This window comes from Rhopalosiphum maidis, chromosome 3, assembly GCF_003676215.2.
Source record: "Rhopalosiphum maidis isolate BTI-1 chromosome 3, ASM367621v3, whole genome shotgun sequence".
In the NCBI taxonomy this organism is placed as follows: Eukaryota; Metazoa; Arthropoda; class Insecta; order Hemiptera; family Aphididae; genus Rhopalosiphum; species Rhopalosiphum maidis.
The window spans coordinates 56,629,335-56,701,423 of NC_040879.1; the positions used below are offsets into that span (position 1 = coordinate 56,629,335).

The 72,089-nt window shown below is 26.0% G+C and overlaps 1 protein-coding gene and 2 long non-coding RNA genes across 3 annotated transcripts; 2 read left to right on the plus strand and 1 right to left on the minus strand.

The window, feature by feature from the left end:
• Nucleotides 1-16,695: 16,695 nt before the first annotated feature.
• LOC113559004 lies at nucleotides 16,696-19,727 on the minus strand. The gene is made up of 3 exons (XR_003405798.1): nucleotides 19,590-19,727; nucleotides 18,871-18,961; nucleotides 16,696-16,991 (listed from the first exon to the last, which is right to left on the minus strand). It is a non-coding gene; the product is annotated as an uncharacterized LOC113559004 (long non-coding RNA).
• A 443-nt stretch (nucleotides 19,728-20,170) lies between these two features.
• On the plus strand, nucleotides 20,171-28,426 carry LOC113558473. The gene is made up of 3 exons (XM_026963932.1): nucleotides 20,171-20,307; nucleotides 26,543-28,094; nucleotides 28,155-28,426. Exons 2-3 carry the CDS (start codon nucleotides 26,585-26,587, stop codon nucleotides 28,328-28,330), a joined length of 1,686 nt encoding a protein of 561 aa, XP_026819733.1. The 5' UTR covers nucleotides 20,171-20,307; nucleotides 26,543-26,584; the 3' UTR covers nucleotides 28,331-28,426.
• Nucleotides 28,427-41,096: 12,670 nt separating this feature from the next.
• Nucleotides 41,097-42,147, plus strand: LOC113558667. Its single transcript, XR_003405679.1, has 3 exons — nucleotides 41,097-41,274; nucleotides 41,547-41,911; nucleotides 41,985-42,147. It is a non-coding gene; the product is annotated as an uncharacterized LOC113558667 (long non-coding RNA).
• Nucleotides 42,148-72,089: the final 29,942 nt, after the last annotated feature.

Sequence of the window (72,089 nt, forward strand, 5' to 3'; positions counted from 1 at the left end):
ATTATTGGAAACTATTAAAAAAAAATAATACAAATTAATTTATGAGAAGTACCCAAATTTTTCATTACAAAATAAAAATTAATTTCATATAATATTTATATTCAAATTATCACATATTCATTCAAATGTTTAGTTTTATTATTGTAAAGCTGTAATAATAAAAAAAAAATGATAGTAACTTTTGAAATTTCAATTGTTTTTATATTGATGAATTTAATGAAATATTTATCTTATAAGATTTAATGTGAGAAATAATTTTTTCTATTATAAAACTTAAATGTAAGATGATTTGTTTTCATAAGTATGTTGGTTTTTATAATCTTTTAATTTTTAAGTAAGTTAAGACTATGTAAAATAATACAATTTAAAAATATTTATAAATCATTTAAATACATTTATAATATAAGAAATCAATATACTAACACAAATAATTTAACTTAAAGTTTGTTAATAAATCAATTCATTATGGATATTAGTATTAAAAGCAACAATACAAAATTGGTTCTGATGAACACATATTTGCTAAATTAAATCTTTTAATCGACACAATTAATCAAAACATTTATTTTACGTTCGTTTTTGGAAGTTTATTTTTAAAACATCAAATAGGATTTGTTTTATAAGATGCATAATATTAAATCTTTATATTTTATTTATTGTATTATTTCTAAATGTAAAAAAAAAAAATATTAATAATATTTTAAATAATATATTTTTATATTTACAACCTATATTTATTATATTGTTTTATTCTAGAATTTAATGATAAAACACATGACGAACTCAATTTATTATTAATCTACTGTATTAGGTATGTAGCTAATATAATTTAAACAGCAGATATTCTTACATACAACAAACAATGTTAATTTATAATATACTAATTATTACTATAATATTAATATTTTAATAATGTTTCACTTTATAATTTTACAGTAATTAATACATTTTTTTACTACCTATATAATATATAATAATAAAAATATTAAATGATAATTGTCATCAATTAATAAAAATAATATAATATAATGCAATAAATGATAATATTATAATATAGTATATACAAAAATAGTAACAATAGAAATCTAGTTTATAACTAACATTTATTAAAAATTACTGATACTTATTATTATATTTTAATTATAAACTGTACCATGACTAAATAAATAATTTAGTCATGAACAGTACAGAGAAACTTTTATACCAGTTATGTCACCAAAAACTTTAGTAAAAATTTACTGTAAGTATATAAAAATAATCATTTGAGAATTGTAAATGGAATTATTTTTGGAAAACAATGAGACCAACAAAATTACTATGATATAGATAATACTGTTAACAGGTGTTTCAATGTATCTATACTTTGACTTGTGAACTAAGCATAAAATTAAGATCAATAGATTCACATTAAATAAAATAAAACTATACTTTTAAACCTTAAAATAATTTTCTAATTTAATCTTTTAAATTAATGATTATGTAAAGATTTTTTTTAAAATTTTTATTAGTGATATTTATAATATTTACTAAATAATTAGATATAATAAATACATTTATTGAAAACTTAAGTATAAGATATATTATGGTATTGAATGTTTTGAGTAGACAAATGCCAAACCAGAAATTTGACGATAAGACCATTTACTAAAGCTACCTCTTTGCAAATATGTTTTAACCAGCTATATATTCAAGCAAAATTCATATGAGCATTAACAATTTTTAATATGTACTCGTATCTGTAACAAAAAATGCAGATAAATTTCAATGATTTTTTCTTGCAATAATGATACAAAAACTAATATTAAACAATTTTACCTTAATTTCAATTATGTCCATTGGATTTGAAAGAGATTTGAACATTTCAATTTATCTTTTCCATTTGAAACTGTAACAAAGTTTTCATTTTATTTTAACAATAATAAAAACATTATACTGTTACCTATAGGTAACATAGAATTTAAAATAATAATTATCAAAATAAAGACATATGTAGGTATATAATGTGAATCACGGACGAAAAGCTCGGGGACAAAAAGTCCGCTTTAAAAAAAGTTGGACAAAAGTCCGAGCACATTTTTAGTTTAGACAAAAAGTCCGAAAATACAAAATATTTTATATACCTATAATTAATATTTATTTTAAAAATTAAAAAATGTACACATATTATTATATTTTTGTATAACTAACAAAAATATAACGGAAATCCACTAAATTATGATATACTATTTTTTTTAAATTTTAGTTTAGATTGACGTGTTTATAAATAAAAATATTCATTGTTTGTTAAAATGTATTTCGTAGCAAATAAATGTTGATATTGTTGTTCTAATATGTAAATATATTGTAATAAATTATATAATTATAAATGAAAAAAGAAAATAAGAAAATAGAAAAAATATGATGATATGTGTATAATATAATATAATGTCTACTAACATTTTTACATTTTTAAATGTTTAAAATAAATATGAATTAAAAATATTTTGTATTTTCGGACTTTACGTCCGACATTAAAAATGTGCTTTTTATCCAACTTTTTTTAAAACTGACTTTTTGACCGATTACCATGTAATGTATACATTAATACATTACCAATAAACTATTATAATTTTGAATGAAAAAATTTATAAGCGGAGCCAAAAAGTGCTGCGATTTTTATTCGTCTAAATAATATTTTCTATACAGTTAACAATTTAAAAAAAAAGACGCCAACTATAATAACGACTACAGCACTGTAAGATCAAAGCGATGTACCTCGGTGCTGCTCCTAAACAATGGAAAATTAATATGTTTACAATTTGCAACTGACAGATCTATTTTAGTATTTTCATCGGTTCTTAATTCATTGAAATTAACTACCATTTTCTTTCTAATCAGGCAATATTTACTCATAGATAATCATAATCTATATTATATATTCTTGGTATACTCTTGTAATCTTGTAATGGACTTTTAGTCGACTGTAGTTGTAAGCACAAATTAAGATATACTTAAGTAAATATCTTAATTCGTGTTTATAAGCTTCAACGGTCTGTGACCGTAGAGCAGTGGGTCAAGCTACTGAGGCTTATTGTAAAAAAAAAGCTACAGACTTCATATGGTCTATAATGAGCTGTAGAGAATAGCAAACAATAACGTTCATACAAAATTATAAGCAAGTGCTAGGTTTTTATTTGATTTAATAAGAACATTTGGGGCTGTTTTAATACGGCTCGTTGTGTAACCATAGCATCTATATTCTATAGCCATTAGCCGTGGTCAAAAAGCTGAACAGCGCATTCTCTCGGTTATTGAATAAGTTTTATTTAGCTTTACATTGTTTTAATTTCGGTGTAACGTCCTGCTGTATTATCACTGACGCTGTTTCTTTGATTGGATTACTAATTTATTACCGTTCTTAACTTCTTACAAGTTGGTATATATTTTTATCAAAGAAAAATTATTATTAGTTGTTTTTAAATTTTAAACATACACTCTGTTACTGAATTTCTTATTTTTTTATCAGTATATCTATTCGATGCTTATTGTTCATTGTTTGTGAAATGAACTTTTTGTTATTTTACTAATTCGTGAATAACAGAAAACCGTTAGTAAGTAAAATGTCTTTTCTGAACGATGATGCCCTGCGTCAATTAGACTCACAAATGAATATCTGCCGAATTTGTTTGAAATATAATACTAATGATAATCCATTTTTTGATATTTTTACTGATAAATTGCAATGTCTCAATATATACGATGTGTTGAAAAATTTGTTTGATATCAACGTAAGTCGAACACAACATGAAAATATGCAAATAACTTATGTTTCTGTATCTGAGTTTATATATTATTTTTAGGTCGAACCAGGCGACTTACGGCCGAAATACATCTGCCAACATTGTTATAACAAAGTGTCAGAATGGCTTGATTTCGTATTAAAAGCACACTATAGCCAGTTTTGTATCAACGAAATGATTTACGATGCTGTAAGAATTTCATGTTATTTATTCTACCTGTACATGTTGATTTTAAAACCCTATAAGACTTACATAATATATATTTATTAGGTTAAAACTACTAACATTATTAACACTAGGTATTAGATGATTATAAATTGTAAAATATTTATTATTTATATTTAATCCAGAGATCGATTAAGTATCAGAGTTGCCCTGGAGCAATATATACTTATTGGTACCACAAATCAATAAACCATAAAAATATTTTATATAAATATTTTTCAAATCTATCATAATAAGCTATTCTATAAATATACTAATATATAAATGTAAATATTATAATGGCACTTTTTCAAAACTAAAACACTAAATGATTTACCATTATGGCTAAACATTGTTTTAAGTTCTATATTAAATTAAATATTAAACGACACAGCACTTCTTAAACTATTTCTTCTAGTAACATCTAACAATCTAACACTAGTAAATACATACTAAGTAGTATTATCACTTATGATAATCCTTTACATTTAAAGGAACCGATCTTTAGTATATTGCGTTTCACTTAAAAATAAATTTGGATAATTACCAATTTGTAACCAACATAACATAAATAACTAAACATTATATGTACATAATAATATACAGATTATAAGTATATATATGAATATAATAATATAATGTATATATATGCCTATACCTAATATGTGTTATTGTATCGGTATGCACACATAGCACCTAAATATATTATTTATATAAAATAAATTACCGCAGTTTGTATATCTTATCGGTTTTGTCGCAGATAGTATAATAGTTTGGAAAAGGTGTAATTTTGCTTTCTCGAGGTTTTTAGGTACTTTGTTTACTTTTAATTAACATTTTTTTAAATGCTTATAGTTCATTTAAAATTTGAATATCAGTATAGTCCATGAGATACCATGGATAATATTATGAACTTAGATAATATCTAGTATTAAAATAAACAATTTTTTCTATGCTAAACATTTTATGAATAAGTAAGACAGAAAAAGCACTTGTGGGTTGGTGTAGCATTGTCTTAATTAATAGGAACATTAGAATTAAAACAATATAAAGTTTCAACCAAATTTTAAAATAATTTTATAATTTAAAATGTTGTAAATGTTAATCTAATCTTTGCAAACAAAATGTTGATTATTTTATACTATGTACATTATTTAACTATTATTAAAAAAAAAAAAATGGTTTTAGTTACTTTTAAATTTTTTATTAGCATGAAATAAATATACAAGTGCAATTTATTACTATAATGAATTATGAATAACTTTTTAGAATATTCTTGTGTAAATGAGAATTTATTATTATGTTGTGCTCAAGTGAGAAAAGTGGTCTAAACCTTTTTAATTTATTTTGAAAAAAAATAAGCATAGATAAGAAGATATTATTCAAAATGCTACGATTCAATTTAAAACAAAATATGTATTTCATACTGAGTTTGTATAAATATTTAATAACCATTATATAAAATAAAAATATTTACATATTTATTATATTCATTGATTTTTGATATCCGTGCAAAACCATATCACATAAGTCTCATATTATACAATCTAATAAAGTATTGATAATGACCTATTGAATTTCTGAAATATAATTGATATCAATATTATTTTTTGTATTGATAATACAACACTATGTATATACCTATTAAAATTAATATTAATTATTATCTACATTCCAATCAAATCTTTACTAGTATATTAATACAAAATACTCAATACTTTCTCAGTAGGTACTTACCCTTACCTAATTTTAGATATAAGTCAATTATTTTACAATAACCCTGTGGCCAACTTTGTATCAACAAAGTTGGCACCATAGAATGATATACATAGTACCTATACATTTTTTAATGGTAAAATCTAAAAAATCTACTTACTAAATGTCTAAGTTACTTATTATTATATTTCTTATTTAGATTAATAATAAAGATTATTACTTACAGCAGCCAATCACTTCTCCTTCGTCATCTGTCATTAATATACCTAATGATGATAACCAAGATAACTCAAATAATAATCCATCGACTTCTTCAAATTCTCCTTCACCATCTGTTATTAGTATACCTGATGATGATAACCAAGACAACTCAGATAATTATTCATCGACTTTTCCAGCACCTATAAATAATTCATCTAATAATGAAAATAATCAAGAAAATTCATATTGTATGCCATCCACTTCTACAGCTGATGTATATATAATAAAGAAGAAAATAAATCTTATACCATATGGGTTCTATTCGTGTATAATTCGATCGTGTAAAAGATCCTTTAAAACTTTCCAAGGATTCAAAACACATTATCGTCGTCATCGTAATGTTGCAGATGCTGTGATGTGTTGGAAATGTAACAATACATTTCCTAACAAGAGCACTATGCACTCACATCAAATGAAACGTGAATGTGTAGTGTTTCCTGGTATGTTTGGCTGTCTTTCGTGCCCTGAATCATTTGATGACCTTCAAAGTTTAAGCATTCATAAATATAACATGCACATTGTTCAAAATTAAATAAATTATAGATAATGATTTTATAATTTTTTAATTAATAAGTACTTTAAAATATTTTCTTTATTTTTTATGTATTTCTTTCTTTGTAATTATTATTATTAAGTTTATCAATTTATCAATATTTTATAATTTGTAAAATTGTAAGTTTAATAAATAATACATAGATCTAATACTACATAAATTTTAGTATTTTGTCAAACCATTTTTAATGAGCATTATTCTTAATGCATTATACTAACTCAATAATGACTTGTTAGAATTTTGATTTAAATCAGTTTTTACCAACTTAAGATTTATTTAGACTTTAAGTAACTGACTTAATTATAATCTATTATTAAATTAAGTTAAATAGGTACTTAATGTCTATGATGGATGAATAAACAGTTTTTGATCTGAAATTAAACTAAGAGTTTAATTTATATTTTATACTTAGGTATCTTTACTAATTATTTAATATGATAAACTATATGTTATACTTCTAATAACATAATCAAAAAAGTTTACAATTTTTTTTATTTATAAATTCATGGTGGGTTTGAAATTTTTGAAAACCTACAAAATGAAAGGGGATAGAAACAATTTTTAAATACTAAATTTTAGGTACATTAACATTTTCAAAAAATATTTTGCTTAAAAATGGCTGCTTCTTGTTAGTTAAAGTTGTTTCAATTGCAATATTGCCACAAGAAACTCTGTATAAAAAATATGAGAAATTTAAAATATAGTATTTAATTATAGTTAATAATTTTAGAAGTCAGAAATTGAATAAATTCATTATTAAAGAACTGGAGCTTACCATCATACACAGGCACATATTTTACTGGAAATATAAAATGATAATGTAATTCTAAAAAAAAAGGTAATATTTTAAATTACACTTTGACAAAATAAGAAATAAATAGTAGGTATATGTATAAAATGCTAAAATACATTTTTTACTTTTATATATTCTTACCTAAGTTAAGATCTAAAATGATAAGGTATTTGATGATATAAAATCATTTTTATAAAGTAGTAAATATAATAATATAATACAGGATAACTATAAGTAGACTAAATATACCAATTATAAATGTAGATATAATATATACCTACATTATATCATAAGGGTTAATAAGATATAATTTCCTACCTCCTCGGATAAGTTAATCTTGTAGAGCAACTAAATTTTGTAAACAAAAATTAGATACAAATATATGCAAGAAAACACTGTATTGACATTTTGAAATAAAAAATAAAGATGTTGAGTGCAATAAAACTTAATTTCTTATTGAAGCGCTGAGTGTAACAACTAAAATATGTTATTAAATTATTAAGTTAACCTAAGTCAATTTTATCAGTTTACAACTATTGTGTAGCTTAAAAAATATTGCTAACCTATGTATAATATTTGACTTAATAATTTGAAAATAAGTTATAATAATAATTATATGTTTTGAATATTTTTAATTATTAAAAATTAAAATAATACTTTTATTTAACTATTTAAGTATCACATTATTTCTTTAAATAATACTGGTTAACAATTGTGTTTTTAAATGAGCAACATTAAAAAAAAAAGTATATTCCTGTAACATTAATCCATTTAATTCTGTGCAGTGTTGTTAAGGAATGCGTTCCGAAAGGTACGATTCCTGGAATTGATTCTTTTTTAGAGGAAAGGATGACTGAATTCCATTATTTTTTTAAGTAATAGAAACATGAATTAATTCTTTATTTTTAGGAATAGGAACGTAAATATTATAATTCTTTTGTTCTTCTCATTCTCAACAATATTTTAAAAAACATTTGGAGAGAAAAATTTAATTTACTTATCATGTTTTTAATCTATATAATAGATGAGACTACAAATAAACATTCACATATGATTTGGTGTTTTGATTAATAGGTATCTAGTGATTAATGATTATAATAATAATTGATAATTCATGAATTATTTAATGACAGTATAGATTTATTTAAAAACAAATTAAAGTATATACCTGATATTGAAATTGAACTGTGTTATTACTTATTTATTATACATTTTTATTATAATAAACTATAAATTTTATTGAAATTTGCATTAATTTTTATATATTTTGTAATACCTACCTAACAAAAATGAATGCTGAAGTGTTTTGAGTAAATGTTTAGTATAAATTATAAAGTATAATATATATTTATTATTTAATATTTGAGAAATATTTGAAATAATCTTTTGTAACCATTAATTATAGGTGCTTACTTAAAATTAAAATATTTAGGATGTGTAATAAAATAATTTTATAAAGTATTAATGTAAATTAAAGCGAGGAGCCGAGGAACCAGATACTTTTTTAGAGGAACGAGGTAAAGAACGAGTTATTTTTAATATTAAATGAACGAGGAACTGAACGAATTCGTATTATTTATACATTGTATTAGAGGAACAAGGAATTGAACGGATTCCTATGTAAAAGGAACTGAAAAAACACTGATTCTATTTACTTCTTATATATATAGTGCTAACTGCTAGCTGATTTAGCGTATTGTTTTGTCCAAACAACTTTTTTTCAGTTTCTCTCAAATTTTTTATTCCGTAAAAACCTTATTAAAACTATTACGAACATTTAAAAAACGAAAATGAGCTCAATCGGTCTGTTCGTTTACAAGTTATGCGTTTATCAACGACCAGCATTTCATTCTTTAATTTATTTTTATTCTAAACTTAGGTTAAGGTAGATACAGGTTAGTAACTAGTATTCATAGTATTGTAAAAAATCTGTATAAAAAACCATAAGGTAATACAACTACTAATATATGTAGACAGTACTAGGTACCGACATGGTAATATATGGCCTGCACTGCCCTAAAAACCTTAGTTGCGGCACTGAATACCTATATCATCATTAACAAGAAGTCGCCAACAACGCATTAAATCTTATCAGTTATCACATTTTTTTTAAATGTTACGTATTTTAATTTCTCAGAAACTTCTGTACGAGTGAGATGGGAAATTCATTGTTTCTCTCTGTTATGTTTGTCTTTAAAATACGTATGTTGAGGTAGGTATACCATATCCCAGATCCCTATTATTATATATTTTAATATTAGAAACAATTAGGAAAACTGGTTAATAGCTTCGGGAACAACAATTTGTTGACATATTGAAATCATCCATTATTAATTATTAAAAGTAGTAAGTATCTCAGTTTTTAAAAATTTAAGTTTAATGCATAATTTATGCTTGAAGATAAAATACAACACCCCTATAACATTTTTGAAATGAAAGAGTGTCGCGATTAAAAAAAAATATATTTTTTTATTATTATTACAGCATTATTAGTCGCATTTAAAACAATTAGGACATTTGTGAATTGTACTTTTAATTGCAACTTTAATATTTTCAACGACACAGTGCCAGATAACTGCTTGCAATTATCTAATCGTTAATCCAATAACTTTGAAAATTATATTGAAAATACTTCTTTATTTCCACATTTAATTTGGATAGAAAAAAAGCAGTAGTGTCTGTCGTACTAGTTGGTACTACTAATTCATGTGAATCTTTTCACTCAAAATTGAATTCCTAATTGTATACGCACCTAAATATTTATAATTACATGAATGTATTGTATGGCATTCGAGCGGATACTACAATTATTATGATGAAGCTCCGATGTAGACAGACCACACAAAAAAAAATATTCAAGAAAAATACAATTTAATTTATAGACAGTCAAATTCAGGTTATGTATATTTGAATTTATTTTCAAACAATTTTGATTGACTATAAAATGTAATATTTGTATTTTAAATATTTTTATGTTTTATTGAGTTTATTTTCAAACAATTTTGATAACCAATGTACCTATAAAATAAATGTTAAGGGGTCCAACTTAATGCATATATTTTAGGAGCCACTTCAATACGTAAAAATATCAATTAACTGTGTTTGGGAGCCAAATCAATAGCTCCGGCCTGTTTCCGTCCGCAACCAGTATCTAATGTAGCCGGCCGAATGGATCCCATACTCCCATACTCCCATTTTGACTTTTTATACATTTCCAGTAACTATTTCGTAGATAATCGTAGATAAATTAAAAATAATATGTAATTAGTATGTCCATATTCCTTACAAATTAATTTAAACACATCAATGCAGAATTTAATATATTTAAGCAAATTGTTTTAAAAGACATTAATTTATTGATACAAAAATAAGATGATACTCCTCGTACAATATCTTGAAATTATTTCACTTAAAATCTATTTATTTTAATATTATTATTATTTTTTTTAATAACACTAACAAAGTAATATTATTGTTATTGTTTAATTAAAAGTAGTATAAGTATTTCACTGATTCATGTTGATGCATACCAATACATCAATCGTCAAATATTTGACTAGAATACAATTATATAAATATTAGTTATACAATTTTGTTTTTGTATCATGCATCTATATTACCACGTAGCATTTAAAAGTGGGGCGAAACGAGAAACTACACTTTATACTTTTATAATTTATATTACGAATAAAACCTGCCATCCTATTTTTCAACCATTTCCACTCAATATGCTTGAAAAAATGTCTATGAACTTGTTTAAAATTCTAAATGCATTTATGTATAATAATATTGAACGGCTTACCGGGATGACAACTCGTTATTTACATTGTTTTGCGTCCATATACGTATATATGCATGTGATAGTATTTGAAATGAATTTTTCTCTTCTGTAATTTGTACACACATATATAAGGTGCACGTCAAAAGTAAAATTATAAATTTAAGGTTAAATTATTTTAAGTATCGACGTAGATCAAATGACCAAATAATTAATATTGTTGAACAATGAACAGAACAAATAACCAAGCATGACGAAGGCTGAATAAAGTGAGGGACTGTGGTACTATGCATAGAAATAGAAAATGTTTGCCACAAATTAGCAGAGTGGGAGGTCAGTTAATTACTCCCAACTCCTAATGATCATATTGATATAAAGATAAACAAATGAAAACTGAAACGTTCGTAGGCATTAGTCATAAAAATAATTAAAAATATTTTCAACCTTGAACCTAAGTCATACGAAATTAATTATTTTATAAGTTTATAATAAGCAGGTAAGTATATAATTACAATGCTAACTGCTAAGTACCTATGTTAAGACTGAAGTTCAATTTTAGATTGATCCTTTATTTTAAATTTTAATTATTTTAATGCATTTACGATAACAATATTGCATTTTCAACTGATAATATTATTATCTATTCTATGAATAGATGTTGGGTGTTATGTTAAAACAAATTATCTGAAATTAAAACAAAAATAAATAAATTATACTATAATATAGGTAGGTTTTTAATATTTTTTTATTTATTTACGTAAATTAGCCCAACAAATTTCAAGAATTCCAACTAAGAAACTATTAGAGAGCAAACATTTTTTTTCTGTTTATGTAGGTACACAAAAAAAAATATTGACTTTATTATATTATTAATTGTATTAAATTATTATAATAAAATGTATTTATGGAAGTAAGTCTGGAGTTGTACCATACAAATTTTTCACAATGTTTAGTCTCAACAGGCGCCACTAACTTTCAATTCTTTGGGTATGTGCCTTAGAGAGGGTAGAGCGCATACGACAAGATAGCCTTGGAAACAGTAAATCAAAATCTTGATTTATCTAAAATAATATTACAAAATTATTTGAATGGTAGCCTTAAATAATACCTTAAATAGTTATAACTTTATAAGTACTACAATGGTACATATTATATGATATAGGTTTAAGACATATAATATATTGAAAATCAGAATTTAATTTAGTTTCTTATTTAGTTGTTATATCGGTGAGTCAAAAGTAAAAAATGCACAGTATTTTTCTTAATGATCGTGGAAAACAAGACTTTTTACACAAAATTAATTTTTCATAAAACATTTTTCTATTATATTTATAAATTTTCTTCTTTTATATAATTTAAGAACCATTAACTTTAGATAATTACTAAAAATGTTCAACAAAAGTTTATATTTTAGAATTTTTTATAATATACAATATAAATGCTATACTTTTCAAAATATTTTAAGTAACTTTTTTTCTGGTTTTTTTTTAGTTATTTTCTATAAATATTGAGAATACACATTTTTTGTTATCGAAAAGATTAAAAAATTAATATGAGTTTCGCTATCTTATACTTGTTGGTTGTTATTACAATAGAATAAAAAAATTAGTATAATTCAATCAAAATAAATAACGATTCATCAACAAATAATGTTCTCCGTGGCGCAACTAGATAAACTAGGGCCCCAGTGTCATTTTAGTGAATGGGGCCTAATTTAAGTTTCTTATGCTTATTGTTGTGAACAAATTTGGGGTAGTCGATAAATTGTTGATTAGAAAAAATGAGGTAATATGAACAAATACCTAGGTTTTTGTAAATAATTAAGAAAACACAATAATAATGGACATGACACAAATTTTCACTTCTATACATATTTTTCAACAAAATTTCCGGAAAAATAGCGGAAAAAACAATTTTTTCCTAGAGTCTAGGAAAATGAAGAAAAATTGGAGTTTAATAAAATAAAATATTTCCAAAAAACTGAAGTTTTTGAAATTGCATTTACGTTAAAAAAAAATAGCTAGAGAAACCTGTCATTGTCGTTTCATATTTTACCAATTCGGCCTATGTACATCATTGTAGGTATTAAACATCTAACTATTAATACTAGCGACTAGTAAGTAAAATAGATAGTTTTAATATTTTAGATTCTGAGCGGGGCGATAACATTTTCTGATTTTCAAAATATTTTTACTCGTTTTGAGCTGTTAACGGACATTTTCAATTTTTTTAGTTTTTTTTTATTTTATAAATGTCAATACAAATTCTTTTGTTGGATTAAAAAGCTTGGACATTTAATACAAAGCTCCTGATATATAAATATAACCTACTATAGTAAGCTAATTCTTTAGAAAAAAATGTTTTTTCATGAAAAGTCTCAGAATATTGGAAGTACAGAAAGCGTGTTTAAGACAGATACAATTGATCTGCATATTGTACCCTCTTTAAGAAATGTATTATAAGTTATTTATAAATTATTAATAAACAAGAAATTACATTTTTTTCAAAAATTATAATAGAAATATAATCTAACCTAATCTTATAATGGTACCCAATGACATTGAGGAAAAAACTAAATTTGTACTATTCAAGAAAATGGTCATGGTTTAGGTGCCTACATAAAGCTTTGACAGACTTAATCAATGACCTAAGACAATGCGATTTAATAAAATATTTATGAAAAATTATTATTAGTTATTACATTTTTTACTGTATATAGGTATTAAGTATACTATTAGTGAAATTATCAACATATTTTTATAAAATCATTTTCTATACATGGTATAATATTCAAAATCTTTTAACTTTTTTAGAATTACTTATAGACTTTTGAAATTTTCTATTTTTTTCCCAATAAATTAAAAACAAAGATTTTTTATTAGTTTTTATAGGTCATCAAGTTTAAATTTAGTACCTTTGCAGTGTCTTACTCAATTTTATTGACACCTATACTGAATAGCAGATCAATTACTTGGACAATTTTTACCATCAACATCATTATGGACGTCATTTACAATTAATCGACCGAATCAATTATCTATTAAAATGATTTAACAATGTTTTTAATAATTGAAAAAAGGTAAATAGGTTAGTATGCTGCAAAATCTTTAGGATACAAGTATTTATAATTTGTATTATTACTAATAGAATGTTTTACATCTTCAGACTTTATAATTTAATTATATCAGTTATAACTACATATTTATATAAATAATAATAAAATTTATTTAATACCTAATGATCATATATACCTACACCTTCAAACTTCAATATTTTATTTTTGAGTTTCTGAAGAAAAATGTAAATAAAATAACGGAAAATTCAACTTAAAAAATCCAAAAAGTTTCGTAACATTTTTATTTATACACGGATTTAATGGGTTTGAGCGAAAATGCTTCTAATATTTTTCTAATTATTTTTTAAATAAACATTGTCTAAATTAATGAATGTCTATACTCATTTTTTAAATAAATACACGACATATATGTATAACAATAACACTATAGTACCCAGTATATTCACGTATAAGCTTATCAATTAACTTAAGCTATTGTTATCTATTTTGCAAAGTTAATTATTTTTTATCATTTTAAAATACTAAATTTACCAACACGAATATTATAAAAATACATTATGTTATTAAATTGTTAGTTATCAATATTAAGTTCTTAAACTGACTGAATATAATTTGTACCGTGTACGTGATTTCTATGCACCTATATAGAAAGTGCTGCAACTATGGGTATTGGATATTTACGATTTTAAGAAGGGTTTTAACATATTTTATGCGGCTTGATTAAAGAGTAGATTAAACCACGATAGTACAATTTTATTTAAAATCAAACTTATTGACCAGGAGCCCCGATGCTTGGTACGATTTAAAAGACCTAACTATAGCACCTTCAGAATTTTCGGTTGTTGTAAATTGAAGACTTGCAGCACTGAAAATTGTATAGTATGTTTTGTACCATTTATTTTATAGTATTATAAAATCAATACTGTATAATACTTTGTGAACTTCTATATATTTATGGACACTACAGTATTATCAAGTTTACCGCGTGTTTAATCGTGAATAATGATTACATTATACAGGAGTGGTCAAACAAGGGGGGCTACGAGGGGGATAAATCCCCCCGTGACTTTTTTCTTTAATATTTATTTAATTTTGTTTTATTTTTTACGCCACATAGGGGGGATTGGAATATCATTTGACCGTCACTGACAATATTATATACATTTCGAAGAAATAAGGATGTAGCCCATTAGACTCCTATTTTTCCTAAACGGCTGCCTTTTTACAAAAAGGTCAATTTCCAAACGACTCCGGTTTTTTATAACACAAATTTCTTCCCACTTCATACAGATTTAGAATTGTCTCAAAAAAAGTTTGGTTAAAAATGTGTTGGTTTACACTAAGTAAATTATAAAAAATATATATTATTGTGAACTAAATTTTATACAATTTTAGCGTTAAAAAATAGAAAAAAATGTAAAAAAATTCATACATAGGGTACCTAAATGTTATTTGCACAATTTTTATATAATCCATACCTGTAATTTTATTTAATGAAAATCGTTAATGATGATTCTAATGAGCTCATGTTTATTTTTAATACGTATAATATATTAATACTTAATTAATTTCGGTATAGAAATTATATTCTATGTTTCAGTATTTTAAATATTCCGTTTTATAAATTTTAAATTTAAAAATACGGTATATCGACCTCAAGGCGGTATACCGGTATTACCGTTAGCAATTTGAGAGTTAACCCGTTTGTACAACCTTTTTTGGCAGAATCCGTTTAGGAATAAGCAAACAATGGATGGGACTACGGGAGCCGTTTGGGATGCGCAGATAAATAAGATGGTAGAGCAAGCGGTACAACAGGTAGATACGTGATGCGGACGGTGCGAAGCAATCGGGTAGCGAGAGCGATATATTGTTCGGGTCGTGATGTAGACAAAATCCGAAGGGAGATGGCCACTGACGACCAATCGCTTTACGCTATTAACAACAAAGGAAAAAAAGGCAAAGCCTTAGGTTAGTTGTTTATATGTCAAGTATCCAGTCCCGGTACAAGTAAACTGCTCCCTGGAATTAATACATTTTCATCACCAATTTTTGACGTGTTTGATTTTCGCATTTTATTTATTTACAACATATACTACAATAAATGCAAACTGGTAGAATAGTTTCCTTCTAAACAAGTTTTTTATGCTACGATGCTATATAGTATCAAAATATGTGCTTCAAACAAACAGCCATTTCCATCCGAATGTCCGAACGCGGTATGCGACTATCAATATTAAAGGATGTAATAGTAAACGTTATACAATTTTAATCTAGTATCACAGCTATGTCGGAGAGAGGTATAGGTATTTAATAAACATCGTTTTATATATTTTTTTTTTTATATTTTACAGAATATAGATAAATTTATATCGTCAGAGCATTTTAATAAATTTAATAAATTATTACAGATAAACTAATTTTACATGTATTGTTTGTTAAGAATAAAATTAAAAAATTAAATAAAATATTTTTTTTAATCAAATTTTATGTGCGATTGGTATAGTAAACTATTCAATATATCTAGTTGATATTTTGAGTTTAACATATATACTGTATTATACAGATAAACATGTTTGAACTAGTGTTTGCTTTAGTTCGTAATATTATCATGAAAAATAATTTTTTAGAAATGAAATTACTTTGATTCCAAAGGGTTTAGTGTTCTATTCCTATTATACCTTTTGCAGAAAGTGTTTAAGGGGACACTTTTTATGCGAGGTCGGTTAACTGCGTTCCTTTGCAATTCCTCCATTAATGGCGTCGACATCTACATGTTTGTGTATGTGAGTTCTGCATAACGGGTGGATTTGGGTTGTTCGGTGTTTTACCTAGAAACAAAGAATTGGTAATAATTTATTGACATTAACTGCTTACAAATTCGAAATATTATGTTAATAATGTTATTATTAAATTTCTCAAAACAAAAATCAAATTTCGTGTATAGGTATTTTAAATTTGAAAATTGAAAAATAAAATTATTTAATTTCTTTTCAGGTTAAATATTCATTGTAATTGTAAGAAGGGACGGTATCATTTTTAAGTGATTATAATTAGATACTAAATAGCAGTTAATTTTAAATAAACACTTATTTCTTCTCAATTTCAGCTTATATAATGTTATGCTATTAAAAATTATGAATAGTAATTAAAGCTATACCTTTTTAATGAAAAATTAAACATAAAGTAAACCAATAAATTTTGTTTTATATTTCTATTTAATTGTGTCAAAAGCCTTATATTTAATAGTTTCTTTAATTAACTACTAATTACTATCAGTGGTAGATTTAGTACCAGGCAAAGTAGGCAGTTGCCTAGGACAGCAATTTTAGGCCAATATTTTATTGATAATTATTGTTTAGCATCAGTCTATATAATTTATTTATTTTCAGTAGTAATGTTAAATAAGTATTTAAAAATATGTTTTCTTATTGATAAGTTTAATTGGCTGACAAAATAAAATTTTCCTTACGACAGCAATTGTGTAAATTTAGCTCTGACTACTATAATTAATTTACAGACAATACATTGCCTATTATTAAAATTAAATTGTTTTATTGTTTCGAAAATTACTTATATCAAATATTGCCTTATTGGCTCATTGCCTTCAAATAATATTTATTAAATTGAATAAGATTTATTGCCTTACTCTAAATATTAACAAGTCTAAAAGTAGAGGAAGTAATTTACAAAAAATAAAATAATTGTAGTTTTCAAAAAAATGTATAATAATTGACAGTCAATTTACCTTAAAATTACCTAAATAAGTCAAACTTAAGTTATAATTTAGTTTAATATGAATATGAATATATAATAACTAATAAAAACAATTAAAAAAATATATTCATCATTATATAAATCTTACTTCTTACTAAAATATGAAAGAGAAATCTTTTATTAAAAAAGATAACATCAGTATTGGGGAAAATTATTTCATTGATTTCATATAAACTTTTGAGTTTATTAAAATATAAAAGCAATAATAGTAATCAAATAGTTTTTTATTTTATTTATAATAATTTTAATATCCATGATAATTTAGATTATAGTTGCACAATTATGTTTTTATAAAAATAATTAATATAAATTATTCATATTAAGTAATCCAATTGTACATTCATAAATGCATTTGTTTATTATAAAGAATAACTCTAATTTATAAATTTCAAATTATTCAATTTGAAATAATTATTAAATAAATATTGTAACGCTCTGATTAAAATAACATATGAAATTGTTCTATTGTAAATTTAATAAATATTAAGGAATAATTATATTAATAATAACTACATTAATCAAATGTAATTTTCAGCTAAATTAACAAAAATATAAAAATTTGAAATGTATTTTTTATTTGTTTACATATGTGTTACAATATAAGTATACAATCAATTAAAATATATTATTCTAATCTTTTTTCTTACAAAGAAACTGGTTCTCTGTAAAATATAATAAAGGTCATGAAAATATATTTATTTTATCATTATTATGATGATATTTAATCAATTATGTGTTTATAAACAATAACATATTATGAATTATGAATTTAACATAGAAGTAGCTCCTAATTAAAATTAAATTTTTCCCAAGGTTATACTGTTAATTTTAATAATTCTACATAACCATAGTTTTATCGATATAAAATAGATTTAAATTCACTAAAAATACAAGACCCAATTTAATTATACTATGCTTTAAAATATACTTTACCTAAGTACCTACTCAAACATCTTAAACATTAATAAAACAACTGATTTTTGCTGCTTGACTTTCAATCAGTGACCGGTTGAATTTAGCTTTCCTAGCAGACAACAAAATAATAAGATTAAAAAAAATTACAACTTTATTTGAATAATAACACAGTTGATGAATAACTTGTTGATAGTTATGACTAAGTCACTGACAATAAAGTGGCAAATGACATTTTTGTTTAAGATGCGCATAAATAATGAAAAGATAATATTATAAAAATGTTTTTAAGAGGACGCTATACACGCATGTGTTGTCTTTGTTTTACAAATGCAAAAACTATTTTTGGTAGAAAAAAACTAAGAAGGTTAGTCATAACTAAGAACCACAATTTTCACTACATCAAATGGAAAACTTAAGATGTGAAATATAGATTTTATTTTTTTGATTTTGGAACCACAAAAAAATTATTCAAGTTTAAAAATGGATTTTGAAACAATGAGAACTTTTTTGAATAAGTGATATCAATAAATAAAAACAATATTTGATGTAAGAGCAATAATGTTCTCTATTTCTTTATTTGTACTATATTTTATATAAATTTGGAGTCTTAACTATAACTACAGCTTGAGTGGTTCTATCCCACACAAAACAGTTTTTGATATGTCTTAAATTTGTAAGACGGAGACAACACATATAGGTGTAGTGTCTTCTTAAGTTTAATGGTTAAATAAATATACTTAGTTTGTAAATCTATTTAAAACAAAGCAATGACTGGTGAGCTTGGACATTTACATCTGCAATTATTAAGACACCTGGCGGAGCCACACATTAAAGCTAAAGGTAAAAATTACTAACACTGCATCACCAGAATCGAAAAACTATGAAAAAAAAAACGAAATAGATATTATACTGTATAAATTAAGTAATAGTACACTTGTTTTTCATAAACATTCATAATAATATTGTATGCACTACGCGTAAGAAAAAATAAAAATTAACAAAACATTACGTTTACATGTTATCGCAAAGAATATTATGATAAGACGCGAGACAACAAATAACAACAAAAGCTCAACGCTGATAGTTATTGAGTTAGGTTAGGTTTGGTCAACGATGATGTAGTTCTTGATAACCGAGCGCGGTACCATCAGCTGTATCGTATCCGTATGTGAATAGTGCATTAGTGCGGTTCGTCTGCACTAGCGCGGCGCGTCACTCCTCGGTCGTCAGAGTCATCAGTTGCATCACCGGAGGTCTACGGCGGTGACGTCTGTCCGTGTTGTACCTGGACGCGACATAAAAACCGATCAACTGCGTATACTTTACATATTTGGTTGAACTGCACATGAGTGTATGACCTGTTTCTAGTGTCCCGCTCGAAAAAATCCATTTTGCCGCGGCATCACGATAAACAACCAACAGAACAACAGACGAGGGTCCAGATTCAATTTCGTGGTAAGCATTGCACTTACTGCAATTTCACAACAAAAAACTAATGCAGCCTCTCCGTTTACGATCATTGTTAACCACCGCTTTGTAGTTCAACATTTTTGTGGGCAATGTAATAGATTCAGTTGTCACAAGTCCCATATAATATGTTATAGTATCTTTTGGTGAAGAGAACAGAAACCGTTTAGACCAATCCCCTTTCAGCTAACCATATAATAGCTCGACAGTTGACCCCCCCCCCCGCTCTATTTCGTCTAGTACCTGTATGTTGTCTCACCCCTTCCCATAACAACCCGATCGTTACTCGCACAAGTTAATGGTTATCCCCCTCCTTCCTCTATTGCCGCTGCGCATAAAACGCAGTTCTTCCATGCATGTGTATAACATTCTTTGTCTACAAAATCTGTGGTGTGCTGAACAATTATTAAACATGTCAGAAAATGATAGAGGACCCACCTACCCAAAATATGGACTTTTATGTCAAATATTAATTTTTACAGCTAAAAAACAATACCATTATGTTTTGTTATATATTTCGTCATATTAATAACATCTAATTGATTTCATTGATTGATCCGTTAATCACTTAAAAGTTTACTCATCAATATATTGCCATCTTTATTGGTCGATATTCGATGGGCCTAATCATAGACATATTATAATATAATTTTATCATATCTATAGCCTACGGGTCTAAAATAGGATTTGGAACCCGATTATTATCGATTAGATTATGTTAGTCACTTATTTCCATTGACTGTACTGTTAAATGTTGACGCCAGTCGTAAATTATGTTCACCACCGTCGTGTTTAACGCGTGATTATACAATACCACATCGTTAAAACGTGCACATTTTGCCAAAAACACCACCCACCTGTAAGATTTTCGATCGCCGTTTTTACAACGGTCGCCTTGGTAGTTACATTTTCTTTTACGAATTTACGATAGCAATATGCACATACACATAACTATGCGCTATTGATCATGGTCAGTATTTGTCAGTGAAGTAATTAAGAATTTGTTTCTTTTTTATTAGTGGGGGGCGATTATACATTTTTAATAAAACATGTAAACCTCATACACTCATATTTATAATTTTTTTTTAAATTATCTAACTTGTTAAGGAACAAGATTTTTAGGTGAATGTTAAAACAATATATTTTTTTCCCAAAACCAAAGATAGAAAACATATGTACGTAAAATCGTTTTTTTTACTATTGTTGAATAGTCTTAGAGTAAGACAACCTAATAATGTAATAACTATAGGAAATAATATTTTTTTATTAAAGATTTCACATATCAGTTTTATGCTTGACTTTTTAAACAATTTTGAAAATGAAAAATAAAAATTTAATTATAAGTGAATATTACATTATTTCGAGACAATAAAAATAGATAGGTATATCAAACCTTCAAAAATATTATTCTTAATAATTTTTCTAATGAGTAATTTTATTCTAAGATTTCTAAAATACATTAAAAAAATAATTTTGTGTGAATACGTCTTGTTTTAATTGAATATGGGCTAGCAAGAACTAACAGTACACGTTGTCACGTTGACATCCATTTAAAAGTATAGTTAATTACGAACAGTGTTGTGTACACAGCCATTTTTGTTGGTGGTGCTTTGGAGGATGGTACATTAAAAAATTATATACACATGTTTACATCAATACTTCAAAATATAATGTTGCATTGTTGCTTAACAAAAATTTATTTTTATCATAGAATAATATCTAATTTAAAAATATAATAACTATAATATTATAATTTTTTTAATTTTATACATTTTTAATAATTTTATATGAACCCCCCTCCCTTGCTAACATCGTGTGACATCACTGATTACAAAATATAAGTTAATATACAATTATACAGTTATTATAAAGTATAAATTAATATTATATAATATGAAATTGAAGTCTAGGTAGATTATTATCAAACAGTTCTATAATACTATATCTAATTTCCTAGATTTTTTAAATTTGTAAATATCAACTACCTATTTCATTCTTAGGAACTGTATGTTCCTATAAACAGCCAATTTAGTTTTTTATAGGTGTGCTAACAATGACAACCAGCATGCTAATTTTTAAAGTGGAATACTTGATCCGAGTTTTTGCTGATTGCGTAGGCGCATAATATTAATGCAATATAATTTGCTTTAGAATATTACTACTTATATTTTATTTGTCTGGCAATAAAAATATTTGTTTTATTTTTAATTTGGCTTTTGGGAATATTTTAAACTTGAATTATCATATTTTTTTTTTGTACTAATAATGTATTACGCATCTACTTTATTACGCCCTTGGTTTTTGGGCTGTAGACGAGTTATATCTCAAATACTGAATTGTGTTACTCAGTTTTTTTTTGAGTTACACACAAGTTTGGTCTAAATAATTTAAATTTAAATTAAAAATAACTACACAAATAATTTTAATAATATTACATATCACGCAAAAATGTAAATAAAACAATTTTTATAAATTCACATTGAGAAATTTGTCTATTACAATATTAAAGGTATGTTTCATATTATTATAGTAAAAATATTAACTTAACCTAATCAACATGGGTTTCGTCTAATTAATATAAATAAAAAGTAAAAATAACTACACAAATTTAATAATTTTAATAATATTACATATTAAAGGTAAGGTTGAAAAATTTAAAAAAAAAATTATTTGTATTTTTATTCTAAAATACTAAATATTATTTTCACTCTAGTGTTTTACTATACATTCCAATTACCAATATTTAAAAATATTTTACCACGAAATATTTTTCTTGTGACCTTGTGACAAATACTATATTTAAGTAATTATCTAATGTCTTGTACCTATATAAATGGACGCATGTAAATTTCACCGATTGCGACCTTTTTAGATCTTTTTTCACGTTATTTCCAATGGTAACTTTTTGCTACCTGAAAAAAAATATAAGTGCTACGGGCACGTCATTTTTATTTTTATTTAGATATTTGGGATTGTTGACTCCAAAAACCGCACACTTTTGATAAAATACAGGACAAAACCGCACACATTTAATAGGTTAAAACCGTACAATTTTAAAAATTGTCGTATCCAAAAACCACACAGTTATAATTTTGATCCCAAAGTCAATAAACAAATACGCATATGCATATGTAATTATTTATTCTCATATTTCATCAAAAAAAAATTATATATTCAAAAATTTAAAAAAAAAATTAAAACTCAAAATTTGATTGACTGAAACCGACTGCCGACGTTATTAAAAACTTTATACGATTTCCGTCACGTATAAATTCTTTCTAAAATTGAAACAAATGTTCCTTAAAATAAATAGGCAATTTTAGTGGCAACTGAAAACTTGTTTATTGTATAGTACTTATCTTATAATCTTATCTTTTCATTACTTTCACTAAAAATAGAGTGCGGTAACTTGTTATAAAATGACCGATAAGCTGTGCGGTTTTTGTCTATTGACCTTTTTAGGGTCAACATCAAAATTGAGTGGTTTTTGATGAAACCTTCGGGATTTACCTTTTTACATTTGAGATAAATTTATTTGAAATACAGTATATAGGTATGATATACAATTAAACACACACAATATCAATATAAAATTAGTAATCAATAATAATAATAAGTAACAATAGGTAATAGGTACATAATTTATGTTCAGATTTCTAATGTATACACATTATAATCAGATACTTTTTTACATAAATTTAAAAAAAATATATAATAACTAATGATCAATAGTTGGTAGTTGAAAAAAAAATTAAAATAAAACACACATAGTTGACAGTTAATGTGTAGCTATAATTCAAATAGTTTTAATCGGTGGAGTTAACACGTTTACAGGTCAAAAATACGTACCGATGGAATTTGCATTTTTTTACAGGTAAAAAATCGTATTGGTAGATTTTACATGTTTTAAATTCAACCTTAAAATTGACTACTTATATAAATCGGTGGAATTATTTTATTTTATTATTATTATTATTAGAATTATTTTATATACAAATGACACCAAGTATTGAAAAACGTGTTCTGAAAACATCTGAAAACTTCTTAACAAGACTGAGAAGAAGACAAATCATTCAATACTTAATATTCAATTTATATGAAAATATTAAAAACATAATAAAGTTCATTGTATTTTTAAAAAATATTACAATAACAAATAATGATTGACAATTTTATAATCATGCAAAAATAAACAACAGAAATGTACCTATTAAACGTTACCCATTTACTCATTATGCTTGAATTGAAAGATTGAAATCAATATACTGGTTTTACGTAAATTTTCCCACTGTCGAAAAATTGACATTTTTTACTTTTATTCCCGTAAAATCCTAATTATTTTCACTTTTATATCAGAAAATAAATTGAAGTTGAAAATTCAACTGTTTATACTGCTTCGAAAGATGGTGGCACACAAATAAGAAATATTTATCGTTTTAAAATTAATACATTCATTACATTGATTGCTCTGTTCATAATGAAATGTTTTTACTATTTTATATTCTATTCCTAACTTTATATTGATATTATATTGTTTATTATAATGATCACATAGTTTATCATAATTTCCTTAAGTTGTGATATTTTTTTTAACTATTTGTAATATTTTCCAACTTTTGCCCTTGACTTTTTAGAGTTATAAATAACATTTATACAATTTATACTATTATAAGTTTTAAGAGGGCGTTATACTCGCATGTATTGTCTCCGTCTTACAAGTACGTAACATAACAAATTTATCAGCAGATCACGTTTAACTAACGGAGTTAAAAAATTTGAGTGAATAGTCCTATTCTGAAATTTAATGGTAAAAACATTATCTGTATTTGTATGTTGATTTTTACGATAATTTAATTTTTCAACAAGTTATGCGTATATAAATAGCGTAAATTAAAAATACTCATAACTTTCTTAAAAACTGAAAAAACCGTAAAAAACCAACATAAACATAGATAATGTTCTTACCATCATGTTTTATAATAGGTAGATTTACTCTATTTTTTAAACTAACAGAGCTAAATGTAATCTGCTGATCGTAAATTTGCTATGTTGTGCACTTGTAAGACGGAGAAAACACATGCGGGTGTTGCGTCCTCTTAACATTAAATATTAGTTAAGATTTATATGATTTTTATACATTTATTTTAAATGGATAATTTCTTCTTTTTTTTTTTTGAATGCTGCATTAGCTAATTAATTTAATTGTACTTTTTTAACGATACATATGTTATAATAATATTATAAAATATATAACCTACATAACAAATCCATTATAAATAATATTAAGGGTATTGTTTAATTTAATTTAATCAGTCTAATAAGTTTTTACAATTGGCTTGCTAAATTACATTTAAAAATACATTTAAATACATTTTGTCTGCAAGTTATATAACTTTCCATTAAAATATAATAGTAAAATAATATAATTCTCAAAAAATATAGGTACCTGCCGATGCAATTTAACAACAATTAATTAAATAAGAATTAATATAAAAAATATATTTCCTTATAAATGTAATATATTGGTCTGCTGTTTGTCACTTCGTTTTTAAAAGCTGAAGCTTGTATTTCTAATAAATATTCATAAAAAATATCCTTAAGCTAAATTTAACATTGTTTATAATATTAAAATATGTATTATATCAATGTACCTATTTTATATTCCTTTTACTCATTCTGCGACAATAATTTAGCATTCCTCTAAAATTGGTAACGATACACATAAATCAACAAATGACATGATCAATATCTAGTTTTACAGAATGAATAGCAACTGGGGAGGAAATTCTAAAAACTATAAATGAATATAGCGTTATTATATAGGCCAGAAAAGGTAAAAAGTACATACCTACTTACCAAATTTAGAGTAGTTGTTAACTTGAACGACTTGTATGACCATAAAGAGTAAACAATTTTTATTATAATGGAACTTAAAATTTTATAAAAATCATTGTATGATAAATATTATTATTTCATTGGTCAATTATAAAAAGAATTTTAATAATAAAAATATATTTTTTTTTGTATTTTCAGAATGTCTAGTTGGTATAAGCATTTTAATTTTTATAATTTATCGTACCTTTTTGGAAAATATTCAAAAAATTCTCTTTAGTACCTTTGAATATTTTACAATTTATTTCTAAGAATTAAAAAAGAATAAGTGGTAAAAAAATTAAAAATTAAATATATGTATTTAAGCTTATAATCTATAATTTGTTATTAGGTGCACATTTAGCTACAGCATTGAAGAAATTCATTTTCCAATATGTCTCATACTGAAAATTCCAACAGTCGACATCATGTAAACAATAATATTGAATCAAATCCATCTAGACCAATTCAATCCACACAAGATAGACAAAATAAACTTTCAGCAACCAATGCTCTCGGTATTACTGACGAAACTGCCTATCCAACTCCTTCCTGTACACAAAGCAACGATACCATATCTAGTGCACAAACAAATTCAACTATACCTAATATACATGGATTTGACTTTGGTGGATCTAGTTCACAGAGCAATGTAACTATACCTGGTATGCAGAACATTAACTTTAGACCTAGTTCACAGAGCAATGACATTGGTTCTAGAGCTTATATGTCACACTATGTACGTAGAACATTAACTGGATTAACGGCTGAATCGTGGGCCCAATATAGGGCTAGATATCCCACACCTAATCATCTACAAAAAGTACACCCTAACGTAATAGAATACACTCAAGTACGTCCTCACTGGTATCGTGTAGTATCAATTGATGTAAATTCAGCCGATTCAAATGAATCATACTCCTCACAACCTCAAAAAGTTCAACGTACAGCAAACGGTCGACGTAGTACTGCGGGTGTAACTAATACTCAATCGGATGTGGAATGGTATCGTAGAGTGAATCGTGATGTTATTGAGTCACAGAAAAAAGTACCATCATCACGATCCGAAAGGTTGGAACGTAGGAGCGAAAGTCAACATCTTACACTGCCTCTGTCGTCTATTCAAGCTCATTCAAACCATAATCATCCAACAAGTTCAGTGAATAATATTCTTCAAGTTGATTCACAAAATGAACCGATTCCCTTGAATAAAAGATCTAATGAAAGTGTAGGATACCAATCTGACAATGGTATTCATATAATGAATCCTCCAGCCTTACATTGTCCAATTCAAAACTTAAACAGTGACCAGTTATCAGCTGTATCAATTTCAACAAATTCTGAACCTAGTATTATTCAAGATACAACTCCTTCTTCAACTGTGACTAATAATTCAAACCATGCACAAGTATTAATTGACCTCGATGATTTTGATACTAATACTGAAGATCAACCCCTTCCTGTTCCACCAAATTCCTCTAATGCAGTCAACCCTAATCCAGGAAACAATGTAATTGGATTTATTCCAACTCTAAGTGATTCACCAGTAATCAATGAACCCGAAACACTTGAAGTTGTTATTCGTTCGAGAGACTATGCTGATTATAACATTGTTATCTCAAATCCTACTATTATCCGAATGCATAAAATTTTACAAAGATCTATTTTGAGTTCAAACAATACAAATTCTCCTGCAAACAATACAATTTTGTATCAACAAGTCAATAACTATATGCGAGTCTTAAGAAACACTATATTATCGACAGATACCAATTCTTCAAGTGTTTCATCATTAATGAGTGCATCAGTTCCTCGGTCGCTCACTATTGATCAATCTTCTTATCCTCTACTTGATAATACATCTGAAATGCCACCAATAACTATAATTGACCGTATACAAAATGGTATTTATAATTTATTATTTAAAAATATTATACATATCAAAAATATTTTACAATTTTTAGGTTGTGTCATTAAAGAATTAACAAACTGTGCAATATGCTTGGAAGAAAACAATGGTAATGTCTTGCTAGAGCCATGTAAACATTACAATATGTGTGGAGCTTGTATGGAAAGACTGACATCATGGATTTGCCCAATATGTAGAAGTCATATAACAAATATAATAGTTTATGTTTAAGTATGATATATACAATAGAGCGTCGATTATCCACACTAATTAGGACCGAAGGGGGTGCGGATAATCAAACAATTATTTGAAATTTTAAAATAAATTTAAAAACTTTAAAACAGATATAATACTAAGTTTAATATTCATACATAACATAAAAATATAATACAAATATACGTAATGTATTTATTTGAAATAATAATAAAAATTGTTTGCACTTCATTACATGAGCTATGTAGCCATAGTAGATAGTATAATAATCTCGCATTTCATAATATTTACACGATAAAAGGAACATAACGAATGATAAAATTAAATTAAATTAAACTAAAAATAAATTTGTACACAAAAATTTTTAATGCAGATAATTGACGTGCGGATAATCGATGTTTCACTGTAAATATATTATAAGCCGCTTATTATTGGTAACTGAAAATAATATTTAATAACGTAAGGTTCTCCTAATATTTGCTCTTTGTAAACTCTCTTATTCTTTTCTCAACTCATTTTCAAACTGCCAAACATTATATATATGCATTATTAAAATACATTCTATATACTCTATCCAGAATGAGATCGTATCTCGGCTGCCGACTTATATTCTGAGTTCTGCAGGCTTCACTACACAGCAAGTATTTGAATGGTATAGTCAGTGGGGACAGCGGTCGGGAAATGCTCACCAAAACTAGTTTCTGCGCAAGTAGGTACGTTTTTATTTTGAATAGAGTAGGTCACCGCTTATTGTAATCACGGTTAATGTTATCAATCTTTTATTATTATCTAAAACTATAAGTACGGGTCGGATATATACTTATATGTGTAAATCATGTCGGTTATTATAATCAATACGCCGCATAATATTATCAGTTTGACTAGTTTGAGGTCATAAAATCAACATTATGTACGAGAAATTGTTTTAAATATGGAGGTTTTGTATAAAGTATCGAGTAGGAGGAAGAAGAAGAATGTGAAGAAATAGATTTAGATTTTAAAAATTGATTGAAAATGGTGAAAATATATCTATCACATCAAATTTTTACCGAAGCAGATATCTTACATGCTTTATTACTAACCTATAAACTTGAAGAAATTGAGCTTTAGCCACAAACGTACACTCACTGAAAAACCTCCAAGTTCTTTTGAAATGAGAGAGGCCCTATGAGTATTACGAAGAGGAATGCAATATCACTCGTCAAATTTTTAATTAAATTATAAATATGAACATTTTATTAATGATCTTTGAATGATACGAAAAAAATAGACGTCAATACATTTTTTTCAAAAAAAATTTTTCAACAATTTTAAATTTTGTATATCTACCCACAAACTTTAAAATTTAAATAATAATAAATTATAATTATTTATAAATAATAATTTTTATTAATAACTATGTGTGCATCAAATTTGATACAACATTACATATTTTTTTTTTTTTTTTAAAGTATGTTATTTTTTTCAACTTTTGTTTAGTATTATCAATTGTATTATATTATCAATTATGTCCCTTACCAAAGTGATTACATTAAACGGCGACCACTGTATTGAGTATAGTACTTCTAGATTATGTATAAAGGTACTGCTATGTACATTTTCATTGAAATTACAATTTTTACCAAAATATAAATAGGGAACGGATTTTATTGAAAATACATATTTTTATTGGAATGAGATATTTTAAATCTGATAAAAAAATGTGTACGATTTAGATCATTCTAATTGAAATAAACCCAAATTTATTTTACATATTTTTACATATTTAGGTATAAATACATAATTTTACATATTTATTTAATAAGTATATATTTTGTACATATTTTAGTAATTTTTGATTTTTTTCATTGATTTTCGTCGACGTTTAACATCATCTGTTTCGTCTAAAACAACAAGATATGTAATTTTTGACAGAGATATTTTAATAGGAAAATTCAACGAGGATCTCTAGAAATTGAGTACACTCCTTCTGATATAGTGAATAAGAATTATGCCCCATCACATCTGTTGATGTAAAACGGTCTTTTAGCCAATACAAAAGTATTCTCTGACCTAACTATCGTAATATTTTATTTGCAAACCTACAACAATATGTTGTTTCTCATTGCTTTGTTCTGGAATAATATTCATAATTTTATATACCTATATCATTTGTATTACTTTTATTTAATATTTATAATTATAAAATATTTATTTTTTGTTATTTTCAATGCTAATACATTTTTTTTCAATATTTACATATTTTAGATTTTCTATTTCATATTTTAAGAAAAATTGATACATATATATTTACATATAATATTGATTTTTTTTTATTACAATAAAATCCGTTCCCTAATTATAAATATTTAATTCTTAAAAATAAAATGTATGATTAATTTTTAACAAGTTCCGCTACTTTTTTCAATTTAACTTATAACTTTTATAAGCAAATAATTAGTTAACTTGCCCAGCCGTTAATTTGTAATATAAAAATTTAGTTGTGTAACCATAGCATTTACCTCAAGTATTTGAGAAAAAAAAATTACCAAGTTAATATTATTATCTAAAACTTAAATATTTTAACTTTAAATTATACATAAACCATTTTAAAATTAATTTTTATAATATAATATGTTGTATAATAAACATGTTATGCTGTTACTATTATACTTTAGATATTTTTCTATGTAGGTTATTATTGTAATATTATTTTTTTGGATATTCTTACCTATTTTAAATTTAAATATAAAACATATAATTATGAGGATACTTTTTATAAATTAAGAATAAATAATTTGACTCATACCATTAAATGTCCTACAAGTAATTAATGTTTTCATCGATTTTAAATAAATTGTAATGTTACTAACGGTAGTTTGTTATAATTTACAACTGTGACATTATAACTTCCAGAAGTTTATCAAAACATATGTTAAAAATATTTTAAAGCAATCAATATAGTTAATTTGATTACTACATAACTATTAAAATTATTATAATACCTAATTTAAAAATACGGGCATTTTTAGATTTAGTAAAGACACTGTTATCTGTTACTATGTAGTATGTAGGCTCGTATTAACATTTAATTCGTTGTTAAAAATACTAATTTTTATTTATCCTATTAATTTGAAGACATTCAAATGTTTAAAATATTTCATTTTGATCTTATCTCTGAATATTTTTGGATTAAATAATTTGATTTATTACAAATTGAAAAATAAATGTTTTGAATTTCTAATAAAAGCAATGGGCATAAAAATAAATAACATGAAAAATCCACTTTGGAGAAGATTTAAAAATAATAAAACTTAAAATTTATAAATGTCTATACATAAAAAAACATGAAGATACTAGAATACTATGGTAGGAAGATAGTATTCATGTAGATATTTATGGGGTAAATATTGACAACACTTTATAAAAATGTAATGATAAATATGTGTTTCAATTTTCAATATATTGTTAAAATATTTTAGAGTTACCCATCGGCTAAATACTAAATTGGTTGTTGTGCTATGGTGAAATATGTTTAGACAAAAACATGGTTTTTTTTTATATAGATATTTATATAAATGTTATCCTAAGTGTTTGAGTATTTTTTTCTTTTAAATGGCTTTAAGTATACTATCAGATAAGTTAAGATTTAAACATTGCTGTTGGTATTATTTTATGTTATATAAAAGTTAATTTTGAGAAGGGCTTGAACTCGAATGCATAAAAAAGCAAAATTTTAATATCATTGATTAAAACCGTTTAAACAATAAATATAATCTGCTCTAGTAGGAACTCAGTACATCACTCATATAATTTTTTTTTTTTAGTCTTGTTAATTTTAGTTTTTACTGAAATTTAATTTCAAAATATAAAGTAAACAATTAATTGTTAATATTTATAAAGTTATTTTGATTACCTATTTTAGAATGGGAAGAAAGTGTTGAAAGCCTATGCACTTGTATTATAATAACTTGCTCACAGGATAAGTTCTCATGCTAGCACGTGATGAATTAATCATCAATAAATTGTTTTTAATTAAAACTATTAAAACTGTGCAGGTCACTCTAGGCTCCAATTTTAAAAACAATATTTCCAGAAACTGTAACATTTACAATATATATATACAATTTTTTAGTATTTTGTAATATATTTTTTTGCGTTATTTAAGGTTAATTATAAATTCAAATATCAAAGTCTAATAATATGATGAAATTAAGTTTTCCTCTTTCAAATATAAAAAAGACTACAAATCGGCTATTCAACAAAGGATGATAGTTTTTCCTATAATGTCGAATTTTATTTTTCTCTACAACCTATATTTTATAGTCACTGCACCAGTGGTGTAGCCAGGATTTTTTTCGGGGAAGGCTGATCAATTTTTGTAAAATACAATTTAAGATTTTTGTAGCGATTTTCATAGACCATTAAAAATTAAAATAATTTTTAATTTTTCTTGATATTTCAGGGGAGCTGCAGCCTTCCCCTGGCTATACCACTGCACTGCACAACATAGATACCTAGCTAGAAATTGCCAAATATTTTGCCCCTTGATAAATAGTGCATACAAACTGGCTTGGCACATTTAACCAATAAACAGTTTCTTCATAGGGGCAATTCAATTTTTCATTAGGGTGGAAGGGGTGTTGGACAAATATAGATCAAACAGAATCGTTGTGAATTTCCCTTCCACACCCCTTTCGGTTTACCTTTTAATTTTATAGTGAAATCTTACTAGATTTTTGTCTCAAATTTTATTAATAAATTATAATTATTAAATGCTCAAGCTGTCTAGATGGAAGGTATAGGGGTCATTATGCAGCACATCCGCCAGCAATAAATTACGTTAGAAAACTTTTTAAACAAATAAGATGATAAAATTAATAAATTTAAATGTACATCTATTTTTATTTTAAAAAATGTATAAAAACCTCTTTTTAAAATTCATTGAAAATAAATTTTGTAAAAATATTATTTAAGGAAACAAGAATATAGTAAAAAAAATTGATTATAGGTTTTAGTCACGCTTAACAAAAAAATAATATTATCAATAAATAATATTGCTCAATATTATTTATTATACGATTAAAAATGATTTTCTCAAAAAATAATTTGATATAAGGCTAAAAATGGATTCCGCCAAATCTTTTATACTAGGTGAAAGGTAATCGATTCCACCACCTAACCAAACCGGGGAAAAATGTGTCTTAAAAAATTATACTTTGATTTTACTTACAAGTTTACAACTGTACGTAACTAACGACCCATAACTCATAAGACGACTAATATTTGTCCTGTACTAATCATATTAGTTATATTTTTAATGTATGTAATCTATTTTTATAGGTATGTACATTTTGTTTATAATATATATTTTTATGTAGGTACTTACCAATACTTAAGGCTTGAGTTTTTATTTTCCACATTTAAATATATTTTTAATAAAGATAAGATCCACCGTTACCGTCTCAGGCTTAAGTTTTTAACGTAATTACTTCGTAGTTCATTATTCGTATTTCGTAAGACATCATAGATATTATGTTTGCCCTTTAAAAATTGTCCCCCCCTGTTATCGTGGCCTACTGCCTAAATCCGCCCCTGATTATAGATTAAAATTGGTAGGCAGTGGAATCGATAGGTTTTTTAAACTACCTGTACTAGTAAAGTCGATACTTGGCGGAATTGGTGCTGCTTAGCGGGCGATTGTAAATTCCGCCCGAAAAAATATACAGGTACAAAAATTGATTTGTGAATTCCGCCCGGAAAAAATAAATATATATGTGGTAATTATTGAATTAATATGTGAAATATATTATATTTATTTAAATACTTATAATTACTATGTTATAATTCATATTATTATTAATATAAATAGTATGACCAGACACATCACACATTCATAAATTTGTATATTAATAGTAAGAAATAATAATTGTATTCTATTTAAACCTATTTTGTTTTATTTGTTAGATTATGTAAGTATGTAACATATTATGACTGCCCCTCATGCCAACCACATCTATGCCTATAGGTACGCTTCTTTATATATATAAATAAATAAATAATTATTAAAAAATACACCGTTTTGATTGAAAAAAACCTTTAAACTTTTCAACTTTATTAAGTAACAAAAACTATTTATTTATAGGTAGGACATGTTTATTATTTATAATTTTTTTCGGGCAGAATTTACATGTACCTTATTTTACTTGTACTCGGTAGGCTGTAGTTAATTTCGGGTGGAATTTACATACGCCCATCTTAGTAGAATATTGATAGGTCCACGTGTGATTTAGTATGAGTAAGTTTCAAATTTTGTTGATGTCCGTCGTCTAAAAATTTTTTATTATAATTTTTATTTTTAGTAACGTATTTAATCGAATTTAGTTTGAAGCTAATGAATATATAATAAATGATAATAAGTTTATTTTTATTTTTATTTTTATTTCAAAAAATGTTAGAGGGTGAGTAATTAAATAAAAAAATCATGTAAAGACTACACACCTCTTAGCTGATATTTTAATTATATATTTTTTCTTTTAGATGTAGGTAATAGAATAATAAAGGAATCAGAGGACTCACTTAGCTATAATATAGAATAGGTGTCGAATAAACCTTGTCATTAAGTAGGTCGCGGTGTTAGGTTTGAATTCAATATAATGTTCCAAAAAATAAAAAATAAAAATGTTCCACACAAAAAACCATATTGAATAGTAACGGGACAGCCTATATTACTATAAGTTTATTTTATTATATATTTATATTGCTATAATATAAGCATTTTATTTTTCTATTTGTAACTGAACAAGATTAAACTAAATTTTGCCTTAATTAATTCGCATAATATATATTGTATACTTTGTAGTAATCATTATTATTATTGTATTGATTATATTATAATTTATAACAATTATTACTAGCTGTTATTTGTTATTTAGTTATTAACCTAGAACTGACGTATTATAAGCCGTGTCAATAAGTTTATGTTCATATTTGTAGCTTAAAATTAATTTAAATATTTTTAAATTCTCAATTTGAATAGAAAAGATCAAATTATGTAATATTGTTTCAAGTTCTTAAGTTTAAAATTGTTTAATATTAACAGAAATTATATGTAATATCTTGAAAACATACTAATAATAAGTCAGAATACATTTTAAATTTGGAATTTGTGAATCCGTTTATTTTATTTTATTAATTTGTCATGTTTTATTTAAAACAATTTTTTCAATATTTTTATAATATGTTATATATTATTATTTTCTCAATTCCTATTAATACTTTCTACATAAAATTGTTGATTTACATTTATCATCTTAGCTGTTTGTCTTTCAGGTTTTTCATAAAATAATGTTAGTTTATTCTACATCTACATAATATATGTTCCAATATGAATGTAAATGAATAATCTAATAAAATAAACATATTCTTGTGAAGAATTCTGCAATTTGTTTTAAAATACAACTTTGGTTCTATACACTGACTTCCAGTCGCTATGAATTGCCACTTTTGTCGACAAAATAACCTGAAAGATCGTCGAACGTGTGGAATAAAGTGTATTGTAAAATCGGATGATAAAGTTGCAAACTTACCAATAATGAATGTCATACTACTTAGTGCAGTGGTATTATAGTTAACGTTAATGCGATATGAATATTTATGATTGTATTCAGTTTTAGGTATACCCCATAACTCATAAGCATAACTACCATTATTTACCATTACTTAAATTAAAAAATTATTCAATTTTGAATCTGTATATCGATTAATAAATAATATTTACTTACCTTCAAAACAACATACCTAGAATGTATTATCTATATACTTTTCAAGTAGATATAGGTAATAATACCAGTATCATAAATCATAATCCAAGAAGTAATACATTTAAATAAGATATTGGCTTAGCACAAATAAGTCTGTAGTTTATTAAGTAATTAATCCTTATTCACATTTGAAAAAAAATGGGATTTCCAGTAACGTATATCTTTTTTTTTAAAGTAGTGCCATTCCTAATATAAAAAGAAATACAGTTACTTTAAATTAACATTATAATTTGTCAATTTAATAAATTCGTTAATTTGGTTTAACAAAACTGAATATTGAATATAACATTTAATTGTTAAAATAATAAATTGTATTTTATTATCTATTCAGGATAATATCTAACAAAATATTTTTTATTAATTTAACAAGTTATTGTCAATTTGATGAAATCTTCGTTGTTAATCTAATAAAAATAGGATTAATCCAATATTAATTTTTTTTTAACAACAAATATATGATTAACTTAAAAAATTAATTTTTGTTAAAATTTAACAATAGTATTCTATTAATTTCACCTTGGTTTTTTCTTTCTGTGTATAAAATTATAGGCAATAATTATATTATTGGGTGCCTACCCAAGAATATTATAGTACTTTTTGACCATATTTTTATAATACACACTTTGGGAATCACTATATTATTTATTTAATGTAAAGTAGTTTTATAAAGCCATTTAGTATTTCCTAGAGAGTACTACGAGGATTTGGTTGTTATTACTCTACAAAAATATATTGTGTATTTGTACATTTGTGAGTATTTTTCATTTATTACAATAATGTGTTAAGAATAAAAAATAAAATAGATATGTTAAAAATATTATAAATTTAAAAAATTTATAAATTTATAAATCATCAAAATACCTATATAGTTATTAAATTAATAATTTAAAATAATTAAATGCCATTGTTAATTTAATACAATCACAACGACTAATCATTACCGTTTTATATTGTTGTATTTTTTGCTCATTTTTTCGTTGTCGGTCTATAATTTTTTTATTTTGGCGTCAAGTTTGTAAATGAACACTATTTAATTTAATATAGACCTTAGTTTGAATTTTATTTGTAACACTCAACCAAGCTGGTGGAGAAACGTTTGTTTAAAAATGAATGAAAAGATTCACACGTATTGGTTCATTGGTTGTTCTTTTTAAGTCTAACATATTAGCTGCCCAAATACTTGATGGAAATAAACAATCTTCGGAGAATACGTATCAGTCACAGTAATTTGTTAATTTATTATTTACTAGACAGTCAGATAGTTTAGTTATATAATGAGTATAAATAATTTAATGTTAGTGATTTGCAAAGTGTATATTATAAAAATGTGGTAAAAAAATGCTATAATATTCTTAGGCGAAAAGGGAAAATAGTTGGTCGAAAGAAGACGTGAGCGAAAAACGAAACTGCGAAAGTTCATTTTTGAGCGAAAAGAGTCACGTCATGCCCAAAATTCTTCATTAATGATATTTTATATATAGCAATGGCATACCTAGGATTTTTCAACGAGGAGGTCTAAACATAGTGCTATTAGTGCCCAAAATTAAGTAGGTGAAAAACAATTTTTTCATTGTAAATTATTATTTATTACAGTCATAGGTGTATTGTATTTGTATGATTGTATACTTAATAGTTAATATAACATATAAGTAATATTTGTATTATTATAAATAGTACCTATAGTTACCAATACAATTTTATTATTCATCCTAAGTCTCATTTATATTCTTTTATATTTTGAAAATAATATATTAATACAATTTTTTTTTAAAAAATTATAATTTTTGCTCTTTTCATCGTTATTAATTTATTACATGTAATTATTAAATCAATATAGTGTACGTATTATACATTTTAAATTCATATTCTAATGTTTAATATTTTCTACAAATTTAAATTTTTACTGATGTTATAATTTGTATAGCGAGGACAAGTACTCTACAATATTGAAAAAAAACTAATAATTATTGACGTACAAATTAAAGTTATGTAAAAAAAAATATATATGTGTAAAATTGCACACTTTGTATTTAAATAAGAAAAAAAGAATATGAAAACTAAATTTAATTTTTAATACAATTAAAGAAAGTATTTAAAATAGATACGTATTTTATGAAACAAAATTAATACAAAATAGTTTAACAAACCCCTACAATTGAATTTAATGATAATTCGCAATCATTTTATAGATACGAAATTTTTTATCCTTTAAGAAACCTACGGTTATTATTTAAGGAGCAACATTTAGGCATTTTATAATTTTGTTTTAGCAACCCGAGATCTATGTGTTAGTTGTAAATTATTATTAGTGCGAGTGAAATGCAATGCGAGTACCGTGGCTTGAGCTACCGGCGTAGGTACGAGGCATGCACATCTCAATAACTCGATAACAATAAAATTCACTACACGAATTTTACGACAACTTATTTATTAATTTGACAAAATTAAATTTAATTAACGTTGTTTGATCTTGATTCTGAATAAATATTTAAATTCAGCAGAAAAATGTCTGTAGATCGTAAGAAACTTTCTGTTTTTAATTTTAATTTTAATATTATGATTTAAAAAAATACATATATTTTCAAGTTTTTATTAACACTTCATTCATTATAATATAAGATTTAATTTTTACAAAGTATTCCGTACTTATTATAGACAATTTTTTGTCGAATTCAATTTTTTCCAGAATCAAAATCGGATATCTAAACAAACTTTAATTTTTGTTAAGACTTAAGTTCTTTTAAACTAAATTTTGTTAAAACTTAAGTTCTTTTAAACTAAAATTGACGGCAGTGACGAAATAGCGAGGCCCTGTAAGCAAACATATGTATTGGATCATGCATTCATGCACATGGTTTACTACGCCTCACTATTAAACGAGCATGCATTGATGAAAGCAGACCTAAGCATGATCAAATGTTTCCGCTAGAAGAGTAGAAGAGCAGAAAATGAACTATATTGATAGAATATTAGTTGAAGAAAAAGAATTCGGGAATGCTTTGAAAAATAATAAGGATGCTTATTGACGAAAAATTATACCTTTAGTGCCCTGTACCTGTATGTAAATACTATAGGTACATCGCGATATTATATTATTATGTCCACGTACTATATTACTATGTTGTACAAAAGTAAATAATTGCTTACTGAATAATAATAATAATAAGAAGAAGAAGAATATAAATTATAAATAATTAACAAAAATAATTTGAGAAATAAACACCAGGCCGCAAAATAGTAATAAATTGGCGGCAAAATGGTTCGACGACGAAACGGGATGAATACGACCGATGCGCGATGTAACAGGTGCAATGCACGTATTGAAACATTTCTATCTGCACCCTGCAGCTGTCACACTAATGCAGTGCGACGTAAAATCCCGGCCGCCGTAGTTATGGTAACATAATCGATAAAATCGCAACAGAGTGCATGTTGACTTGTCATAAATAAACAATGGTTATGCTCTAGAAATGATATTTGAGAGTTTATCGACGTTTCTACAATATGCTTATGAACATTTTTTCAACACTTAAAATATAAATTAAATAAATAAAAAGTTAGAAAGTAGCTACGGTTTGAATAGGTTGGTGTCTCAATGTCCCATTAAGAGGTATGAACTATTGAATTTTAAATATCTTAAAATTAGTCCAAATATTTTGAAAACTGCTTTAATACTTTTATAAAAATAATGAATAACATAACAAAAATCGTTTTATTTAAAGAATAATATAATATTCACGTTTTGCCTTAATTTATTCTCAATTCTTGAAAAAAAACATGGAAAAATGTTTACTTTAACTCTCCAAAAACTCAATTAGATCCAATTTGGAACCATAAACTACTAGCGAAAGTTTAAATTTATGATAAAACTATTTTCTCTAATTCAGCGGTTCCCAAACTGTGCTCTGCAATGGCTTATAAAGGGCTCCGTTCGTAATACCACAATAAATTTACACAAAACACAGACAGATAAAAATTAACGTTAAATATTTCTTGAGAGCTCCACGACAAACTTCTATTTAAAACAAGGCTACGAGGCTAAAAACGTTTGATAACCGCTGCTTTAATTTATCTATATTTAGATATACTTACATACATAAAAATTAAAAATTATTGTAAAATGAATATCGCTTATTTCAATCTAAAATCTAAAATTGATTTATTTAATTTATATAAAAAAAATGACAGAGCCCAATAAAAAAGTTGATGATACTAAACTTTAAATAGTAATTTAGTATGAACTCATACTAAAACAACAATCCTAAAAAATATAATAGAAATATAATTATTTTGTATAAATCATATTTAAATGATGATCATTGAATAACATGTTTATTGTTTGGATTATTATTTAAAAACATTATTCATGGAGGCTTTAAACGTTTACATTAATATGAATTTCACTTCACACAGTAACATTTTCAAAATTAAATAAAGCAATAATCTGTTAAAACTTCCTATTATAAAATATTTTCAAAATTATTATTTAAATTTAAAATAATTGATAAATAAATTATTTAACTTATAAATTGTAGTTAATGCTAGGCAAAAATTAAAGTCAAATTAAAATTAAATGATTTTAAAATAATATTACAATAAACAAATAGAAAAATAGTTAACAAGGCTGTTATTATAAAAACAACAGTCATAACGAGAAAAATATTTTCTATAAATTAAAATGTTCTGTATTAAAATATATATTTAACAAATAATAAACTATATTAATAACGTTTATCTTTTTAAATTAATAATTTATTTAGTTACTATCTATAGCAGTTATAAAAAAAAACTCCATTTACATCTTACCTTATTCATAATATGATTTAACCAATATATCAATATTATTATGTAATGAACAATCTTTACAAAATTGCCCCGTATAAACGAAGAATATGCAACTTAATATACCTGTTATTAACTAATTTCTTATCAGCGGTAACACTTATTACGCTTATCTTCTCAGTTCTCGGATATTCTTTCAATTTCTATCCACGGGATTAGTTTAATTAATGTAATATTAAATCACAACAAAAGGTGCATCAACAAAAATAATAAGTTGGTTGTTTAGCTACGTATTAATTAATTTAATCATGAATTGTTGAATGGATAGAATCACACTTATCTACTGACCAAACATACAAGAAAGTTTATCGAAAAAAAGTAAATATTATCTGAATTTTTAAATATTACAAAATAGTAAACATGTATAACAGTTTTAAATTTTTATTTTATGTATTAATGAATGAGTTATGTTTTTTGTTAAATATTATTAATAATATGGTGATTGAAGATCTATATAATACTATTAATATATTCATTTTAAATATTAAGTATATTAGATTTTCACTTGATGAATAAATATGAATTTAACTAATTATGTTTATTTTCTCTGCTTTATAAAAAAACATTGAAACACAAGTATGTTTTTGCAGGCTTAGTTTAATTCAAATAATTCAATACTCCTCGGCCAGCATTCCAAACACTCAACATCTTTTCAAACACTTCTATTTGTATAATATTGTCATCAAGGCTATATCACATAAAGCTTGAATAAAATTGTCTGATGTGGTTTTACTATTGATAATTTAGTCAAATTTTGAATTATTTTGGCTACTGTAGCGCAGAAAAAATGTTTTTAGGTGATTTTAGATGATAGCATTGTTACTCAACATCCAGTCAAGAAAAATTAATGTATACCTGTTGAAAAAACATATTCATGTTTAAATGAATGTTTAAAATTAATTATATTTATATCACAGAAGACAGCTGAATTCCAATTCAATAATTATAATATTAGGTATCATTGATGGTATTTTAATTAATTAAAATGAATTATTATTATTTTAATTTTGCTTTTATTTTATTATTAGACTATTTTTTGTCAAACAATATAAATTCTGACCTACAAGATGGAACAATTTAAGTGCAAATTAGTAATAATAATACTATGTATTCAATGTGCAAAATATAATTCAAAAGATTAGTGGATAATTTATACAGAATAGGTTTGATTGATAGATATTTGGAAAAGCATTTACGTAGTATTATTTTGAAGTTATTATATTAATTTAATAAATGTTTTATATATATTATATTATAATTACAACTAATATACATTTTATGTATTTTTATATTAGATATTGTATATAATATATGTTTATGTACCTACAATTCATTATAATGAAAACTGTAAGAGTTACGCAAGCCAAAGTTGGGTATTTTTTAGAAATATAATAGAATTATCCAAAAAAAAATTATTTTAAATATCTTAACTTTGGATAAGAGTTACATTAATTTATACTAATTTATATATAATTTCCTGTATTTCTATTTTAATTTTTTGGATTTGTTTATTTTATGTTGTATTGTTGCTGTTTATAGATGGATGATTACAATTTGACTATGGAATATTTTTGCAATTAGTTCAACTTCAAATGAAGACCATTGGAAAAAAAAACAATTTTATATTTAACATATCATTTTTATACTCAGTTAGATCATTTGTTTCAAAGGCTATATTAAATATTTGTTAATTTTAAAAGTTTATAGAAATCAATACCAAGTTTGATTGTCAATTATTTTGAACTGATTAAATGGGTCTGCAGTAACCATTCTACACACTTGAAATATAAATACAAGTTAAAACGATTGCTGATGTAGTTTTTTTTCTATGATAAATTAACATAGATCATTAATTATATGTATTCATTTTTGTAATATTCACACTTTTACAAAAAAATTATAACCACTGTAATATGATATACTATTATTGTTGTAATGTTAGTCATTAGATTTGATCCAAATACCTAATAAATTTAATAATATAATGTATAGTGTTATATTAAATGATACCAAAAATTATTAGATCATCAAATATTAAAATTTAAATAATTATTATTTTGAAATCTGAATCAATTGACATTGTACACAGTAGTGGAATTACAATTATTGTAATCATTGTATTCAAAATAGTTGTGAATATTTTTAATTATTAGTTTGTAATTATTTACATTTTTATTTACATTTTTAGATTATTTTTTCTATATCATGCTATTCATATAGTTTATAAAGACGCTAGTTGTTAACAGTGTAATTTTTAATTCAATGAAGCAATCAATAATATCCTAAATCATAATGCATTATTATTTTGTAGTTTTAAATATTAATGTTTTTTTTAATAATGTATACTACTCACTAGTATGATTATATTCATGGTAAATACTAAATAGCTAAAAATGTATCTAAATATATTTTGAATGTTTCAGCATTCATAGAAAATTATATTATATATAGGTAGTGGCGTTAGTGACAAAAAGTTTCAACTTCCTACAAACACTATTTTTTTTTTAATTACAATAAAATAACTAATATTGTTGAAGAATAAATCAATATTGTACGTTTGAATACATTTCCAATATAGTCAAAATTTCCCAAGTTATCTAACAATCATAGTTATATTAATATAACTAAAATAATTTGCTCTTAATTACTCTTACTGTTCCATTGACATTAATGTCACCAAATAATATCAATATTTTTTTACTAAAAATTGCTCCTTGTTATTTAAATTATATTTATTTATTAATTTTTTCCAGAAGTTTATACTTTATATTATTATACATAGAGTAATATTTGAAAGTTAACTTGAATCAGTATATTTAAAGTATAAAGTATAAATCTAAAATAATTGGCAAGTAAATAGATAAATAAAAAATGTTATGTTTTACTGAGGCTAAGAACTACTTATGAGGAAACATGGATTAGATTTTAAAACTTAAGCTTTATAAACTAAATTTATTTTTATAAGTTTTTAACTACAAAATAATTTGAAAATGTTTGTGTTTTTGAAAAATGTTAACATTTTAACTTCATATGCTTATAAAATTGAAGTTGTACCTATTTATTTTTAATTTTTTTATTTAGCTATTAGAATAAATTATGCCAAACTTTTCTTTTCAAGTTTTAACCCAGAAATAAAAAAATTATTATAATAACTACATAAATAGAAAAAAAGAAGTTAAAAATTATAATATCTTTAAATAATACAATAAAAGCCAACATATTTTTTAAATTATTTCATGTTTAGTAAATACTTATAAAGTTATGAATATTCGATGAAAATTTCATCTCGTGGTTATTTGTCTTAAAGTTATTACCTACAAATTAATTTTGCCAATAATAATTTTTCTACTAATCAACTTTAATTTGCAAAAATATAGATATGACGTATGTATTAGGTAGGTATTCTACTGTATTTTGAGTTAAAATTTTAAATTTGACCTATGCATAACGGACACAGATAGTAGTATTTCTCCCCGATACTTTATTGTCTGTTATTGATAGCGGACAACAGTCTTAATTTAGACTCAAATAAGTCCATTAAAATATTATAAAAGCATATGTAATATTTATGTATGTATATACTATATACAATATACTACACCGCAGCAAAACATCGTCGGCAGTCTCGAAACAAGGCGTACGATTACATCATAGCACGAATTATGATCGAGTGTATAGTTAAGTACTCGAGCGTAGATACTCCTATTTACAGAGTGCATCTACTATCTTACGTACCTAGTTATGTCGTACGTAGAAGGCATAACACGTGAATTTTTGATGATTATGGATCGATACCTATTCGACAATATTGAATGGAAAAAAGGTAGACAAGTGGGCATAACTTTACTGTATATAGTACGTACAGTGGTACCGAACTCATATGTCATGTGAGGCGATCGCTTCACTTCTGCCTTCTTAAATGGATTTATTTACAAATTGATTGGGTGAGTGGGACAAAAATTTTAGATTTCGCTTCACAAAAAAAGTCTGAGATCGGCGCCACTGAGTAGGTGTGAAGTAGGTCACTGTAATGGATGTGTTAAAATGAATTCAATGAGTTGTTCAACAACTGTTGTTGAATGATCTATCATCGTATACAAAAAATAATTTATAGACAGTCCGTCAACCTATATCACTAAGTATATTTGATACAGTGGCGTAACTATAAATAAGATTTTATAAATTTTTGTAACAAAATAATTGTAATTTGTAATTTTGAAAAAATTAAGTTTCAAATGCATACAAAAAAATAGTGCCAATGTATTTTTAATAATTGTGTACAGATAAAAAAAATTATGTACCTATGCTTTTGTATTAAATTTTCAAGAATTTTGACACAGCAAATAATTATTTATCAACATTTATAAAAAAAAAATCGAAAATTTTTCATGCCTATAAATAGTTTAAAAATTGTACTTTTTATGATTTATAAAATTATATAATATTATCAAAATGGTAGTTAAAAATTAAACCATGTATAAAAAATGATAATATTGATATTACTTGGTGGAAATTTCAAGTCGTTTCTGTTATTAATAATAGAATTTAACAAAATTAATAAAATAATTTTATCAAAACTAGTTAAGCGTAAAAATGTCCGTTTTTTTCTTTATGTCTTTAGATAGTACTATAGTAGTGGGAAGTTTTTACCTTTAACCACTCAAAAACCATCTAAATAAATTAGATGTTTGCTACCAGAAATCACCCCTAAAGTTTAAAATCAAAAATTTATTCTTGCCCCAAATGGTGGGATTTTGAAGCACTTTGAATTATTTTTCAACATTTCCTATGTGATGATCATAAAGGTTTATTTCGTTGTTAGAGGCATTTTTGCAGTTTTTGGATCCAAAATATTCAAATTTTAAATTGTATTTTAATAGACTTTACACGCAAACGTGATTTTTATTTTGTATAACAAACTATAAAGTAGATATTTGTATATTGTATTATCGGACAATAAAATTGTAATATAAATTTAGCTAAGATAACGAATGGCATCACGGCGTTTACAGCAAAATTAACGAGGTATATTTTAAATCACTATATTATATTAATTTGTTTAATAATCTGTTAGAACAATAAAATCAATACTGACGTCTGACAACAGGCAATATTGTTTAGTACAAGTATCAATACAAGTATTTTGTCATAAGTTTTAACACGTGTGCATTTATTTTCGAATAATTTCATTAAAAATTCCGTAAATTAACCAAACATATTACATTAGTAAATAGTATAGTAAATCATAATATTTATGTATACAACAAAAATGTTGCCAGTGTCATTATAAGTATTATAGAAAGAGGAATTGTAGGTAAAATATTTTGATTAAGCTCAGAAATATTAGAAAGAGCAAATCACAATACAATTTTGGCCATGCAAGTTTTCGAAAAGTCTTTATCAATTTTATGCAGTGCCGCAACTACCTCCGGTGCAGGAGGTGCAATGCACCGCCTGAGCGGCCTTCAAAATGTATCGGGGCCCTCAGATTTGTATGGACTTTTTTTCTGTGTATAATAAATATAAGCAAAATTCTAAAATAAAATATAAAAAAAATTAATCCTTATCAGCGTGAAATGTAAATAATAATTATGCGATGTTATATTGTAGTCAATTTCGTCCGAAAGGCTATTTTTATACATACTGGAAACACCGTATGGGCTAACTCTCACCAATCTCAACAAATTATATGATTATAGGTATAATGTAGTAATATTAATAAGTAAACACTCATCAGTATCATAGGATTATGACAACCATCAACCATTTATATTTAATTGTTAACGTTTGTTTTCGTATTTTGTGTCTTTGTGTATGTGTATGTGTTTGGTAGTATAGATTTAGTTTGTATTTTATAGATAGGAGGCTTGATATAAATGAAGAAAATCTTCGTTACAGTATCTGTACCATTACATACAGCAATCGTCCAACTTAAAGAAAGGTTTATACGAAGTAACTAACAAATTTTCCTCAAAATATTTTAATGTGTAGTGAACATGGTGTTGTAAAGGCAACTTATGACTCCACTATTTTATAAAAATGATTCATTCAAAAATTTCATTCACTATAATTATTATTTTTATTATTTTTATTATTAAATATACGTTTTATGTTTAAAATTCAAAATTGTCGAATGTTTAAAGATAATAATAGATGTTAGTTATCTATATTCTACAGGTTATATTTATGTATATATAGTTTATATATTGGTGAAAGCCGAAAGGTAAAAAAAAATTTTAGAAGGAAATAGCTGCGTAATCCCACTTGTGTGTATCCCGGAAAAATAGAGACGTTGGCAATATTATTATTTTGGTTGTAATTCTAGAACATTTATGAATGAATATAATATGAATGAATGTATGAATGAATGAACGCAGGCGGGGGGATGAATGGGCGAGCGGGGTAATCGTTCGTTCGGCCTCCGGGACTGCCACGGCATTGTAAGAAACTCGCACTCTAAACTAAAGACGCAAACGGTGCAACGTGCAGGTGGCATTGTTGTGTAACAATTAAATATTAAACACACACTTTTTTATACGATTTTCACTGTTATGTGTTTCAGGTCAATGACCATACGAATATATGATATATAATACAACGATTTACGTAGATAATATATAGGTATTTAGTTTGACACGATATAGTTAAAGTTTTGATTTTCAAGCGGGCAATATACCCTTATATATCACTGCTACCGTCTGCCACCATTACAAAATCATAAATATGTATCATATATATAATATATTGCAATATAACAACTATTATTTGAATAATAACAGTTTAATAGAGCTTACAACTATACTCAATATTTTATACCTATAACTACATGTCAAATCTTCAGGTTTCTTCGTCATAAAATGATCATCTAATTGAGAAAATATAAAAAACAAAAGCATTTTTATTTTTTATGACTAAATTTCTAGAAACTGTATCACAAAATGTTATTATCTTGAATTATTGACAATAATTTCAAAATATTCTATTATGCTATTATTATATATGATCTTACAAAATTATCAGATTGTATCAACCTAAGTCCAAAACTAAAAAAAATATGCTTTATACATATACAATAATAAACCACAAACCACAACAACAGCAGCTATATTATAAAGATAATAAAATTAAAATAATTCATTTATTTATTTAATTTACAAAAAAAAGTAGACAAGTATAGGTAAACGCTTTAATATGTAGTATACCTCAACATCGAATAGAGTCACTATGATGGATATGTAGTTTTAATTCAATGTTCTATAATAAACTATAGTATATAACTATATAAGATTGAAAACGACTATACATAGTACACTATACATCAAGCTATATTAAGTCTAAAAATAATTGACAATGCTGAAAAATGGCTTCGACAGTTTAAATCACTGCACCCTTAAAAATAAATATTGCTTTACACTAAGTTTTTAAATTATTGTAATGAAAAATGATGCTTATATAGCTATTACAATTGAAAAATGAATACATTTTTAACAACAAAAAAATTATTTTGAAAAATTCTTAAGATAATATGCAAACATTGATTTTAGGTAATTACTTGCGAATGTAATCTTATATTAAAAATTAATATTATAACTAAAGAGTTTGTACATTTTTTTTACCTATAAACAAACATTTTATAACGTCTAAATATATAATAGAAAAAAACATTTAATTTAAAATGTCTTAAAATGTAGTTGAAAAACAGAAAAAATATTTTGAAAGTCTCATTATCTATAGATAAAATTATAAATGTATATTAATTATATATCATTGTCTTGAAAATTCATGCATAAAAGTTAATTGAACATTCAGTTTTTACGGTTTTGAGCATACCTCTCCGACTACTCTCGCCGACCGCGAACGGTTACCTCGATGTTCATAACGCGAAATTGCCAATAGTTTTTATTTCTCATTTGAAAATTATAAAAAAACAAAAAAAAAAAAAATTGTTTTACGTGAACATTATTTTAAAAAGTACCAAAATATTTTTACTTTTAACAACAATTAACTACTAAAGATCTCTTTTAAAGTTGATAATTAGTGCATTTTTTTCTATTAAAAAAAAAACAATAAGTACAAAAAAAATAATTAATAAATAAAAGCTCAATTTTGTTATTATAAATTATAAAACACATTTAATATATTTATCACTCCGTCTAGTATCTAAAAATGATTGAAATGTAAAATAACTTGATAGTAATAACTATAATTGGTCATAAATTAGATTCATACAATTTAAAATGTTAATAGATAATTTTAATACAATTTTTTGCTAATAGCTTGAATCATATACATTAATAATATGATTTAAAAAGCAGCAAATGATAAAAAAAATACTTCACTGGATTTACAACATAAATAAATAGTATAGGTAACTATTAAATGTATACTCATATGTACATTTAATAGTTATATTTACTGATAGCCTTGAGCAGTATTTTGAATAAAACTAGATAAGTAAATTTGAAATTATTTTAATTTTTGAAATTTAGCGCCAATCCATTAACATTTTGATGAAATTTGATATATTTACGTGTAAATTAACGAGGTTTGTAATCTAAGTAACTAAGTAATTTATAGGCATTTCAAATTGTTGAATACTTTTAGTTGTTTTTTTAGGGTTTATATAAAATTGTATAAACCTTTTTAAACTTATTTTAAAAATGTATGATAAAACTATATAGTTCTGGAAGTAACGTTTTATATGTTTCTTGTTGAAACCTAAATATTATCAATCGTAGAAACTTGAAGTATTCTACTGTTACTTAAATTACTATTTTCTATAATTAATGAAATTGAAAATAATTTAAATAAAAAATAATTTGAATAATTTTAAACTATTTACATGCATTTGAAATTTTCAATTATTTTTCAATAAATATCAATAAAAAAATGAATATTTAATCAAAAAGCTTGAAAATTTATTACAATGTTCCTCGTAATACATATGCATTTTTTACTGAAACCTAACCAAAACATCTATACAAATATATATATTTGAAATTAGATATTTAAACGAAAAACAACGATTTACGCTATTTTGTTATAATTTTAAAATATTATTTGCGAAGCTTGAAACAAGGTATATTATATGTATGTTATATTTTATTGTGATGTATACCTATAGCGAATAATATTTTAAAAATATCTAGTTTATTTTTTAAGCTATCGTCTATTTTAAATAGTAGGGAAGTGAACTTAGTTGGTTATTTTGAGAGTTCAAAATAAAACTACCAAGTGCTTTTCGAAATAATCAAGAATAACAGAAAACTGGTTTAAAAATATTGAGTAAAAATGGAATTCTTACGCTAAAATATATAATAGGTATTACGAAAAAGGAAAAACTAAATTTTATTTTTTTATTATTCAAAAAACAATAATCGTAGATACTTAAGTAATGAATGTATTTATATTGGTTTTGCAATGATAAAAAAATAGGAAATTTTCGCAAAACAAGCAAGTTTTTGACAAAATTAATTTGTTTTTTGTTTTAAATCAAAAATAAATATTTGTAGAAAATTGAGTTTTTCGCCAAATGTTTTATAATAGAATTTTATATGTATCAAAAGCCAAATATTTTAACTTATTTTGAAAACTATTTATTACATACATTTGAACTTTTTTTGTATAAATATTAATAAAAATATTTTATTGTATCGGATAATTGAATGTTTGGTTTCTCACAAGTTGTAATAAATGGAATTAAAAAAAATGTTAAACGTAAATTAGCACTAATTTTTTAGTAACATTTGGAGTTAGAATTTTAACAAAATCAGATATTCATGCATAAAATAATGATATTCATAATTTGTTGTAAATCCAAAACCGAAAACCGTTGATATTAATTCAATATTATCATTTTTTTTTACAGATATGGTAAAAATTGTCACAGTTGAAAAGCTTAAAAAATTTAAATGTAATACATATTCCTCTTAAATATTCCATAGTGAAACTAATAAATCCAAAAAAAAAAAAAAATATATTGAAGTACAATATTTTTCATCAACACTTCAAATTTGGACGAAATTAATGATAAACGGATATTTATTATTTTAAATAAGTATAAGATTTTAAATATTTTGTTATAATTCAAAAATATTATTCCTGGAGACTTTAACATATATAGGTATATTATTATTATATGTACATATTTTAAATTCACAACAATAATGGCATTTTCATTAATCATTACCTACATCATAACGTATTTTGTTCTCCTAAATGTTTATGTGCGATCACACATTTTGTGTACGCAATATCAAATTTTCGCCAAATGCAATAACGCGATACAAAATATTATATGGTAGTGAATTATAAATCACTATTAATATCACAATATAGTATATGCACGATCGCTTATAATAATATGCAATATACAATAACATATCGGTTTCACGTGCAACTGTTTTGCAACTTTCGTCCCAAAATAGTTGCACCGTGTGCGCTCGGCCCAAGTACTATATAGATAGTACTACGACTGCACGCGTGTATTCCGTTTTACGGCTATATTAGCTATTCAGTGGCCCTAGACGACGGTTATATTGTTCAATTCCAAACCGATCGGCCGAGCGATCGTTACGAATATTATCACATATATTATTATTATTATTGTTAAAATACGCTCGTACATTATGATGATATATGTAATATATTATTATGTTCCGTACGACAAAATAACCGGCTCAGACGCATATACTATATTTATATTATTACCTATTCAATTTTTTTTTTATCCGGTTAACTGGTGGCGGCCGGGTGTGTTTTTACGCACGCGCGACCGTCAACGGCTGAACGCCGTCGTGTTCGTATGTACCTCTCCTGCGTACAGCGCGCGGCTGGGGGGCCAGTGCGAGCGAGCGGAGTACAAGTCCGCGTAAATGCACGTAAATATAGTGAGCCGGGTGTTTGTTCCTCCCGCTGCAGAAATGCACACACACACACACACACACACACACCGTCGGCACCCTAATAATGTTCACCGTATATAACTATACAGCTACCATCACCACCACCGCCACTACTACTACTATTACTACTATTACTACTATTACTACTATTACTAATATTACTACTACTACTACTACTACTACTACTACTACTATTACTATTTCTACTATTACTAATACAACACTGCAGGGGTGCCCCCGTCGAGCGCGCGCGCCGACACCACCAGGGCCAGGTGCATGTACGCACACGTCCACCCCACACCCACCCGCGCGCGCTAGTACTGTTATGACACATCGTCGTCGTCGTCGTCGTCGTCATCTACACGCCCGCGTGCAGCGGCTGTGAAGGGCGGGCGGGACGGAGACAATAATATATATACCGGTCGCGTGCCCATATCGCGCGCCGCCACCAGTCGCAAATAATAACAACATACAGGGCGGTTCAAAAAGACTATAAGACATCTTTGCAGAAAATCGAGATCCCGTCCGCAGCAGAGAAGAAACGGGGAGAGCAAAACAGGGGGCTTACGAGATTTCAATTGGTCGGTCTGATGAGAGCGATGTCCTCTGTGCGGCCTACTGCAGGAGCATGTGTAGTCCTTCACACAACACGCACAACCTGTACACGACTTGTTTCGCGTTTGTTATTGTTATTGTACGTGTATATTACATATAAGTAATAAGATATGGCAACTGCTCGTATTATTCCTGGTCTTAGTGCTCGATCCCGCGACACCCGCCGTCCAGCTCCGGTCAGAAGGGTCTTTTGGAGGAGGACGACTTTCTATGGACACCCGTATATGTATATATATATATATACATTGCGTCTCGCGCTAATGTGTAATCACGAATGCGGAAATTACCGCGTGAAACGTAAACCGTTTGTATTACACGAAACGAAAAGAAGGACGACTATATTGTAGCTGTTTATATATCTTATACGTATTGTGACTGTATATAATAATAATTATTATTAGGGCTGGGATTTCGATGCAATTTGCATTTTTTTCTGAAGCTTCTGTACGATGCTCGTTTTGTTGCAATTATGTCTTAGGTATTTTTAAATTGGAATAAGAAATTTTAATTTGCATTTTTTGACTATTTTTGATTTTAAAGTCATTTTTAGTGCATTTTGGGGGTTTTTAAGTCATTTCTGGTGTTTTTGAATTTAAAATTAAAGACTATAGATTATAGATTTATAATATAAAATATTTATATGCTAACAATATATGAAAAGGAGCTTTTTTATCTACTAAAGCTTATTGGCGGACAACAGCTAGGAGAGCATTTCTATTTGAAAACGTGAAGCACGTTCTCGTGACTCAGTGTAACAATGTAAAGAATAATTATTTATTTATTATTACATTATTAATATATGAAGTAAAATAAAGTATTTATGTACATGTAATGTAATATTTTTAAAATTTAAGCTATTTTAAATAAATTTTGAAGACATTTTTTTAATGCATTTTTTGAGTTTTTTAAGTCATCTTTGCATTTTTTTTAAGGTCATTTTTCGCGATATTTAAGGACATTAAAATCCCAGCCCTAATTATTATATATCGTGTACTGTTACGTACACGTCTGTTTTGCTGTGATTCAAAACGTGAGGCCGAGGCGCGTAAACTTTGTCAAATAAATAGATAACTATATGGGATCGATATCGGTCACGACGAACGTTGTGTCTCTTCGCATCGACGTATCGCCCGAGAGTTCGGACGCGTTTCTCGGCAAAAATAAAATAATACACATTCTCGGAGGTTCGATATTCATCTTTGATCTTTCAATCGTCCTGTACAACATATTATTATTGTGTGTGTTCTGCAATAATTGTACACAATGGGATGCAGTGCGGCCGCCGCAGTTGCTGCTGTACGCGCGCGCGTTACTGCAGTGTGTATGTGTATGCGAACGCGTCGTAGGGTGAGCGCGGCTGCAGCTGTTCGCGAAAAAAAAACCCGTACGTACGTACATTATATTATAATATGCTGTATATGTATATAGAGGTAGAAAGTACGGTATATTGTTGTTGTGCGCTACGACGACGACGACGTCGGTAAACGCGATTATTATATTATTTTATTTTAACGGCGGCGGTTGCGGCGGTGGCGGCGTGGGCAGAGGGGACAAGGGAATAGATTCGATGAGTTACGGCGGCGAAGGGGTGAAGCGATCAGTGGAAAGGGGCGGGGGAGGGTAAACGAGTGGAAAAAAAATCCCATCAGCTGCCCCCTTTTACCAGCACACACTCCTTCAGCCCCCCCGCATCGCGCCAACGGATTGATGCCCGACGAGTGCGTGTGTGCACTGCTGCGACCGGTGCACCGTTTTTTTCGTACGGCTGCGACTAAGTACGAACACGATGATGATTTTTATTTTTTAATCTAACGGCCGCGATAGCTGCCCGCGGCACGATTTTATCATGCCCTCACCAGTCGGTCGTTTTGCCGTTTACAAATCACACACGATAGTATAGTAATAACAATATATTATACTTATATTATATCCAATATATTACAATAATTCCCTAGAATGACCCAGATAAATATGTCATAAATGTCGTAACATGGCACGTTATTTTTCGTGTACTGTAAAGAAAAATATTTCCATCATGTCCTTTTTAGGATGTATTTATTTGTAAGATACTTGTTTGGTATTACGATTAAGTTATTACACTGAATTTCTATGCATTTGTTTGTTATATCAAAGCATTTAGAGCGATCACATTAACGTATTGCATTTCAATAGATTTATATAAATACCCGTTGTACTAATTTTATTCAAAACTTTATTTAAATTAGTTTAATAATTATTTTTATATTACATTTCATAATATATCATATTACTTAAATGAAATTACTTTTTGACTGACTCAGCTTCCGTCACTGCGATGGGCCACCCTTTATGAACTTTCATAAATAGGGTGATAAAGGTCTAGAAATTCATTGAGAATTAAATGAAAAAATAACCCATCAACCGAACTACCTGCACGTTCTTTTTAGATGCACCCATGTGGATCAACGCACTTGTTGTAAGATTGAGCAGAAAGGCGATGAAAGGTATCATAACTAAACCATAGTTTGTAGATGGCAGATTTACTTTTGTATAAACGTAAATTTATAAATACATAATTTAATAATAAATAATAATAAAATATTTTTTGTAAAAACCAATCAAATTCATTGAACAATATTTGTTTAAATTGATTGACTATAATAAATTAATGTCTCCTAGAAATGATACTACATTATTTTGAATAAAAATTAATAAAATCTCAAAGAATTCGATCGTGTATTTAATATTTATAAAACACTTTAAGTGAACGTCGTCATTGATTAGGTAGGTTAGGTAATATTGTAATGTGTATGTTAAATTTAATTCAATAATAAGCCACATTCGTATTCGAAAAATGATTTTAGACGAATTAGTATATGAATAATTGAATAAAATTTAACATAGGTATATGCATTTTTGATATTTTTTAATATAGAAGTAAGAAAAACTAATGACTTATCTGAAATTACGAAACCTTGTATATTTATATAATGTTCATGCCTTATTAGTAACTATAAATTAAGATTAAAACATTTGTTTTTTTTATTTTAACCACAAAATAATTTGTAAATTATTTCGTGATTTTGATGAACTTGTCAACATTCGATTTCAAAAACTTATAAAAAGAATTGAAAAATTGCGAATTCCTATAGAATTCTTAAAATCAGTTTAAGTATTTCAAAAATGCAGTTTACATATAAAATAATAATTTAAGTAATAGACAAATGTTTCAAGTTTTAACGGTTAAGTCATAACAAAAACCGTATAAGGAGAAATCATTATTTTATCCTATTTTAAACAAAGTTGAACGTCAATGATAACAAAAACAAATTAATGTGTTTTGATGCTAAAATTTTTTTTTAGATTCTTGAATCAATTTATGAGAATCCTTATTACCACATTTTTAAGTTTTTTGAATTTGGAAATGGAAATCAAAATTTGTAAATGTATAAAGAGGTCGGAAAAAAGTTGAAAACATTAAATTACATCTAGGAAATTCTAATATAAATATTAAGTATTGAATGAAAATTTCAAACTACTAAGTTTTGAATCAAAAAAAAAAAAAAAAAAAAAGGAAAGAGAAAATAAAATCGCTTTTGTCAAAAACTGGTAATATGTAAATATATTCCCGTTTTCTATAATCAGTTTTTACTGATTTTAGTTTTTTCAAATTGTTTAATAATAGATACAAAATAATGAATTAGATTTAATATTCTACTAGGAACTACCCTCAAAGTGTTAAATATTGAAGAATTTTTATTACTTCAAAATGGTGTGACGAATACAAAAAACACACACTTGTTGTAAATGTATAAATAATGATAATAATAATATTACTTACATATTATGTATCGCTCGACGCTTCACTCAAAATTTACAATGTACCTATAAATACATTTCAATGCATATTTCTGTCATTAATAAACAATGTTTAAACGTAATTATTAAAATGACTAATTAATTTTTTATTATCTAAAATATTATATAATACATCCAATTTTAATCAGAATATTTTGAGAATGTTAAGTAATATTTAAAATTTTCAATTGGTTTTTGTTCTATTTCATGAGTGTTAGAAAATCAAAATTTATCAGCATTGAATGTTTAAAATTTTATAATAACCAATTAATATCAAATAATCATTGATATTATTTAAAAAAAATATTGACCATAGAAACTTAAAACATTCTATCATTATTTAAATTAATATTATCTATACAAAATTAATTTAAATTAAATAAATATTAATAATTTAATTAAATATAATATTTGGAATAAATTAAAACTATTTAACATATTCCTATTTTTTTTTAAGTGTATTGTTGATAAAAAATTTTGATAATGGTCAAAAACCTTAAAAATTTAAAAGTTATATAATAAAATACCCTAAAAAAAAATATAGACTGACAAATAATCCTTGTTGCTTTATAGATATACATTATACAATGATTTATCATTGAATTCAAATTCAACACCTATTACAGTGATCCACCTCACTCCTATACTATAGGTAGACTCAGTAGAGCGATATACACTTACCTAAATTTTTAAATTACACTTTGTAAATTTCAAATTAGTACCAAATACCAATATATTGTAATCTTAATCATCCGTCTTATTCAATTTTCGTTCTTACGATGAGACTTTTCGACTGACACATCACTGGTTGAATACGTTAACTTTTATACTATTTAATATATTGCGTTTGTCTTATATGTATAAATACCTATTTCTATACCAATTTAGTTTCTATAAAAATGTATTGGTCGCACCATTGTATACCAACTGCAACAGGGTAATATGCATGGTTAACGAATAATAATATTTCAAATCGAGTATTTGGGTACGAAAATATCAAAAGAAAATTATAATTTTAGTCATCGTTGTTAACAACTACTTTCTTATTAAACTCGAGTAAAGTTGGCTATCGTTGTATATTAATTAAAGAAAACAAATTAATAACTCGTTAATAGTACCCCCATCTAATTGATATTGTGCATCAGCTATAGTGCTAATAGCAGTATCTACATAAATTATATATTTGATATAAAATATTATATAAAGCAATAAAAGATAATTACCGATACTACTATCGAAAATTAGAAATCCAAGTTTTTAATTACGACGGCGAATCCCTACGTTGACGGAAGTATCATCATCGTTGTTATAAAATAATAAATATATATATATTATTTACTAAGGGTGCGAATCAATGGCACACGGCCAAAGATGTGGGCAATAATAAACGTTGGCTAAATTTTTAAAATTCTCGAAATATTATTACTTTATTATTAAATATTGCGTATTTTATTAATGAAAATAATGTAGTAAAAGAAATGCTTTATCATCAATAAATAATTAATAAACAGTTACTAATAATTATAAAACGTTGAAAGTTTGGAACTAACTTTCAGACACATTTTTTTATTTAAAATAGGTGGTTAATTAACCATTTTTATAAATGTCCACTCTACAATTGAATCAATAATCAATAAACAATTATGAAGAAATTCTATTTTTTGTGATTGAACCTAAACAAACAAATTAATACATTGATGGATGAATCTATAACTGCAGCTACTCGTGTTTCATTAAACTAACAATATACACAGCTGCATGCAGTTACAAAAACATATAACCAATGATAAATAGGAACAAAAATCAGACACAAAGTATGATATAATAAAAAGCAGATGGTAAGTGTAGTATAATGTTCTTCGTGTTTGTCATTTTTTTTTTTTAATCTTGACGTGTCAAATTTTTATAAAAATGTTGGTTCTTGACCTAAAAAGGTTCACAATTTATGCATTTCTGTAGTTATACCTTATATATTAAATAAAACACACACGCGAACAGTTAATTAGTACGAGTATAATATATCTTACAGGTATGAGGTAGCCAGGATATATTGGTACGTACGGGTGATAACAGATAAGTATTTGACATCGATAGATGTGTATTGTTTTTCAACGGATTTGTTGACGTTGGCGCCTATATATTTTAAAGAATATTTTATGTTATATTATATTATATTTATTTTTCTATTTCAAAACTATTTTCCTATTATAATTTATAGTAATAAAAAAACTAAAATAGGTAATACTATTATACAACAATATTGTTTATATTACAAGTTGTTATTAAATTATAAGTCAATACTATTTCACACGTGCAATAGCGTGAATATTTTCATGGTACCAATAGCTTAAAATATTATTCTTAATATTTTGAAAATTGAAATGTGTGTAGTAATAATAGTTTATAATAATAAAATACACAGAGCCGAAAAGTTTCAAGTGCCTAAGAATAATAGAACAATTTTAATTACAAATAAAATAACTAAAATTATTATTTTTCGTTTAAATATCAATTTGTATCAAAATTTAAACTACGTGTAATATTTTTAATAACATGAATATATGTATTTATGATATTTTTAAGTTACCGTAAATAATTTTTTTAGAAACTTTATTTATCATTCAATTTTCAACTTTAAGTTTTTAAAATTTAATGTATTTTAATTAAAACTTAATTTGTACATTTTCGTTATTAAGATGGATATTGTTAATACATTAATTTCCAAAACTATCTGTCAGAAAATACTTTTAAATTGGTATGAAAGCAATGTGGGATCTTGCATTAATTGTTCAAGTTTTTTTGGTCGAGCGTGATATAATTTATATTAAATCTTAGTATTAAATTGAACTGATAACTAATAATTAACTATTCTTATATAATACATATTATACGAGCACATTATACAATGCCAATTAAGTGGTCGGGACGGATTGCATTCGAATGTCAGAACAATACCAAATTAACATAATCTAATAGGGTCTCGCATCTCTAGAAGATTGAATAAATTTAAAAAAAATTAGGTTAATTTGAATTTTTATTTCCTTACTATATTTTTATTATTTATAAATTATAAATAGTATAATACAAAATTTTTAGTCACACGAGATTTAACTGATTAGATTTTGAAGATTCATGTATATATTTTCGCTATATGGCTTTATACAAGTTCCAGTGCACTTAAAAACTGAACTATAGCATTTATAGGGAGTTATATCTAACGTGTGTGAAAAAAATGTACGTATGATGTTCATTGTTCCTCTACATAATACAAGCATACTAATCATTGAGAGATATATTTTAAATAATGACGGTTATATGGTTTCAGTACGGTAAATTATAATTTACAATCGATGTCGAATATCATCAGTGAGTATATCTATATTAATATATATATATATATTATACACAAACACAAACACAACCGACAACCATAATCAACCGCAGTGGTGTTGTTTTAATGATGGTGGTTGACGGTCGGTGGAGTATTATGTATATTATTATATCGATGTATATTGGAATATATCCGTATAATATACCACCTGCCAGGGTTAGGGGCCCGGATTAATACCGGAAACGAATGAAGAGAATCCAGTGGCGAAGTGGTCGAAAAATACGAGGAGAAATAACTGATAACTATAATAATAGGTAAGGTACGACTGGCCTACTGCAGTATTGCGTATGTATATAATGCTATTGGGAAACTAGAACCTACTATACTTAGATAATATCACTATTGTCGTATGTTCAATGTCGTATGATTAATATTTGCATGCACCAGTCTATACGCATTGTGTGTATACGTAATATAGGCGCGTATAGCGTATATATATATTAATTTATTTTAACTTATGAAACTCAATTATACAAATCAAACTAATGCAATATAACTGGGACTAGACGACTAGAGTTGTGTGTATGTAATACAACACACTTTGTGCAGTATAAAGTTAAAAAATGTGAAACAATCGAATTAATAATTATCGGTATGTCGTATTATGTGTACTACTTTTAATCATCAACATCGATGGTAATAATTTATAAAACTTCGATTTTATTTTCAATTATTTGTAATAATGATTTAATAACTCTACGTATATTAAATTGTTTTTGAAATTTAATAATCGCTTTCGTTTTAATTATAATTGATACCCCTAATAGTTGTACATCGTCTAAATTATTGGTGTAACTAAGGGACCTAGTGGGGGAGACAGTCCATAATCAATTTAAAAAAGCTGTCGTGGTTTCAATGTGTAAGATAATTAATAATTTTAAATGTATATAATATACATATATTGTGGATGTACCATCACGTGCAAGTTTTATGTATGAGGATTGAGGAAAATCAAAATTAACACGAGATCGACTATGATCTAAAATGATCTGATGGCTATTATGCCTATAATAATAAATGTAGAAAACTAATAGGTATATGTTATACAACTATCGATTTGTATTTAAATATAGCGTAAAATATATATTATACTTATTTTATTGTTTACTTTTTTTTTTTTAGTTTTATTTTATAATGACGAGTAGGAAACGTTTTTACCTAAAGTTTATTTTAAATTTTAATTTACAGAATATCATACGACTAATACTAAGATTTAATGATGCCCATGACTTTCTTTAAATTTTTATTTTTTAAGAATTTATTACTATTAAATTTTAATTACGTAGGTACATGCGTTTCTAAAAGTTTTATGATGTTTACACAGGTCACTAAATGACTTATCATTTGTAAGGATTGAAAGTGATGATTTTCTGTGTTTGTCAGCATTATGGAAATATATTTATATTTTCAACGGTACGATTAATCTAATAAAGTGATAATAATTCTAAAATGAGCTTTGAATAATAAGTTTATAAGTTACTCTGTGTTTTTATTTAAAACCAATCTAGCGATTCATAAGATTATAAGAATATTTATATATCTCGTATTTTTAAAACCTTTAAACTTTTTTACTAATTGACCGATTGGCGATCAAACTGTATATAATGCATATATATATATATATTAATATTTATATTTATATATAATATCGTTCTTATTTATACAGTACATATTACTGCGACACAAGTTGAGAAATTAAGACATGTTATTGAATTAATGTACACTACGTTACTACAATAAGGTACGAATAATATAGATACTCAGAGGCGGATTGCTAATATGCTTTAGTACGTAGAACCGATTCAATATACGAGCTACCTGGGCCAAGAGCGCTGAACATTTGACGATATAACTAAAAAATTAATACATTTATTTTAAATATCTACTGAACGTCTAAACAGCTTTAAATCGTAGATATTAAATTATAATAGAGGTATATTATATAGCATTAAGTAATAATATAATTTCATGATCGAACTATAAAGTTTATAATATGCATAGTAATTACTAATTTATTAGGACTATTAGGAGGTATGTTTGTTGTCTGGTAGGTAATAATATTTAAATTATTTCTATCTCTGATACGGTATAAAAACTAAACAGTGATAGATTTATACTAAACGGGCATAGGCACAAATTCGGGGACTTGAGGGCTTTTTTAAACAGGAAAAAACCGACGCGTATGGTAGAAAAAATATTTTCAATTCTTTTCAAAATATAAACTTTGATTTAGAGTGTTTAAAAAAAGTACTGAAAAACGAAATGTATCCAAATTTATTTAAACTTCTCAAACTTACACTAACCATATCCATAAGTTCGGCTACGCGTGAATGCTCATTTTCAACCATGCGTCGAATAAAAAATTTTCTTACGCACCTCAATGGAGCAAAATAGATTTTTAAATTTGTCAAATATTAGTATTGAACGAAGTATTCGAATAACGTAACAGCTAGCTGATAATATATTAAATTAATTTGCTAAAAAATATCGTAGAATACAATTGTATAATAATTAGGAGCCTATTACACAATGTTTTACATATTATTAGCTGTTATAGCTTGTAAATCATTGTGCAATAAGCTCCAAAATCCAAATGTAACAGTTATTACCGAGTTTGTTTTTGCAAATTCAATTAATTTGTTTATAAAACAAAAATATATTTATATTATATAATATTATTAATAATAATACCTAATAATCTAATATTGTCTTTTATAATATATTTTTAATAAATGTTTAACTAATGAAATTAAAGTATAGTATTTGTTTTTTTATTTATCGGAAATTATACTATTCTATTTTTGGTATTAGTTATAAATCATAATTTTTTATGGTGATGGATGAAACATACATTTTGATATCAATTTTTCTATCCTCTAGTCAATTGATTTGTTTTTCTATCAGTAAAAAAAATCGAATTATGAAGTAATACTATAAGGTAAGATAATATTAATGCTGAAGGGGGACAAAACCCTCCACATGTCTTCTTGCCTTGAATATATTGAGCCCCTTCGAGTTAAAAGTTGAAATTGTGCCTATGAAACGGGATGAATATGAGCAAATTTAGATGATAATAAAATTAGACAAAACACTATGCTATTCTTATTACCAAGTGCAATTTAACGTAAATTGAAATAAAATGTTAAAATAATATATTTACTTCGTCAATGACCTAATAGCAATACATGAAATAATCAATGAAACGAGACTACTTTGGCACATGAATATGTAGTAGGTAAAAGGATTATATTATTAATTATTATAATTATTATACATTTTGTTGAGTAATCAAAAAATACTAAATAGTTAATAGTTATATGGATAACTAGGATAAACATATGTATATTATAATAGTAAAATGTAAATACTGTAATGGTGTGAAACACCATTAAAATCCCACGCAATTACCTATTATAAATATTATCAAAGTTCCATTTATATATAAATATCATTCCGTGATAAATAATAATGTATTATGTGATTGATTTTGACGTAGACCTGAAATTTATAATACGTTTAAAAAATTCAAAGTTGGTTTATTATCACAGTGTGTACTCACAGTATTATTACATATTTGATATACAGCTGAAAAAGTATATATTAATAGAAAAACAACTGAACAATCAATAGATAAAAAAAAATAAACCTATATAATGGGTTTGTATCGCGTATTGTTGTAGCATATATACTGGGCCGTAGACCTCCCAGTCCGCCCCTGCAGATACTTACTGTAAAAGTGTAAAGTAGTAAAATGTGAGAAACGTAACATTATAACATAATGTATATATATATATATACGTGTTTAATATACCAACGTTTGAAACATTGAGCAGGTGCATTATCACAATGTATGTGTGTGAGTGAATGTGTCACGCGCGCTCACGTTAGTACACGCCGTAGGTATATTTAATTTTGTATATAATACATTATATGATGTAGGTATATACGAAATTGATTCTCGATGATTCAAAATTCAAAGGGTATGAAAAAACGGAAACTGTTGAGTTTCCGGTTTATACTGTAACCCTAAAAAAACACCCTATTTTACCAGTTTATTATGTTTAAAAAAGCATTTGATGAATCATGTGTATTAACACAATATAATTCATTGTAAAATATTAAAGAATACGTATACGCTTTACTTCAATATGGTATTATCCATCATTTTAAAAACACGACATCCTTACTATTTACGATAGATTGTCATTTTAATTACGGAACTCGTCATATTAACCAACCATGTACCAATATAAATCTTTAAAAGATAACAAACATCACTGAGACTGTAAATGCTTTTGCGTGTTTTTTCACTACGTTATGTCATTAAATAAGAATATATAATCGATCAAAAGATCAAAATTTGTTTTCCGTTATTTATGAATCAAATACAAATATAATATTATTTTGCATATTTTTGCATATTAATTAACAAGTTATTTAGGACACATAAATGTATATTTTATTAATTATTTATGTGGTTGCTATTTTTCTAATCTTAATAAAAATAAATTATTTTTAAAATTTTTTGATTTTTGAAAGATAATAATATTATAAATGTATTAGTAATTCTTTATTTTAATTGTAATTGGTGACCCATGTGACTAAAATGGCCAAGTCTCGTTTTATTTGAGAAAGTTCCCTATTTTAAGTCTTTAAGTCACACTTAGAAAAAATATGTAAAAAAAAGAGTGGGCATATGGGTATTATGCTATATAGTAAAGATGGAAAGTAAGTCACTGTAACGGGTGTTAAATTTGAATGCAATAACAGGTACACGATTCTCAGCCGAATTGATTTTTCAGTCTAGGATAATTAGTAGGATATATTATATTATTAGCTATACTTAAATTGTAATAAATCGTTAAATTTTACCTGATTTTGTAAAATATTTAATTTTATACGCTCATAAAATGTTTTCTATATTTACGCTAAAACTTTTTTTTTTTTACAATTATTTGAATAAAAAGTATGGAGAGTCTTGTGTTGGGTTTTCTTACCTTCTTAGGTATAATTCATAAAAATATTATGAATTTTTAACTTCAAAATTTCTTACAAATTTTCCCGATTTTGACTTATTTTGTAAACATTTGAACTTTAAATGCTTATAAACAAAAATTTTGAAAAAAGATTTTTGATTTTTTTTTTACTACAATAAGAACAACTTAAAATAAACCTTGAATTAGATATTGAAAATTTTTTGGACTGCCAAATTATGTTTATCGGCATTACAAAAAAAAAAAAACTTAGAAAAATCGAAAATTTCAATTGCCAATATAAATAGCTTAGAAAAATTCAAAATATTTTGAAAATTTAATCGTAAATATATAACGCTGATATAAACATATGGTGAAAATTTCAAGTATTTGCAATGATTTTGTCAAAAACTGGTTATGCGTAAAAATTTCTGTTTTTCCGATACTTTTTTAGGATTTTTCTTGACGCTTTTGAAAACTACTGGAAGTTTTTCACTTTTGATTTTTTATATTTGCATAATACCATTGGTGATCGGTGTATCACAAACACCAATGAGAAAACAATGCTGAAAACTGAAGAAACATTTCGTCTCATAATGTGTGTATAGGTCGATGACAAATAGTATAGCCCGCTGGCAATTAAACATTAAAAATAATATTTGTGGCAATTTTTGGTTGTTTCGCGTGCCACTATTACTGCCCTACCAACCGTATCCGAAAAATAAGCGGGTCAGCGAACTGCAGTTACGTAATTAGGGGTTGCAAATGCAGCACATACAACACCAAAAATATTCAAATTTGTAATTTTTAGTAGTTCTACGTACTATTTATTTTTAAAAGATATAGTAATAAATATTTACGTACAATGACTCAATTATTTAAATTTAATTTTCAATAAAACGATAGGATAGTTATTATTATAATTATACTATTATTAATTATTACTATTATTATTATAGTATTATAATATTATTATGATAGTCTTACTACTGTACTTAGGTTAGATTGAGTTTTTTGTTCGTCAATATCTTATTAGGTCAATTTTTTTTTAAATTGGTTACCACTTTAAAATTTAAACACATTTTCATCTGTGGTTTGTGGCCATCGAAGGACAGAAAATTAGAAGATTGATTACCCATTAAAAAGTTTACGGCGTCAAAAATGTGGTCCAAATACTGCAAATAACTCAACTGTATACTACCAAATTTTTAGCTTCACTTTATTCATTCAGAACATTTCTTTACATAAATTCTGGCCAACTTATGTACTTATGACTTATCCACCTAATTTTTCCACAAATTAAAATAGTTACACCACCAATGTCGAATTATACCCGTAAAACTCGATTCGAATACATTGCAGCAGATATCATATTTTATATTTATTAATTTTTTTCTAACCGAAATCAGAAAATGCAGCTATAGTCATAATTTTACTAAAACATTGAAGACAAACGCGGGTCTATATTTCTAAATATATCAGTGCGAGTAATTTATTTTTTACTATTAATAATACAGTAGATTTGAACTTGAACTACTAAGTTTTGACAAAATCATCGCAATATATAATACTGAATCATACTTGATATTATAATATTGCTATTAACTTATAATGTATTAGTCAATATACCAACATATAAGTACAAATATCACCATATTCTGATAGTGTATGTAGCCTATATAGGTTCATAGTATATAAATACTTAAAAATAAAGCATCATAATTGTCATTGTATCTACCTACTAAAAAAATAATAAACATAACGGACTACAGCTAATAATTATAATATTTTTAAATTACTCTAATAACACTTAATACTTAAGGTGAACCTTAAAATTAGTTTAAATATTTTTATTATTTGTATATTATTCATTATACATGATAGAAAATTATATTTCAAATAATAGTAATGATTTCTTCATATTTTGAACTTTGTGCATTAAAAAAAAAAAATTCTATGATATTACTGCGTTTATTTTCAATAAATTATTGGTTTTGAAAAAAAATATTTATCATACATAAATCAAAAAAAAATTTAAAGTAGAAAATTTTAAATGTCTTTAAATAACACAAATCATATTATCATACCTAGAAAATATTATTATAAGTAAAAAACATTTTTTAATCAAAACAAAAAATAAAATAAATATTGTCAAAATACTGGTTTTGCGTAAAAACTCCCGGTTATATTTGTTCACGATTGTTAATGTAGCACATATTCTTATTATACTTTTGGGTATAGATTGTATATTCTCTAATAAAATTTGAAAAAAAACTTTTTAATCATTATATATATAATGACTAAAAAGTAATACATTTCGTCAAATTAATGTAATAATATGATAGGTCATAGGTATAGCAATTAATTAGCAATTGTGCAGACGACGTTGTGTATAAATACATTATTCCATCGATTATTCATTGAGTGATTACAATTATAAAGCATTAATCATATCATAACTTGAATAAATGTATGTTATATATATCTAAGGAACGATATATACCTAGTCGTGCCATAAGTTCTGTCCCTATTTATCAGTTGTTCCATTAATATTTTACGATAACACTAATGACTTTGTTTATGAATATAATTTTCAACAATTGTAATATCTACTATTTTTGGTTAGTACGATAGTTCACGTCAAGTATTAAACATGGAATGGGGTATTAAAGAAAATCGTGTTGCTGTTATTGCGTTATTTAAGTGTAATAAAACACCATTAGAGATTTTCAACTTGTTGAAACTGTTGAAAATAACGAAAAAATTTGTTTATCGGACCATAAAACGGTTCAACGAGTTCAACACTATAGATGACAAGCCAAGAAGTGGACGTCCACGTGAAATAAGAACAAATGCAGCAGTCAAAGCTGTCGCACAGAGGATTCGTAGAAATCCACTTCGCAAGCAAAAAATCATGGCTAGAGAAATGAAAATTCCACCAAGAACCATGTCACGAATAATTAAAGAAGACCTTGGTCTTGGTGCTTATCGAAGAAGCACCGGTCAGCGGTTGACCGACGCTTTACGTCAAATTAGAACGACAAGAGCGAAGAAGTTACTTAAGCGGTACGCAAAAAATGGCCACAGACAGATACTGTTTACAGATGAAAAAATTTTTACTGTAGAAGAAAAATTTAACCGTCAAAATGATAGAGTTTATGCTCACAACTCTCGGGAAGCTGCTGAAAATATTCAAAGAGTAGAAAGAGGACATCATCCAGCCTCAGTGATGGTTTGGTGGGGAGTGTCATATGAGGGTGTTACTCAACTGCATTTCTGTGAGCAGGGAGTCAAAACACGTGCGGTTAACTACCAAAACGATATTTTAGAAAAGGTAGTGAAGCCTTTAAGTGATACTTTGTTTGTAGGAAAGAACTGGACCTTTCAGCAGGATTCAGCGCCTGCACATAAAGCAAAAACCACACAACGCTGGTTAGAGGTCAATTTACCTGAATTTATCGCCGCTCAAGATTGGCCCTCGGGAAGTCCAGACCTCAATCCTTTGGACTACAGACTGTGGAATATTTTAGAGGAGAAGGCCTGCTCTAAGCCCCATCGAAATATCGAATCATTAAAAGCCGATTTGGTAAAATCAGCTGCCTCAATACCGTTAGAAGTGGTGCGTGCTGTCATAGACGAGTGGCCAGATCGTTTGAAGAAGTGTATAAATGCAAATGGTGGACATTTTGAATAGTATTTATTTTTTTTTAGTTAGTAAGTTAATAAAGAATAAATAACATCAGTTTTTTTATATTTGTTTTATTTTATTTATTAAGTATACACCTTTGTATAAGGGACAGAACTTATGGCACGACTAGGTATATATATGTATCTACAACTGTTGAGCTTTTCAACACACGTAGGTTGAAAATCCCCTTTAACTTTACACGCAGCACGCAGCTTGCTAGCACCAAATACTGAAATACGTCGCTTGTCGGTCAGTACATACGTCATTACAGCAATTTATTTTAAAACTCATCATTATATATTTCGGTTAAATCTTATATATTTTGGCAACTCCGTCGCAAATCAACAATCAACGAAAAAATATATAGTTATACAGAGATATTTTCTTTAGCATCGCCGCTGCAGTGATGTGTTTTAAAATAATATTATAACTTATAAGTATAACAGAACGATATAGGTAGTACGAAAATAAATCTACATAATATATAAACTCAAAATATGACTGATTACATAAAATATGTAAACAAAATTCTGTTTTTGTGCGTGTCTGAAGCTTTTTATTATTTTATAAAACATCCCGCAGTGATGGTCAAATGATTTTATCATAGAGTGAGGGATGTGGCTGATATTTAACATGCACTATTAATTGATCATTAAAAATACAATTTATGGTTATACCTAATATCAATTTTTTATACGTTTTTAACGTTTTATACGTTTTTTTATACAAACTTTATTTGTAAACGTATTAATAACAACATTTTTATGAAATTATTAAATCTATTTTCTTATTTTTTTTTTACTAATTCGCTCAGTACTTCGTTTGTGATTATATACTCATGTGTATAACCCTGAGATGAGCAGCCATAATGGCCAATCTATTGAGACGACTTTAGAATAATATAATTACACAATTTACCTTCACTCGTCAGGTGAACATTAACGACGATCATCAAGCGGAGTAATTTCCGTTTATATTGTATAGACAGCTAAATATTATTAATAAATAATAATAATAGCCTAGTTCCTATATAGTCGTGAGTCTAGATAATATTACACTAGGATACCAGTGTATAAGAATATTATAAATTATAATCATATATATATATAAACATATTTTGTAAAAATTTCTTGTGGTAAATTATTTATATTATAAAAAAAAAAATTTAGAACAAAATGCATAGATATATAAATTGTTATAAATATTGAAAATAGGTCATGAGGGGGGATAAATCCTTCCATCACACTCGTTTAACCTCTACTGAAAGCAAAAATGTATTATTCAATTATATCTTACTACAATTTGTGCTTAGTTAAAGTACACATAAAACATATAATATATACTATTACATACACTCAACACATTCACCTCCCAACAGTGTAGTATTCAGCATTTTCCTGGCAAACCTTGCCGCTAATGAACACATACGTACTATCTACGTATAAATGTCATAACGTTCCGAGCATGACTATTTGGCGATCGAGCACGCGTCTTATTATATTACCGGCTCGTCCCAATGCATAATTTGTATAATATGCCAATATCGCATATGATAATAATAATAATAAATGGGACGTGGATTTAAATGTTCTAAAAGCAAGTAAAATGCCTTTAAAATGTATTTTTGATATATTAATGTAAAATTATAATGTTAATTATAAATGATTTTACAAAAATCAATTTGAATATTTTATAAATTTACATAATTTTGTTTTATCGTGATTGATGATAGTCGTAAATAAACGACCTACCTATAAATAATACATACATATTCATAATTCATGTACATATTATGTCTGTCTGCGCGTGACGAAAATGTCGTTTGTCAGACCGTTGTGCAGCCGCCTGGTCTACCGCCTTGTTTGGTACATAAGTAAAAACTAAAAACATACATAAAAAAATAATTGAGAGAAATGAAAAACACCTATTTTATTTTTATTTTTAGAGGTGTATACTGTATAGTTTACGTTAAAGTTATCAAATTGTATCCATTCTTTTGAAATAGTATATAAAAAAGGGACTCAAAATAAAAGCTTCATTTTTAAGTTCTTTGATGTAGAAACAATTGTTGTTCTTGGATAGCAGAGTTTTGTGGCATTTTGCAAAAAATTTAATTACATTTAGTTCTGCTCTAAATAAATGAATAATAATGCGGCCTAATTACTAAGATCCAGTTGTACACACTTCGTTATGACGGTACTGCACTACTCCGTGGGAAGGACATAAAAACATAGAACTTGTGCACTGTCGTTGGTTATACTATTAATGATTTAATTAATTATATAATTTATAAATAATATCCAACCCAAATAATTTTGTATAGCGATATACATTTTTTATTTACCGGTGTATATCACAAATTCACAACCATAAAATTACATTACAAATTTGATAGCCCTATTTTAAAACTGAATTAGTGACCTGTCTTAGAGCTCAGTGATACACAGAGTTAATTTTCCGATCAAGTATTATTACGCATATATAGTATCTATAGTGCTTAATGCTTACTACTATTAGTACCATTATAGTAATACCAAGCGGACTAAAGTCTAAACGACAAAATTGCATTTAGGTAAATATGTGCACCAAATTCCAACAAACATATTTTATTTGCCGACAGTCTGCTCCTTCGCACCCATTATGTTCACAGCCATTACTGAAAAAAACGATATTCAAACTCCCGAATCTCAAGTGATTAAAAAATAAAATAATAGTGAATAATAACATACAATACATATAATATTTCCTGTGAAAATCGTTGGTCGTCCAGAATAAAGATTAGATCACAGCCTAAATGTATTATAATAAGCTATATACCTTGAACGGGAACAAACCTCGAGTACACGCATTGCTATACACAATAATAATATTATAATACGTGCATTATAATATCATATTGTATAATATTGTACTATACACACACCCGTATATATTATTATACACTATACCGGCTTACCAGACGTACAGCTTGAGCATTACTACGGTGGAGTACACCGCACATATTGCTACACACGCGCGCGCGCGCGGTATAAGTGTGTATATTATAATAGTGCATTATAATGTATTATACAGTTGCCACTAAATCGAATAATGACAAATAACAACGTGTATAATATATGTATATAATATAATGTTATCGTTAAGAACACGTCGTCGTCGTACTCGACGACTCTTTATTCCACATGATAAATAGCTCTATTATTATATAACGCGATGCCATACCGGTGAGATGGCCAGGTGCTGTGAGGTGTGTGTGGCGGCGATGCTGGTGCACTGTCTTACGATGAGATCTACAAGTGTTAACTGAGAATTGTATAATATAATAATAATAATAATAATAATATTGTTATATCTATTCACGGGCAACCCTTCCGAGCGCTGTGTAGTACGCGTTTCGTAGTGCCGCCTCGGCGGGACGACGGTACGAGTGGCCCGCATTGTCGCGTTTAAAAAGAAATAAACAACTCGGCACAGCATGGACTGGCTGGCTGGATACAGCCATCATTGTAATATCGTCGTTTGGGTTTTTTTTTTTTTTATATATACTATTATTATTTCATACAATCGCTTCGTTGTCGTAAACGGTAGATGCCTACCTACTAAATAGTAAATATACATACCTACAAAATACTACCACTATAATATTATGCACAAATAACAACAGTCTGTACTTGTCACTGTCGAGTGTCAGCGTATTAAATTATCATTTATCATTTTTTTTATAA

Bases quoted from the DNA above. Each gene is read 5' to 3' on its own strand.
- LOC113558473 (XM_026963932.1), top strand. From the start codon at position 26,585: ATGTCTCATACTGAAAATTCCAACAGTCGACATCATGTAAACAATAAT. The intron at 28,095-28,154 runs GTATTTATAATT...TACAATTTTTAG, and splicing joins AATTGACCGTATACAAAATG to GTTGTGTCATTAAAGAATTA.